The sequence below is a fragment of the Diadema setosum genome, chromosome 11 (assembly GCF_964275005.1).
Source record: "Diadema setosum chromosome 11, eeDiaSeto1, whole genome shotgun sequence".
Classification (NCBI taxonomy): Eukaryota; Metazoa; Echinodermata; class Echinoidea; order Diadematoida; family Diadematidae; genus Diadema; species Diadema setosum.
The window spans coordinates 16,248,620-16,302,456 of NC_092695.1; the positions used below are offsets into that span (position 1 = coordinate 16,248,620).

General features: G+C 39.0%; 1 protein-coding gene across 1 annotated transcript; it reads left to right on the forward strand.

Moving 5' to 3' along the window:
* The first annotated feature begins 808 nt into the window (after window positions 1–808).
* LOC140234605 (sister chromatid cohesion protein PDS5 homolog A-like) lies at window positions 809–41,240 on the forward strand. The gene is made up of 29 exons (XM_072314633.1): window positions 809–846; window positions 9,391–9,588; window positions 10,114–10,311; window positions 11,126–11,310; window positions 11,900–12,107; window positions 13,200–13,340; window positions 14,325–14,440; window positions 15,190–15,287; window positions 15,906–16,051; window positions 16,660–16,811; window positions 17,173–17,286; window positions 17,660–17,790; window positions 18,279–18,418; window positions 19,984–20,199; window positions 21,653–21,813; window positions 22,804–22,927; window positions 23,573–23,797; window positions 24,181–24,317; window positions 27,072–27,195; window positions 28,027–28,231; window positions 28,869–28,983; window positions 31,242–31,368; window positions 32,169–32,357; window positions 32,924–33,147; window positions 33,566–34,003; window positions 37,204–37,773; window positions 38,466–38,618; window positions 39,586–39,664; window positions 40,439–41,240. The coding sequence occupies exons 2-29, from the start codon at window positions 9,481–9,483 to the stop codon at window positions 40,466–40,468; spliced, it is 4,854 nt and encodes a 1,617-aa protein (XP_072170734.1). The 5' UTR covers window positions 809–846; window positions 9,391–9,480; the 3' UTR covers window positions 40,469–41,240.
* The last annotated feature ends 12,597 nt before the right edge of the window (window positions 41,241–53,837 follow it).

Here is a 53,837-nt window from a genome sequence, read left to right on the forward strand (position 1 = left end):
ATTTGCCTGTTCATCAGGGTTACACAGATAACTGAGTACTTAATTATGTTGGATAAGGTCAAATCTGGACTTGTCTTATGAAGAGTTCGATGACCCAAATTAACAGTTTGGAAATATTGGGGTACAATATCAGTGAACTCCACAACCAATAATCAGTCTGCAATGATATGCAGCTAATTGAAGGAGGAATAGACTTGGGAAGAAGAAGAAGAAGAAGAAGAAGAAGAAGAAGAAGAAGAAGAAGAAGAAGAAGAAGAAGAAGAAGAAGAAGAAGAAGAAGAAGAAGAAGAAGAAGTTAAAGAAGAAGAAGTTAAAGAAGAAGAGGAAGATAAAGATATAAACTTCAGTCTGTTTTCCCACGTCCGACGCGATTAAAAAAACAAAACAAGACAACAGCGACATCGAGCTTCCACCTCCCTGGTCTGAGTACTGCTTTGTGAACTTAATTTTATAGGCCTATAGCGCCCCTACCTCGTAAAAAAACACGCATTTGTGGAATTTACATGCAATGGTGCAGGTCGGTGGTCTGTGATTGAACACGATTTTGAACGATTTGAACGGGGCGGGGGGGGGGGCATCGTTTGATGCAGGGACCTTGATAACGCACTTCCCCTCTAAGCTCTCTTTAATGATCTCTTGTACGATCCTCAGCGTTGTAAGCGGCACTAGGCATTTTGTTACCTTACGTGCATTGTGATTCGTCCCTATTACGTATTGGAGCGTTATGCGTCCAATGGTGTACAGCGATACACAGATTTACACTGTACGTATCAGTCTCATAGCTCAATTCACACATTAAAACTATAGGCCGAAAGACGCTTGGCGCCAGGCGATAGCACCGGCCCGGTAAGTTGTAAAGCTGAAATTATGCTAATTTTAAAGCAGATGCAGTGTATATGTGTACATGTAGGTGGAAAGTAAAATTATTGACGTCTTACTCGGGCTATGATTAACAATTCATTTTGAAAACTTTTATTTTATCGTCTAATGTAGAGCAGAAATGAAAAGCGTTGGGCAATTAGCTTTACAGTCCCAGATACTGAGCTGCGCGTGGGTCATAAACGTCACAATTAGAATTAACCCCGGCCCGCGCCCCATACATGCCACTAACCAGTGAAAGAATAACTTGTGGGTTTGAGTGTGAATATCATCTAGAGTTAGAGACCAACCAGTGTATGCATGTCAAGTAGAGAGTACAAGGTAGAACTCTTTTCTAGTGGTTGATCAGTTTTCAAGTGGCAAAGCGCACAGAACTGAGAAGAGAATGAGTTTCTGTCCCGGCCGTCTGACCATCATTTTTTGGTTATTCTTCTTCTTCTTCTTCTGATTAAGTCTGCCTCCTTTAATAGACTGAAGATTCTTGCAGACTGGTGCTATTTACATCATAATACAATTTATTTACAGATATTTACAAGCACATAGAAAATTTGACGAAAATAACTAGCCACTGTGATCAACCGTTAGGCGGTTTCGTAATGAACCCACAGATGGCGCTGAAACAATTTCTGACGACAGGGAATTCCAGTTCCTTACAGTTCTTGGGAAGAACGAATGGCGCTGCGATTCAGTTCTCGAATATGGTACCTGATAGGAGTGTGGTTGCGAGGCTCTCGTCAACTGAGTAGCCTGTTTGATAATATAATTACATGTAGTCCTGTGCTGAAATAGGAGTAAGATTATTGTGTACTGTACGAGCTGAAATTTTCGCGGTGGTTTTATTTTCGCGAATTTCGCGAATCGCCTTTGAACCGCGAAAATAACAACACGCGAATATAACAACGCGCAAATAGCTATGTTCAGTTAGACCGTCGCAACCGCGAAATTAACAACACGCGCAAATGTCCTCCCAGTAGCAATTCGCGAAAATATCTGTACGCGAAAATTTCAGCTCGTACAGTATTTTGAACATCATAATTAGCCTGTCATTTTCTCTGCGCTGTTCCAGAGTAGTCCAATCAAGTTCCTGTAGCATTCTGGTGACACGCGAGGTGTTATGGTAGTGATTTAAAGTGAATCGCGCAGCTCTTCTCTGGACCATTTCCACTTGGTGGATTAGGTTCTTGGTAGATGGGTCCCAAACTGTGGAAGCATACTCAACAATTGGTCGAACCAACATTTTGTAAGCTGTGGCTTTAACATCAGAAGATTTCATGCGAAGATTGCATCTTAGAAACGAAAGCACGTTATTGGCTTTATATTTATTGACAGTATTGTTGATGTGTTGGGTCCACTTCAAATCAGAAGTGATGGTTACACCCAAGTACTTCACGGACTCAACAGATTCAAGAGGGGCGTTATTTAGATGATACACGTGTTGCACCTTTCTTCTTTTCCTAGATATTGTCAAAACCTTACACTTATATGTGTTTAAATCCATCATCCATTTTTTCGCCCAGTCACCAATTTTGTTTAAGTCCTCTTGAAGATTTTGCGTATGATTTTGATTGTCGAAATGCTACACCTAGCCTAAAAGGCTACAGTACAAAAGGCCAGTAATTTCTGTTTTATTGAGATATTTCCATTTAAACATTAGTAGAATCTAGACTCTAAATCATAATTATTATTATTATTTTGCATTTCAACAAGCGTTTACTAAAATCTACCCATAATAGACCACTCGGCTAAATCGTGATATCGGTCCCCTCTTGTTCTGCGTGTGCATCTTCACTATGTGCAAAGTCTATGGAGATTGAAAGCAGTCACCAGCTATGACAAAATGAATGGCAGTGATTGGAGCAGGGACCTATTTCATGATAATGCCCATGTCTAGTTTTACAGCTGTAAACATACATATGAAATAGTCTAATTTGTAAATAATTCTTATACTACTAGAGTCTACCAAGCCAAGCAAATTTTACTGTCATTTTTACAGAGGTCTAAATCATTTTCTTTGCAGTGCAGTGTAGAGTCCATTGTTGGTGCCACGCGCGCCAGGCACCAGTTGTGCCATGGCATGCCATGATGATGTTCTTGGCACCATTAACTGGCAGTCAATTCCAGCCAAAAGTTGCATTTTTCCAATTGTTTAAATTTCTTTTTTTAAGCAATTTTGTTTATACTGTTTATAAGTATACAGTTTAAGATTCACAAAATCACACTAATATTTACTATACCCTCATTCATGCATAAAATACACAATGTGCACTTTGTTGCACTTTGGTACTAAGAGTTCATAGAAAGTATACAACTTTCACTCATCCCTGGCTCCTTGCATGCAAAGGATGCTGATGAGAAATTCCACTGTCCATGTGACCTCCAAGCAGTAATTTTCCATTAGCTGAATTGTTTTAGATGCTGCAGTGAATCGGTGAGGCACGGAATACATTTCAACGTGTGTATGTTCGATGTCCCATAAGTCACAGTTTTTAGCATTAAGTTTCCCTCATACATGTATGCTGCCATAGACTCCTGCATACAAGCATTGGACTTTTTTATCTACCACAGTACATGCTTGCATCAACAAATCAAGCTGCATCTGCATTGGACTTGAAATAGCTCTACTGGGGGGACATACAATTAAGTCCCATAAGTCACAAGTTCCATAAGTCACACATACAGTTCGTAAACCATGCCACCCAAAAGCTGTGAACGACGGCAAAGAGAGAGACGAGAACGCTTAAAAGCTGGAGGGCAGTATGCTTACTATAAGAAAAAACAGTCAGAATATCATAGGCAGTGGAAACAACGAAAAAAAAACTTGCAATGTCTGCAGCCCAGAAAAAGGAGAAAACTGAATATGAACGCCAACGCAAAGCTGAGTACAGTTGAGTTGGTTTGTTTCACTCTAGCTTTTACTCATTTTTTTAGGTCCAGATCACTCTCTTGGTTTTCTTGTCTATCTCCCTTGGAGTATGCATTCACTGTTTTACATATATATATGATGTGAACTTGGTCTTAGTCCCATGGAAACTATATGTATTGCAAATGTCCCATCAGTCACAAATGTAGTTGAGCATCAATTCAATTCATTTCAATTCAATTCCGGTTAATTATTAAATCCACTGATCAAAGCAGTCCGAAGACTGAAATATGACAGTTTACAAAGTATAAAATCGTCAGTTAACAATTATATGTCTAAAATGATGTATGGTATTGCACATAGAAATATGATTCATATATGAAATACGTAACTAATTACACATTTAAAAAAATTACACAGTATATAAAATGTAAAATTTAAATAATGAATTATTAAATATAAAGGAATTAAACATTGGATAACAAAGAGTTGTTACGGAAATTGTACCAAAAAAAAGGGATGGAATAAAGACTTTGGAGACACACACACACACACACACACAACCGCACACATACACACAAAAAAACAAAAACAAACGCAACTGATGTATGGAAAAAAACAACAACACTTGAGCACACAATGACACACACAATGCCCCGATCCGCATGCACACATGCATTCACACACTGACACAAACATGAAATACCTGTAAATATGCATATTAAATAACGAAATAGATTATCCTCAGTAAGCTCAGGACTAAAAACCATGCAGTGATATACACTCGTATGTATAGCGTTAATTGCTTATAAACAGTTTGGTTATTTGTGGGTCAATAAGATTACAATTCCACTGTCCATGTGACCTCCGAGCTGTTATTTTCCATTAGCTGTATTGTTTTAAATTGTATGTTTTGTACGTTTGTAGGGCAAAGCTACGAAGGGAGACGGATAGAGAAAAGCAACATTTATTTGTCCCATCTGTCACAAATATGTCCCATCATTATGTCCCATCAGTCACAATGGAAAGTGTGAACATACTAACTCTAATTGTTCATTGTTCATCTGTGTGCTAAACATTTACGATTGTAATTGTTTACTGATTTTTCTGTGCTCATTCGATTACAATTCTTAAAGCCTGTTGACTAGATAAGAAGCTTTAAAGTTGATTGATGTTCCCTGTACATGAAGTGCATGAAAAGATGTTTCTGCCTAAAGTTGAATTTATTTCTGACGCAATGGCATGTATTATTAAAGGTGTCATCTTAGGGAATATTTCTTCATGCTGAAATTTAGTTTAACAACTTAAAAAGTCATTTAGGTGAAATGTAAATTTCGTGAAATGAGATAGTGTCCCATCAGTCACATTCACTAGTCCCATAAGTCACACACGATTGCACACAACTACTGAAACAAATGAAATGAATCAAGTCCAATTCAAGTACTGTTAGTGAGCCCATTCACTGGTTAATCTTCAAGCCCAAATCTAAAAACTTTGTCATAAAACTGAGATAGTTATGGCAACTTAAACAAAAGAGCTCGATTTGTGTGGTCCGTAGATGTCCCATAAGTCACAATGACATTTCTGAAGATATAACACCCTATGCAACCAAGCTGAAAGCATATATTTTTGTATGTAGTAAGTATCAGCATTCCTCTTACAGTTTCAGAGCTGCCAACTAGTACTGATTTTCAGTAATTTCTACTGAAATTGGACAAGAATACTGAAGGTTACAAGCAAATTACTGATTTTAGAAATCATTGTCTGTGATAAATTCTATAACATTGTTAAGGATTACTGATTTTCACTCAAAAAAGGTGCAAATTACTGATTTTCAGCCGTCATAGTACTGAAAGGCTTTTACAAAAGTTGGCAGCTCTGCAGTTTAATAAAGTAAAACCATATTTGTGCAGCTACTATTCCAGATATGCACTTCAGTTATATGGAAAAAAGTATCAAATGTCCCATAAGTCACAATGGAATTGACCCCGATTTTGGGCCACTTTTTATCTTACACTGTATGAGGGCTTTCTATAGCTCAAGTCGGTAGAGCACTAGGCTAGCAATCCGGAGGTCTTGGGTTCGAATCCCAATGGAATCCCATTTTCTTTGCTCATTTTTCCACTATTAAATTAATTTTCTATAACGTTAGAGTCTACCTGGCTGTTGTAGCGTTGAATAATGTTCAAACAGAAATTGAGGATAGCATAGACAGGAATGTAATACATTGTAAGTGAATGATGTTTACAAGCAATTGAAACAGTCTTCTATCTTCTTCGAACCCTGTCACTTGTGGCAGTCATGAACTTGTATTGCTGTGTACGTTGTGACTGTTGATGTGTTACTTTTGACACTTAGGAAATAATTCTTTGTGCCACATTTATTAGCACGCCCGACTCAGTGGAAGGCTTTACCAACTCCACACATTTTGCTCTTAATTGTACAAATGCGCTCAAGTCAAACTGATCAATAAATCGCAATGTGCCACTGCATGGTAGACTGTCTTTATTTAAAGTGTCAAAGCCCATGCAGTAGTTTGTCATAAAGTTTACAATCACAGTAAAGCTTGAACTTTTCTCTAAGATGAAATAATAAAAAAGTCAGTTGAAAAAGTGCATGAGAATGGGTTTGGAAATGTGATGTAGATGGCCAAATATGGCCACACCCTCCTACTGTACATTGAGAAAAACAGTAACTTTTGCTTAAATGGCCTCTAACATCAGTTCATAGAATGACATGGTCCCATTAAAGGTATGGTACAGTATTGGTGGAGATGAGAATTGGGCTTGTAACTTTTTGCGAGATACCAAGAAAACACTTATGAAATAGTACAGAGGATACCATTTTAAGAGGAATTCAAAGTTTATTTGATGAAAATCGGGGTTGGAATGACTGAAACATCCAAAAACAAAGTAAAACAAAGCTATCGTAATAAAGTGTTGGTCCCACACTTATCAGAATCACTCTGTTTTGGATATCTCGGCCATTTCAAAACCAATTTTCATCAACTAAATGTTGAATTCCTCATAGAATTACATGCTCTTTCATATTTCATAAGAGGTTTCTCATTATCTCACAAAAAAATTTTAGAAACCTGAAATTAGGTCTAAACCAAAACAATACGATCCCTTTAAGCAAGGTTCAAGGAAGATGGTGGGAGCATGATTAAGATATGGAGCAAGTGTATGTGTATAAGCTACATGTAGGCATGATATTGTTTATATATATATATATATGTATGGGTAATTCCATTAAAAAGGGTCCCACTAGTGCTTCATATTGTCATTGCTTAAAAATTACATACAGTGTGTACCCTAAATCAATTTTACTTCTGAATACTCTTATTCAGGTAAGTATCTTCCTTTTCAAAGTGAAATATAGAAATTGCTTCTTCAAAGTTCCACATGAATTTTGACAAAAAGTGCAAAGTCACAACGTTTTTGGGCAAAATTGTGTGACATTTTACTGTAACACCAGTTAGACAGATTTACTTGTTTATGTCTAAACTCTATTTTAAGGGGTAAAAAATGATAAAAGACGAGCAAATTTTGAACACTATAAATATAATTCATGCATCAATTGATACACATTTGCGCACGTAAATCCCAAGAAAGACGTTTCACGTGTAAGTTTTGGTGTCCCCATAATTGCTTACACGAGAAACCTTAATTTATGAGTGTGGAATCCATATTAAGGACCAGTGTTGAACTGTTTGTTGTTATTTTAGTAGCAATCACATAGTTTAAAAGATTTCAAGAGAAAATTGGGGTAAAATAAATAAATTTGAAAAAAAGACCAAATTATAATTTTCACACACATGGCTTTGGTGTCCCCCCTAAATATTATGTCGGGGCACAGTGATAGCTAATTTTTTGTGTCTTATCACAACAATAATTGCTCGTCATTGGCATATTTTACAATATAGCTGTGGTTTCTTTGTAACAGGTATCAAAAATTGACCACTCTATTGATTTGGAAAAAAAAAAATGCAAAAATAATATTTGGTGTCCCCCTTACACAAGAAACATTGAAGAATCTTTTTCCTGGCCAAAAATAGGGGTTGTGTCATTTTTTCAATAGTATAGTTAATTTCTTACTTCAAAATAATCACTTCTATTGAAACAAACATAGAACTAGTTTGAAATATGTGGTAAGATGCCAAAATGGATGGTTCACTGTGTAAGGAGGACACGAATGGTGTCCCCTTTACATTGTGAACCAGTTTTTCCCCATACACTGCAATTTGATATGCTGCCTTCCTTCAATTTCAGTTTAGAATGTTAATTTTCAGTCAGTGTTCAAGGGACTTACTCAATATGAATGTTTTTTAAAGTTATTTTGAACAAAAATCTGATTTTCTGATTTTATTGGCAAAATAGGCATGTCACAAAGTGGGTCCCTATTTTATGGAATTACTATCTGATTGCCAGTACCCTACGATATATGCACCCACATAAAACTATGATACATTCTCTCTGTTATACTTCAGGAGTTGAGTTGAAGAGTTGAAAGGTGATATCCCACCAGCTTTTCTTTGTTTGTGATTCCCTCTAGTGATAGGCATACAAATACAATACAATACTGGAGAGATATTAGCACATGAGATTGAAAGTGTCATATTTCCATTGTTTCAATACAGCTGTAAATCTTTCATGTGTGTGGAAGAAATACCAGGTAGTATGAATAAAATTGGGTCAAAACTGTAATGACTTTTCTTCCTGACGGAATATTATACTGTCAAATGGCCTATTTTTGGACACCAAACTTAGGTGTGACATGAACTTACAGCATTGGGGAAGACACCAGTTTGTGCTCATATACTTATTTCTATCGAATACATATCCTTTTTAAGGTACAGTGTATGATTCCCTTCAAATATGTTTGTACATGTACCTTGCCATGAACGTTAAAAAAAGCACTGAAAATGCAGAAGAGTGGCTTAAATTGCCAATCCTCATGAGTATAATGTGTGTTACTCTTAAAGTAGTCCAAAGAGCTGTAATTTACCAATACAACTGGGTACTCAAACTGAAATTCGTGAATATTTTCTGGTGTCCACAGTAACACGTGTTATACCTGAATTTTTGATAAGCAGTACTTTATACCTTTAATTGCTGTATCTGCATCCTCAAATTTTGCACCTGAAATTAACTCATGAAGGTGTATCAAAAACATGCGAAGTGAAACTTCAAAATTCAGAATTTAAATCTTGGAATTACTGCTACAGCTTTCAGTGTGGCAAAAGAACCTTTAATTGTGGCTGTACTGATATGTTTTCTTGCCTTTGTCATTTATTGTTTGTTTGTTTTTTACACACATTCTCTTATACAACTGCCTATGTGGCAAGAATTAGATTTTTACTTTTTCGATGCCTGGAGTTGAGACCTTCCTGTTTATTTTTAAATAAGTATTAACTGGTATTACTTTTATAGTGTATCATGAACTGCATTGTTTCCTATCGTTGTTTATTATGTATAAATTCATTACTTTCATTAATTATTTCCTATCATTGGTGTGGAAGAAAAAAAGAAGTGACATCTGTTTCAAATATTTGTCATCTTGATTGTGCTCTGGTTTACTGTAGCTCTTAGGAAAGCAAACCGTATTCATATGGGCCCTGTTTGTGACTTCCTTTGATGTACGATATACAGGATGGTTCCACATACCTCTCATGAGGTAGACATAACTTCTGCTCCAGACTTGTTTGGTACGTTAGAAGTCCCTTACTCGAAACAGTCAAGATGACACGATCCAAGACAACCCAGAGTGCCATTCAGGTGACCTACCCTCCTGGGGCTAAAGAATTGACCCCTGACCTTTCCAAGGATGAAATGGTCAGAAGGCTAAAGGTATGTTTAGCTATTGACACGCCCTTCAAGTATATTATGCCTGTAGTGTCATGTCAACTGGCAATTGCGATTATCTGCCCAATTCAAAATATTGTGTGGTACGATACTTTTGTATTTTGTTTTGGTTTTGTTCTGTTTTGTTTTTGTTGAAGAGGTATTGCAAGTTGTATTGATCATGTGAAGTCAACAAAGTAGTCTCTACAAATTCTTTTAGTACAAGAATAGTGCATCTATGCGCATTTATCACATTTCTTGCCTCCTTTTTGTTCATTTAAGACAATCTAGTTCTTGTGTAAAGTTGCAAGGAATGTTATTTCACTGTTTTTATTTTTCCCTATGGATACCAGTTTTTAGGGGATGTGTTTCAGTCCTGGATTTCATATACCCTTTTTTGATATTATTTTTATTATAATCTTTGTGAAAATGTAAAAGTGCATACTGGATTTAATTCAATTACACCCTGAAGAATAGCCTTAGCTAAAGCTATCAACCCTGATGAATGGTCAAATGGGCTCTTATCCATAGATGTTGGCCAGGGTGTTCCAAGACATGGAGCAAGAGGAGGATACCACAGCCTATGAGCCCCTGGCACTCCACTTGCTGGAGCCCTTCCTCTTCAAGCACCCCAGCAAGGATGTCCGGCTCCTTGTTGCCTGTTGCCTTGCTGATGTCTTCAGGATCTTTGCTCCCGAAGCTCCGTATCGGACAGCAGAACAGCTCAAGGTATGGGACCTCTCCAGACACTAAAAGGACAGTTTTACAACTGTGTACTGTGTACACCATTTATTCCGCAGGGTTTTTATTTTTGCAAATTTTGTGATTCCTGTGCTCTTTGCAAATTGTAAAACACACAAAAATATTGACTCTGATCCTGACTTGAGTGCGACATGCATGTGTGAGTATTTGTACATTTCTCCATCCATTACTGTACTCCATGATCACAAATTCAACCACTCGCAAAATTGTTGAGAAGGCCCGATTCATGAAAAATTATACTCGTTACATACAGCAAGTATACAGTGTAGTGTAACTGCTGCACAGGTCAAGCCTCAAATCTGTTCATAGTGGCCCGTTAAGGAAAACACAAACAGTGACCACCACTGACAAATTTCCATACATGAAATACTGCATGCATCTATAGGGAGATTTTTCTTTTTCTTTTTTGCCAATGCATACAAATGGCTTTTATAATTATATGCAAGTGGTTGACCAACACATTATTTACATTACTGCTTTGGTACATAGTTCCAGAGTAACCTCTTAATTTTGGGGTAGTTTGTAAGCCATTTCTGTGGAGATTTACAATGTACTTCAAGCAAACTGCATCTCCAAATGAAATTAATGTTCTGCTCTATTTTTGCATCAAGCCTTTTGTTGAATTTCATTACACATGTTCCAGTTGTGCCTCACACTCCTATCTGCAGTATCCCAAGTAGGACTAAAAAAAAAAAAAAAAAAAAAAAAAAACACCAAACAAACAAACAAACATGCATGCATGAAAATCATGGATCTATTCCCCTTCCCTCCACTACTTCAGTTGATCTTCCAGTTCCTGAACAAGCAGATTTGGGGGCTGGAGAATGTGGATGGACCTTCATGGAAGCGATACTTCTACCTCCTGGAGAACCTGGCTATGGTGAAGTCCTTCAACATCTGTATGGAGCTGGAGGACTCGGCTGAGGTCTTTGTGGAGCTCTTCACCATTCTCTTCAGTATCATCAAGTAGGTGGTCACAGTGTGTGTGTGTTTTATACATCACTTTCAGAATGAAGTCCTCTCATTGGTGGATTGATATGGCAGGAGTCCTCGTCCAGAGGTCATAGTAAAGTGTCTTAACCCGTTGAAGACTAGTCCCAAATATACTCAGGCTGGTGTCAGTAGGAAATGTGCATTAAGCAGCATTATAGCAAAATCAGCATATCCTCAATGAGTTAATTGTAAAAAGGTGAATGCCTGCTGCGAATGACCATATGCACATTTGCATTTGATCTGTGCAGTAAATTAAAAAATACATCAGTCTGCAATACTGAAATTATATCCACATAACAATTTGAGTCACTTCATGGGCATGCCAAAGTACATGCCACTTTATCCTCTTCTTTCCAAAATCAGCCTTCCTTTCTACTGTTTCTGTATCACAATGACTGTAGGACCCTGTAGACATCATCACATTTCGCATTATTTTGGGTGTTACAATCGGGAGTGGATTGCATGATATGCAAACATTAGGAAAATTCCCAGCTGAAAACACATACAAATATACCAGGTACTTGCATGAATAAATGTCACTTGTTACATTTTCCACCTGCAGCGAGAACCACACCCCCAAAGTACGGACCTTCATGCTGGACGTGATGTGCCCCCTCATCTCAGAGAATGACGTGGTGCCCCCGGAGCTGCTCGAGGTGATTCTGTCCAACCTGCTGGACTCCAAGCAGCTCCAGCATCCCCAGGCACACGAGCTGGCCCGCGATCTCGTCAAGCGCACCTCCACCAGCATCGAACCTTCCATTCAGGCTGTGAGTCCTTTTCCATCCTTCTCTTTTCGTTCATTCTTCCTCTCCGCCTCTTCTTCTCCTTCCCTCTTCCTCATCTCTACTTCTTTTCTCTTCCATTTTCTTTTTTCTCTCTCTCTTGTTTACCCTCATCATCTTTTCTTCTTTACCTTTCTTCCTCTTTTCTTCTTCTTTTCCTCTTTTTTCCTTCTTTTTACCTCATCTCTTCCTTTCCTAGACCCCTTCTCCTTTCCTCCTTTATTCATCCCCCTTACCTTGTCTTCCTCTCTGCCCCTCCTCTTTCCCTCCTCTCTTCATTTTTTCCCTTCTCTTCTCCTTTCCTCCTCTTTCCTCTCCTCTTCCACTTTATCTCTCATCCCATTTCCTCCTCTCTTCCTCTTTTCTGCTCTGTACCTCTTCTCTCCTTCTCTCTCTATGTATATTCCCCCTTTTGTCTTCTCTGCCTCTCCTTTTTTTTTTCTTTTTTCTCTCCTCCCCTTTCCTCCTCTGTCCCTCCCCTGTTTTCTCCTCTTAACCTGGTATTTCTCCCCCCCCCCCCCTCCTCTCCTTCTTGTCTACCATCTCGGCAATCATCCCAGTCCAAGCATATTCAGAAATCAAGTAATTGTCTAAGGATTATGAACTTTTGAGTTGTCTCTGCTAGGACTGAAGAAGAAAAAGTCGTATGTCCTGTCTCGGCTCATCCATGCAATAATCTATAAGATTGCATGTTGAGGATCACACAGTCATGCACAAGAATACCTCAGCTTTTACTCTTACTTTGTATTACAGGATTCATTTTACCAATATACATTTCATGTAAGTCAGAGTCCTTTCAACAAAAGAAGAATCGCGTGTGACATTAGCTTGTGACTTTTATGGCTAGCAATCTCAGACAACACTGCATTTCAAGAGAAACTAAAGCTTCTGTTAATTGCTTTGGAATGTGTCTTAATCGTTGCCATCTCCCAAGTGGCCATGTGTACACATAACACAGAGACAGACCACAGTGTTGTCACATTGCGCTCTCTCATAAATTCATAATTCACAACCTGTTTAATTGACATAGTTTGTGGTAATGCCATGTGTTGCCCACTCTGCATCTTCCACCTGCAGTTTTTCAACAACGTCCTGATCCTGGGTCGAAGTTCAACCAGTGACCTTGCGAGCCACACCTACGAGCTGATCTACCAGCTGCATACCATCTCGAGCAACCTGCTTCTAGCTGTCCTTCCTCAGCTGGAGTTCAAGCTCAAGGTAAAGATCAACAACCCTGTGAACATCAATATCTCTCTCTATTACTGTACATGCTGTTAATTTTTGCGAGGATTTAATTTTTGTGAATTTTGCGAATCACTGTTGGACTGCAAATTTAAGAACAAACGGAAATATCTAAACTGACAGGCATTAGTGCAATATGATAGCGTCGATGTCAAAATTGTGAAAACAACATCTCGCGAAAATGTCTGTGACCTCTTCATTCGCGAAAATAACAGCTTATACAGTATCATCTCACGGGTCATGGCTGTAGTGCATGCTCTGCTCTGTTATCACCATGACTTATGTACTGATTTTACTGAGATGTTTAGCAAACTGCATCTGACTCCTTAAGTTGCTCAACATTGGAGTGATAAGAGACAGTCGTATGTGTGTATATGTGTGTGTGCATGCCCTGAAGTGTTGACCAGTCTAGAAAATTATACCAGCTCGCCATGGCCACATGCTAGCCATGAGTATTTATGGCGAAGTGATCAAACAGTCGCAGATTATGTCCAGCTGCACTTGAAATGGGTCGATATGTCTCGTCATTTTGAGTGCACCACTTTAGATGTATGCGTGCTAGAGGTCTGTGCTGTCTCTGACAAAATATTCAGATTTTAGGTCACGTCAGCAGGTGGTCAGTGAGCAGCTTACACAATAAGCATAGACCTACTCTCATGTAAGTTTGGCTTTGTGTATTTGAGTGTATATGTCAGTATACTGTTTATCAAAATGTCAATTCCTATGTTTGCTAAAGACATTACAGTATGAAGTCATTGAAAAGATGCAAGTATAAGAAGGCTTTCAGAAAGAATGTGGCATCCATATCACTAGCATGAATAGACAGGAAATGAATAAATAAATTTAGACCCCAACACTCAAGTCCTCTTATAGGTAATGTGTAATAGTATTACCAAGCAGTGTTTTCACTTTATTTGTATCTGAACTTCTCTAATGTATTGATTGATGTTTTGATTACAGAGCAACGAGGAGCGCGAGAGATTGGCAGTAACGAAGCTCCTTGGGAGGATGTTTTCTGACAGAGACTCAGATCTGGCAACTCAGAACAAACCGCTGTGGAGTTGCTTTCTTGGAAGGTATATTGTGATCTATCTATGTAGTTCTTTTCATGACAAAGAAATGTAGAAGACAGTGCATTTACAAAAGCAAAAACCAGGAGTATTGTCTCGATACTAGAAACTTGTCCGCTGGTTATTTCAAGTATGTTCACGAATACAGTCTTTGCAACAGTTCTCATATGTTTCCTATTTCTTCACCATCGATACCCTATCAATGTCGGCTTCCTTCACTGTTACCTAAAATAAGAGCGATTACAGGCAAGGATAAATGTAAAGCAATTGTTGCAATTCGTTATATGAAGTAAAGTATCCTACTTTAGTTCCTGAATATTTCAAGTATGTTCACGAATACAGTCTTTGCAACAGTTCTCATATGTTTCCTATTTCTTCACCATCGATACCCTATCAATGTCGGCTTCCTTCACTGTTACCTAAAATAAGAGCGATTACAGGCAAGGATAAATGTAAAGCAATTGTTGCAATTCGTTATATGAAGTAAAGTATCCTACTTTAGTTCCTGATCAATTGTGAGTCATTAGAACAATTCCCATGCATGGTGGGATATTGTAGTCACTTTTTTTGTCAGTACATAGACATATGCCGTTTCGTTCATCTCTTCAAATTCTTTTGTGTAATACTGCTAATCAGTGGGTGGTTACTAAGTTTATGCATAATATTTGAGTGATTGAATAGGGTATTTTCCTTAGTAGTTGTTTCCTTAGTAGTTCAAAGTAAACTGTTTCACATGCCTACTTCCTCATCCCCAGATTCAGTGACATCAGCATACCCATTCGGATGGAGTGTGTCAAGTTCGTGCCCCAGTTTTTCTCCCACCATCCCTACCTCATCACAGAGGATCTTGAAGGTACAGTATTCCACCTACCCACTTGTGGCCTTTTTGAATGTTTGTTCTTTGTTTTATACACTATGCAGCAGAATTGAGGTTCACCACATACAACATGCAGTAGGTAAAACATTGTCAACCAGGTGCTGATGGTGTCATTTGATAAAAAGCAGCAGATCTCGTATGTGTTTGACGTTGCTGTGTATTTGCATAGACTGGGTGTAGAATTCACATCAGTTATACACAATATTGTGATGTAAAGTTTTTCTTCTGGCAGTAGATGTTTTGAAGTGGCACATGAAAAAGCATGGCTGTACGTTCCAACTTTTTGTGTGAAACTTATTCATTCAAGTTGGTAAGCAATCATTGTGCAATGAGGCAGAAGTTTCAAGCCATGCAGGAATTTGATTCTCACATTGCATATTCAAAATTCTGATCTATTGTAATTGCTACATCTATTCTACACATTATTCTTGTTGAGTTTCCGTCTATTCAGGTCATTTAATTGCCTGAAAGAAAGAACAAATCTCAGAAACTTAAATATCACAACAAATTTCAGAAAAAAAGACATGAAGCAATTGCAGACACCATGGCATTATCTCACTGGCTTTATTTGTTCTTGTTTTCAAACTTGTGTAGACCGCTTGAGAGAACGGGCTCACGATACGGATGAAGGCGTTAGGCAGGAGGTAGTGACTGCCATCGTGACAGCTGCCAAACGTGACATCGCAAATGTGAAGGACAGCATGCTGATACTTGTAAAGGAGAGAACTCTGGACAAAAAGGTGAGGGAACAAAGAGGGTGCACTGAAAAAAAAAGGACCTCAAATATTTGTCTGTTCAGGCTGAGAGGGATTGGCATTGAACAGAAAAATTTAACCACTGTGGCCAGATGTTTACAACCACATTATTTTTATCCTCTTCTCTACTTTCTTGTCTTGCTGTTGGATCTTCATCACATTATTCTTATCACCAACCCATTTTTTTTTTCATTAATCGTTCTGCTTTTGCACAAATATAATGATTAAACCAGCAATGCAAATAAGGCCAAATCCATGTTTTGTTTTTCTTGCATTGTTGGTATCGTTGAGAATACCCTGAGCATACAGAGTAAGAACACCTGTGAACTATATGAATTACATGATATTAAGCACTGATGATGGACAAAGATATCTGGGTAAGGTATTATGTGCTCGATCATGGATGCTTCGAAAGTAGTAGACTAGTAATAGTAGATAAAATGCTTGGGAGCACAATTACAAAAATTAATTACCTTTGAATTTATAGAATTTAAACTTCAAAGACTTGGACTCTTAGCATCAGGCTGTTGTAATCTAAGAGCATATTAATTTTTAGTCACTTTGAAATTTGTGTTTCCATCCTCATCCTGCAGTGGAGGATTCGAAAGGAGGCTGTCCTTGGGCTCGGCCACATCTTCAAGAAATGGTACCACTCTCAGGACCTCGGCACAGCGGAGAAACAGCGGCTGGTATGGATTCGGGACAAGATCCTGCACATGTACTACCAGCCAAACATTGAAGACAGGTAACAGCATCTTGATGTGTACACCTCCTCACCAAGCACTGATTATTTATTGTGTAATTTCAGGAGAATCCATTTTAACAATCTCGCTGTGCTGGAAGTCATGTTACCAAAGCTCACAATATTTCTTTAGTTTGTGTTCCTCCTCATGCAAAATTTTTAGAAAGATTCAACTGCTACAGCATGGTCTTTATGGTGGGCTTTGCAGGGAGTTTTTGGAGTAGTTGAATGGCAACTTTGACTTCGCTTTTCTTGGGTTTTTTTTTTTTTTTTTGGGGGGGGGGGGGGGAGGAGGGGGGTTATATCGCAGTTTTCAGTTTTCCAAGCAATGATTGATGACTATTATTCCCATTAATCCTTGTAGGTTGCTTGTGGAACGCATCTTCACCATGACCCTGGTCCCGTACACCATGGATGTGAAGGACAGGATGCTGCGGCTCTACCATCTCTTTGCTGCGGTGGACGAGAACTCCAGCAAGTATGTTTCCATCTCTTTATTCTCCTGTGGTGCTCCTCACTGCCTTACTCTCTGCACCGTCATGATGCGTTCGCGTGTCAGGTGGTTGGGAGAATATGTCATGCCTAGTTGATGACATGTGTTCCCCAACCTATGATTCCATTGGATTGTATATCTTTGGATGTATACACACCATCTGTGGATTATCTGTCTGTCTGTCTGTCTTTCACCATATCTCTCTCTGACTGTCTATCTATATTTTTTTCTTTCTATCTTTGCATTAGTCCCCCTTCTCATCAGTCTTTTTTCACCTTTTTCACTTCAATCTGCATTGATTATCACAATTGTTCATGTGATGTAAATTGTTTTTTTGTCTGTTTTTACTTCACCAAAGGGCCATCATCGAGATGATGAAGTGCCAGCACTATGTTCGTCAACATGTCCGCGACCTGATGCAGATTTTTGATATGGAGGATGAGGAAGAGCGCAAGAAGGCCTTCGTGCCCAAAGTTGCAGCAATTACAAGTAAGTAGACTGGTTTGACCCGTTTGGCACAAGCACACAATCATTTTCTATCGGGCATCTACTCGTATCAACTATTATCTGTCTGGATCTAAGTTGATTGTTCTTTTGAAGATTTTTGTTGTAAGTGTAATTGTTTTGTTGGGACTTAATGTTGCGAGATTCAATATAGTATGTAATTTGCATAAGATTATTGTTAGAATGTGTTCAATGTGTCTTTGGTGTGTTCATGGACCTAAGCAAGGCATTCAACACTCTTGACCACACTATCCTTTTCCGCAAATTACATTGTTATGGAGTTCATGGCATTCCACTGGAATGGTTTGAAGATTACTAAGTGGTTACTAATGGTTTGAAGATTGCTATCCATATAGACAAGACACACTAATTTTAACTAAGATGTATCCATGTATTTGCATGTTTATCCATAAAGTGTCCTAAAACTGCTGATTAGTGATATTTGTGCTTTCTTTTTTTTATTTTTAATGAAGAATTGCTGCCAGAGCCAGGGAAGGCTCAGGAGCACCTGAGGCGCATGATTGATGACTTCACAGCTGACAAGAGGATCAGGGGTCACATGCAGCAGGTCATCAGTCCAACCGCTTCCTGTCGCAGGGCCATACAGGGTGTGGTATGTGTCACACATTAGTTTGTTTCTCCTTTTGTGCTGTTGAACCCATTTTTTATGTACTCCCTTTGTCCTCTGAAATCTATTTCATGAGCAGCACATGATCATTTTTAGACAGAGATAAATATCAACAATTACTGTGTGTGTGTGCTTGATGAGATTTTTCATTATGTGTTGCCATACAAGCTCATTTTGATTATTGTTCTGTGGTGTGGGGAAACACCAACAAAACAAATTTAGATAAGTTGCAATCTCTCCAAAACCGATCCTTGAGGGCAGTGTTGAAGGTGAACCAGTTATTCCCAAGTAGATTATTGTATTCTTCATTGAAATTAGATCGATTGCACATTCGCAGATCAAAGCATTTAGCTCAAGTTATGTATCGATGTGTTCATCATACTGCCCCACCGTATTTGAATCAACTTTTCAGAGTACGTCAATCACATTATGCCACAAGGTCGGGCGACATGCAATTGAATATTACACGCCCTAAAACAGATTATGGTAAAAGATGTTTTGTATATAAAGGTGCTTCTTTATGGAATGATTTAGTTCGACATGTTTCTTCTGATGTTTCTATTGATACATTCAAAAAACAATTACATAAATATATAAAATAAGTATAAATATAGGATGCTTAACCGGATGGAGTTTAAACCATTCCCTTTTTTTACTCATCAATTCACAGTCAAAATATCTCAGCAATACCGATTCTCTTCTGTATTTGAAATTCAGTGTTACATGCCCGTATTTTTTTCTTCTTTTTCTTTATGTTGTAATCTAAGGCCTTGTAGATAATGTTTTTCTTTCCTTTTCTACTTTTGTGTCTGAAACAAGCTATCATGGTGAATATACCTTGTTTCTTGCTCTTTGCATATTATGTGATGTATATCCTTGTCATACTGTACGTATAATGTTTGTATTTTTAATCAATGTGTGGACCCCTCTGAAAACCAGCCTTTGGCTGACGAGGGTGTTCCACCCCATGAGTGGAAAATAAAAATTGAATTGAATTGAGACAATTTCTTTTTTTACAAGCAAAACATCTAATGTCTGTATATTTTGCTTCAGTGGGGAAGACATACAGCTGCATTGTATCTTTTGAAAGCTTTCCAATAATCATAAAGCTAGAATTTTGTTTCATAAAGTATACAAAGAATGAAAAAGTTTGAGTCATCATTATGATCAACCATATGCCTTTGGACTTTTAATGTGTATGTAATCTGCCTAATATTAACAGGCCAGAGAAGTTTCCCCACTATACTATACTATGAAAACACACTGGTGGGTGAGATTGAAAGTAGACCAAGGTTACATCATGTATGCCATCATGTGTTGTAACAAATATGTTTCAACAAACACCACTCACGCTTGATAGATCCCTTTTATTTATAGTGTTTTCATTCAATTCCTGTATATTGGAGATGTCTGTTTAATTATTTCATATAGAAATCTTGTCCAGAGATTTGCCATGTCAGTGAGGCAAGTGGAAAATTTACTATGGCACTGCCAACAGAGGTAAAGAATTCATTCCATATACCTCTGTCCACACACATGCACACACGTAGGGGGAGGTGATGAAGAAATTTGGCAATCCCAAGAACCCAAGCCCCATGTATGAGACCATGAAAACCCTGATGGAGCGCATCGCGCCCCTCCTCATCGACTCTGCGGCCATCGAGGAGGTCGTCAAGCTAGTGGCGGCCCAGGCCAGTGGCACAGCGGATGAGGTGGAAGGCCTCACGGAGCGGAGACTGGAAGAGAGAGGACTCAAACTCCTGCAGGTACAAAGAGCTCTGCCTCTTCCTTTAATGTGCCATTTCATACAATTGTTGTAATTGATGCAATGAGTGCAATTCTCGTTGATATTTTGGCTATTTTCCAGAGTTGGTGTTACCACTGATGCTGATACTGGGCTGTATGCATATAAAGTAGCAATAGCTTGTGCTAGCCTGTTGCTTGAATCTGAATGCATACAAACAAGCAATTACTCAGGAGCAAAAGCTTTTGCTGGCAAGCACAAGCAATTGCTTGCTTCCTGCAAGCAATTGCTTAGAGACTAAGCATTTGCTTAAAAACATATGCATAAAGCAGACCTTTTGCTTGTTCTTGCTAGCAAATGCTTACATTTCTCCAAGCTCTGAAAAACAAGCTCGAGCTTATGCTTAACTGGGACGTATGCTTTTAAGCATCATTTTCATATTCCTAAAAAGAAAGGCAAACGTTGTGCAGGAGTGGTATAAATCAACAAGAAATTCTCGTAAGATGTATCAGGAACTCTTTTGTTTTAACAAGGGGAATTTGCAGTGATTAAATATTCAAAATATGATGAGAAATGGGTAGGATATCTGACATCTGTGAAGAGCACTGAGACCTCTCTCAACATGCGACCTGGCAGATCCGGGCTACTATAAGCAGCAGTCAGGGAAGTGATGGGAATCAGCCAGTATGTGTGTGTGTGTGTGTGTCTGTGTGCATTTATGAGTGTCATCTTATAGCTCTTCTGCTATGTCAGAAAATATTTCCGCACACGCATGCCCTTTCATATACATCCTATCAAACCTGCCTTTGTTCTTGTGTTCACACAGGTGTAACATCCCTTTTGTTGAAACCGCAAGCAATTGCTTGTGCAGGGCAAGCAAAAGGTTTACAAGCAAAAGGTTATTCATATGGATTTAAGCAATTGCTTGAGCTTGATCTTTTGCTTGACAAACTTGTGTTTGTGCTTGTAGCAATTGCTTACAAGCAATTGCTACCTTTTATGCATACAGTCCAATATCTCTCAATGGAAGATTTGCAAACTTGGGTTACTGGCTGATTTGCATTATTATTTTTCAGTATGTAGAATTTCACTTGTTTTACAGCAGTTGATTTGCACAAATTTTAAAGACATTACAATTTTTTGTTTTGTTTATATGATCCATATGAATTTAGTGTATAAGAGGTAAGAAGTGGCAGACATCTAATATCTCAATCACATAGAATATCTTTAATGAGCACAAAGAGGTAAATGCACAAATATTTTATATTTACAATATAGGTATTATGAAGCCAAATAAGCATGATAAAATGATAGTTGACAGATCCTGTTGTTGCAAATTTGCCTGAAGGTTAATTGATTTGCCTGTCATGAAGTTTTGTTGCAGATAACCTTTGTAGCAGTCATGCTGTTTAGCATTTTCTAGCAATCTCTGACCAAATTGTTGTGTACTCATCCCCCCCCCCCCCCTTCCCCAGATCTTAGCCCTTGTCTACCCACGGGGGTTCAGCACCAAGGAGTCTTACGAAAAGCTGAGCCACCTCCTGCAGATCGGGGAGGACAATGTGGCGGATGTTGCCCTCCAGGTTCTTACCCAGACTGGTCACGGGTTGCAGGCCAACTTCCCTGAGATTGCAGAGTGAGAGCACAGACCACTTCCATCTCTGTTTGCAGATTTCCTGTCAATTCCTGTGACTGCCCCTTCCTATTCTTTCACTTCCCATTTCCTACCACTCTAAATTTTTTCTCACTTCTTTATTTCCCACATGTGTTTTGTTCTATCTTTCTTGTCTTTTCTTTTTGCTAGTATCGCTGTTAATTTCTGCAATGTTGGAAACATCATGCAAACAGTCATCTAGTACAATTCCTTCTTCCCATTTTTTCTTCTCTTCCCCAGTAATCATGTATTCATCAGTTCTCTTATTTCTGTCATACGAAATCTTACTGACAAAGGTACAAATGGTCATTAATCTGGTTCTATGGTGCTTTCTTCCTTCTACCAATGTACCATTTCTTTAAACATATCAACCTCACCTGAACATTGGAATGAAATGGAGAATGTTACAGAAAAGATTAATGACCTTTCAAGAGTGGCATTATTCATCAGTCATGCATGCTTTTCTTGTGAGTTGAGAGTGTCAGTGAGTTTCTTGTGTTATCCTTATCAAAACATTCTACAAAAGATGTGACTTTATCATCAGCAAAATGTACAGTGTGTCTACCGATAAACCCTGAGTTCATGAAGAAGAAATTCAGTAATCACTCTAAATGGGCAAAGCCTTTCTGCAGGAGTGCATTCTGTGACTTATATTATATTGTTATAATCATGAGATTAAGATAACTGTTCATGAAGTCTTGAAAGAATAACATTTGATTGAAAAAAAAAGGTAGACTTGAATAATTTCACTTGAGCCAGTCATAGGTGTAATTGTAGAAACACTACTTGTAGGTTACAGTGGAATAAAGCAGATTAGGTAAACCCTTGTCAGATCAGGTAGTAATTGCAGCCTTAAAATAAAAATATTTATGCGTGAAAGATTTATTCATCTTGATTATAATCTGCTGTATGCTCAATTCTGCTGAAATTGTCTTCATTGTTGTATATGGCCCTGATCCTCGTATTCCATAGGGGCCTAATCAAGACGCTTGTCAACCTGGCCAAGAATGGGACACCAGTACAAGCAAAGCGAGCCATCCGATGCCTGGAAGTGGCAGCCACCATCAAAAAGACAATATTCCAAGATCTCTTTCAGGTAAACCAGGCTATCCAATGGCTTTTGCCCAAGCCGACCCTCATCTAAAGACTCTATATGTTCACTCATATTGTCATACATGTTCACAGAATTGATATGTCCACATTTTACAACAACAATGCTTCATTTGGTGTATATGTCAAATCTGTGTTGAATTTTGTCATTGTTTCAGCCGTTGCGAGTAAAGAACATTCCACGTAATTGTCAAGATAGCCTGCCATGTCATTGAGCAGTTGTAAAGGTGACTTTCTCCACTTAGCTCTATGGAGTTCAAACAAAGCTTTTGGGGTAGACATTGTCATTTATAAAGGTTATGACTGGCCGGAAAGGAAACATCCAGAAAATTTCCACCAGAAAGGTTTAGAATGCCATCGAGGAAGGACATATTCATCTTGGGACTTATCTCTCCTAAATAGTGTGAAAAAAAAAAAAAATCAATCACTTTCCAGAACTTGGTAGATATCAGGTAGATATCAACTGCTCAGTTCTTGAAATTGCACAAAATATACAAATCTATTCTTTGGTATAGATTTCAAGCAAGATTAAGATTTTGTTTTAATAACACAGGTGCAGTAGATATCCTATTTCATCAATTTCTCGAGATGACCCAGTACTCATTCTATCCTTGCTTTCCTTCCTTTGCAGAGTGTGTGCAAGAATGTCAACTTGGAGCACGAAAGCCATCTAACGGCCCTGACAACCCTAGGCCAGCTAGCTCGACTGGCACCCAGCCAGTTTGCCCAGCCAATGAAGGTCATTGTGGCCAACACTGTGGTCAAGGGCATACTGATGCAGGACCAGACCGAGGCCACGCCCACCAAGGGAATCTGGTGCCATGACAACATGGTGACGGAGGAGACACAGGCAAAGGTAGCCTTGAGCTTTCAGCAGTTACAAACTGATGACTGAGTGTTCATTGGCGCATGTGCGTGTGCGTGATGCGATTCAGTGTATAAGCTTCGAGTAAGAGCTGAGACAAGGGATTATTACATCAAGAGTGTGAAATTTTCAATTTGCCCCAATGTATTTCCTTCCTGTCCAACTTGAAATTTAGAACGAGGAATGAGTTGATCAAATGAATATGTTATTGTCACACAGTCAACATGAGCGTTCTGTGCTGTAAACAATGTGTGTCTCGCTCCCCTCCCCCAAATTTTTATTGCTTGCCTGGCCAAGTATTCACAGTTAACTGTCATTTATGCGTTGTGACCTAATATGGTAGCGCATTTGTTTGTTTGTTTTTGATGACCTAGATCCGTTGTATCAAGCTGCTGGTCCACTGGCTAGAAGGTCTGAAGAGCAACCAGAACGGCTCGGCCACCTCGACCATCCGCCTTCTTACCACCATGATCAAGAATGAGGGCGACCTCATGGAGAGGAAGAAAATCAGGTGAAGAATGGCTCCAAGCTTTGCCATCCATTGAAAATAATTCAGCTGCGTTTACACCATATTTCCAGTGGCCATGGCAGCCCCATTTGCTCGAAATGTAGAGCACCTTGGGTAGATGAGACATTCTCCTGTTTTCCCCACCTTTGCATTCTAGTCTTGTTTGTTCCAGTCTTCGCCCCAGTGAACAAATGTGACCGGCGACAACGGTTTCAGGCAAAAGTCGGGAATTTTGAAAACGCATTTTTTAATTGAATCACATTGCCCATTTCCTAAGCTTTACAATGATATAAAACACTTGCATTCTCTGGCACCGTAAGTGGTCAAATAAAGCGAAATATAATGCACTTTTTGATTTGTTAGCCTGACAAAATTGCGAGAAAACGGGCTTTGAAGATTCACCTCTTGCTCGAAGACAATGCCGACCGGCGTTGCGAGTTGAGAATCACCCATCCGTACGATGGTGCCAATCGAGATTAAGCTCCGCCTCTAGCAACCACAGCAGCTTCTGATTGGCTCACTGAGAGAGTCAAATTTCCCGGGCACCTTCCTCGGAACTCAGCGTATGGAGCCGAATACACAATGTGTTTCGCTCGGGTTGGTTTACCACACAGAACTCTCTGTGGTTTACCAGTACGTACACAACGTCTTTCAAGATGGCGGATACGATAATTGCAAGCTTGCTGGTTACGTGTGAATGTACACATATTACCCAATGGCATCCACACGCTATGACTGTGTGTTCACAGTACAGGAACGGGTGGCGCATTCGTATACACATCTTTACAAATCACGTTATCATTGCAGTTGATTTGTCCTGTAAATTTCATCATTATTGTTAGGACCCTTTGTTTTGTTTTTTGTGTTCTCGCATGTGTTGCGACCCTACAGTGTATTTTAATATTGGTCAGTTATGACCACTCCTTTCCTCTCTTCTGTTGTCTTTCTGAGTCAACCTGTTGTCGTACTACAAGTATAAAAATCAAGTGAGTTTCCAATCACATGTTGCACGATTTGCGACTCTGACACGTTCAAACAATGTTCGCTATCGTATTTGTTTTCACATTGGAAGTCAGTGCTGTCTAGTGTTGTGTTCACTTTTTGTTTCATTTCCGTTGTCGAAAATGCGGTAGAAACGCTCTGATAGAAAGCCAAACGAAGAGCATACACTAGAGCGAACGTACAGGTGTCTATTGTAGCAATAACAATGGAGCACGCACGCGTGGACAAAACATTTCCGACATGCTGCAAGACGTATCTCCGAAAGCCGAACTATGTAAATGTGTGCGACGCACTAGCCAATCGCACGCGAGACGCCGCTCCGTAGCAACACTGGGCATATTGGTGCGGCGTTCGAAAGAACATCGAAGCTGACGAGTGCGATCCAACATAGGGTGTTTGAAATTCCATTTTCGATAGGAAAAACTTTGTCTTATGCTCCGAAATTTGGTGTAGATGTAGTAAACATATCAAAGATTCAATTTCTGCAAAAAACCCAAATCGACAAAAATAATGGTCAAAATCTTTGTACCCCGCCTTGGAGGGAATTTCCTCTTGCGACTTTTGCCTGAAACCGTTGTCGCGGGTCACAAATAGCTATGAGATGCTATTCTCACGGTGTCTGGTCAGGCAAGACTATCACTATTTTCTGTGGCATTTCACTGCGGACCGCCTCCAAGTTTTGTTACAGCCCATTACGTGCTGTCGTGTTTCGTTGTGTTCACCCCATTTTATCACGGCATATAAGATTCCTCATTATCACCCAGACTGCTGTGGCAAATTTTTTGACAGTTTAAAAATCTGGCACGACATCCATGGGAATCATGGCCTGTCATGTTTGCCTATCCCATCTCACCATGTTGTTTCATGTCCATCCTGTTATGTCCACATTGGCCTTAAATGTGGATGCTGTGGTTGCAGGGAACATGGTGTAAATGCAGCATTAGTCACTCAGGAGAAATTGTCAGTTTAAAAGCAAATGAATATGGAATCCATGTTCAGAGTATGGTGTCAATGCTTTTCTGCCTTTTCAGTGTGGAATACTGTATAGGCTGTTATCTTTGTGATAGTTTGATTTTCATGAATTTCACGAATCACTATGGACCGCAAATTTCACAAGTGAAAATGTCGCCATGTGCCTGGGTGCTATCGTACACTTATGATAGCATCAGTGTCAACTTGCAGAAACAACATCTTGTGAAAATATCCATGATCTCCTCATTCACGAAAATATCCATAGCAAAAAATAACAGCTATACACTGTGCAATTTAAGTTGACTTTTGAAGACTTACTTGTTCACTTACTTATCTAGTTTCTCATTTGACCCTGTATTTAGTCACTCACGTACTTCCTTACCTACCAACTTTGCCACCTACCTGAGAGCTCCTAATTCCCCGTGAAAAAAGAAAGGAAATATCTTGCCACATCCTGACAAAGGAAAATTAATACAACCCAATTTTGAAATTAAAGATACATTCAATTGAGAGGAATGTATTGCACAAATACCTCCCTGAAATGTGTGATTGTTGGAAGCCCTGCTACTTATCAAACTACTTACTTTTTCACTTACTCACTCTGCAATTATTTGTGAGAGTATAATTGGATTACAGAGTATATCATTACAAAAATCAAAATTGTACAGAGGCCAAACATAAATTACATCATACAGTCAATACAAGATGTATAAATCGATAAAGAACTGTAAACTTTCCTCTGATACCATAATTCAAGGGTACAATATCTCTGTATACTTACAGCAAGGCCAGTATGTCCCGCCTGAGGCTAGCTGCCGGCTGTGCGCTGCTGAAGCTTGCCCAGGTCAGCACGTACGTGGAGCTCATCACACTGGAACAGTTCCAGACCCTGGCTCTTCTCATAAACGTAAGTTGGACGTGGTGGGCAGCAGCTTCCAGGAATATACTATTTCTGTAACGATTACAATTCATGGATGTTTCTTTTCCTGTTTGTTTGTGTTCCCTCCCATTGTGTTCGTCAGTCAGGAATTCACTTAGCTGATGCAAGGTACATGTAGGTTAAGCCTCCAGCAAGCTTGCAGTTGTTAAGGGCAACTTTTTTGGATAAAGCATGCACATATAAAATGTAAACACATGACCGAAATGGTTTATTCCCTAGTTTGCTACAAAATCTCTGTTAATGAAGAAATGTTATGAGTTCATGAGTATTGTGCCCTGAAACGTGAGGTTTAACTTGTGTTGTTCAGACCATGTAGTAATTGTTCATTGAAAGAATGACATGCATAGGAAAAGAAGATGGATTTACGAAGTGTGATAAACAATGAACATATGCAATTAGTTAGATATCCCATTGCTCGCAGAGAATTGCACGTATGCATTCATGTAGATATGGTCTATAGTTATACTATGTCTTCCACATGACAGTATTTAACATGGTTTCATTGACCCAGGGGAATATTTATACCTGGCAGCACTTCTCTCTGTAACAGGTTTCCCGTTGTATCAGTTGCCATAGCATTTCTATGTACCCATTTTAACTGTGGCCAGGAAGGAAATGTCCTGATAAAAGTCCCTTAGCAAGGAATCCCCCACTTAACTGAGAATCAAAATCGCGATCTCTCTTCTACAGCACCATACATTCTTATCTTGAGAGTTCCAACATAACCATTGCATCATAGGTTATGTGACAAGTTTTCTGACTGTCTGTCTCTTTGTCGTCACATTCATATCCCAATAGGACGAGTGCTACCAGGTGCGTGAGCAATTTGCCATCAAGCTGAACCGGGGGCTGATCTCACTGCGCCTACCCCTCATGTACATGAGCATCTTTTCCCTCTGTGCCAAAGACCCCGTCCAAGACAGCAAGACCAGAGCCTCCCAGTACATCATCCGTAACATAGCAACACGACGGGAGTACCTCAAGAACCACACTCTCACCTCCAGTAGGTTAAGCTTCTAGTATCTTTATAGTAGTCCCTCAACAATGATAAATTTCCTTGTGTGAATTTACACCAAGATGTTGTTACTTGAGTAATTGTTCAAGAGAGTGTAGTAGTCTGTAGCTTTGTTCATCTGCTATATCATTGGTAGTACTGCAAATGGAATTGATTTTTCTTTTCCTATTTTCTTTTTGTACTAGAGAACAATATTTTGGAACAGAATGTCCTCAAATGCACATGTGTAACTAGAGATCACATCCACCCCCTCCCCACACACACTTTCAACCAAGACATGTTTCCATTGATTGATAAAAAATAAAAAAAACAAAAAAACAAAACAAAACCCTCCATTCTCTGTGTGCACTAAAGTTGTCACAGTTGAATTACTTCCTAAGCTCTCCTTCCCTATATTGACATCAGTTTGGGTTCTCCTTGCAATACATAACTATTGATGTCTGTTCCCATAAAACTGACAATCAAAAGTTGTTTCAGAAATGTTCAAAAGATTAATATGAAATGTCTTTGAATTGCGTGCTGGTATTTTAAAGAGAATGAAAAAGAGAAATGAAGAAATGAGAATGGAGATATGTATAGATATACCAGCGGATAATATATGTTTATATGCTTTCTCCCTTTTCAGCCCAAATGCTGTCTGTCCTGCCTGAGTATGTCATTCCATTCACCATCCATCTCTTGACCCATGACCCTGACTTTATGACGCTCAAGGACTCCGAAGCTCTGTCTGACATCAAAGAGTAAGTTTCGGCAAGCAGAAGTTGTCACTGAAGCACTCTGTTGCTGACTTAAAGGACAAGTCCACCTTCATAAACATGACGATTGAGAGAATGCAGCAATATTAGTAGAACACATAGGTGAAAGTTTGAGGAAAATTGGACAACCCGTTCAGAAGTTATGAATTTCGGAAGTTTCAGTTCCGCGATCGCTGGATGTGAAGACTACTACAGCTTGTGATGTCATATGTGTACAACCGTATAAAGAAACTATAAAGAAAATTCAACATATTTTCACTTTTCTCGCATAATAGAAGAGCACGACTTGCCTCTTTCAGAAGGCAGGGGAAGTAATATTACCCTTAAAGATAATAAAAAGTTTTGGTACCTCAAAAGTGTCCTTGAATTTCCTTGTCTTAGTTTGTGTTTCAGGTTAAAGTACCTTTCATATAACTAACACTGTGAGACTTACTCGCCCCAAAGTGCTCTCATGTCTTAGTAGTCATGCAATTAACTGCAATCAGCAGCCCCATACGCATAGCGACCAGCAGTCCCATACGCATAGCGTAATCGGGCTTCGCATTGTAGCATTCAGGATCATGACAGATTTAGTATCGCAGGGTAAATGTCAACTTAAAATCCCATAAATTCTTCAATTTGAAGACTTACCAATTAACTTGAAGTATTGAAAACAGGCTTTGGGCAACGTTTGGTTCTGCCTATAGTCCCTTTCTGTTCGAATTGATGACTGAATGTGACTCGGTCGACAGGACCTTAGGAGAGCTACATACAGTACACTGAATACTACAGCCAGTGCATGCGAACACAATATGCACACAAATTTCAAATCCATGAACGGATAAGATGTTTGTGTGCGCATGCGCTGGCCATGGTATCCAGTGTATGTAGCTCTCCCAAGGTCCTCTCGACCGAGTCACATTCAGTCATCAATTCGAACAGAAAGGGACTATTGGCAGAACCAAACGTTGTTCGAAGCCTGTTTTCAATACTTCAACTTAATTGGTAAGTCTTCAAATCGAAGAAATTTTTGGATTTTAAGTTGACATTTACCCGCGATACTAATTCTGTCATGATCCTGTATGCTACAATGCGAAGCCCCATTACGCTATGCGTATGGGGCTGCTGGTCACAGTTAGCTATGCGTACAATGGGCTGCACGCTGCTGGTCGCAGTCAGTGGTTTCGTACAATATTTATCGACGCTGTACAGCGTCAGCTCTGGTACGAAACCATTATTGCATGATTACTAAGACATGAGAGCACTTTGGGGCGAGTAATTCTCACAGACAACTTACTTTAACCTGAAACACAAACCAAGACAAGGAAATTCAGGGAAGCTTTTGAGGTACCAAAACTTTTTATTATCTTTAACATATATCAGTTACAAGTTGAGGGAATGTGTACTTTTTTCAAAAAAGGAAAATTTGTGGAATTCTCTTTATATTTTCCTTATATCGTTGTACGCATGTGACATCATCAACTGCAGTAGTCTTCTCATCCAGCAGTGACTGCACATACAGAAACTTTAAAAATTCATAACTTTTGAACGGATTGTCCAATTTTCCTCAAACTTTCACTGATGTGTTCCACTTATATTGCTGCATTATCTCAATTCACATGTATATGAAGGTGAACTTGTCCTTTAAGTACCCAGAGTTAGCGTTTAATGATCTTGTTGCCGTCAGTTGAATTGAATTCTCTCCAATGGGTTGTGGTCATACAAATTGTCATTCAATTGAAATTGAACACCTGTTTTGTGTTCCACATTCAGTTAGTGTTGTTGTGTGCCCTTTTATTTTAAAAAAAACCTGTTTCATTCCCAGCGTGAACTCAGCTGTGTGAATGTGATAGAATGTGCTGCCTTTGCTGTGAACACCATAACTATAAATAGGATCTCATCACACCATATTCATCATTACATGTATATCTCTTGAGGACCCTTTTGGGATTGTAAGATCAGGTGGACTGAATTTAGAAGGGGCTTTGTTACGATGGTATAGGTCAGGTACACATCTGAAATCATAGCTTATTCACATTAGAACTTTTTTCATGAAGCTTCTGCTTTGTCAAAGTAGTGATTTATATCTGCAACATACATTGCAGTTTTACCAAGTGCTTGCTCTGTCCCTGTGTATGCTCAGTCCCACACATGTATGCTTATGTTTGCGTTGAGCGTTCCACAGCATATGTAATGTTGCTGTAAGATGATAATATGAGATATTTATTTGGTTAATGCCACACTGTAAATATTCTCCTCATCAGGTGCATTTGGTTTATGCTGGAGCCACTGATTGACAAGGCAGAGAATTGTAGTTTCATGCGCAAACTCCTGGAGACCATCAAACAGATGAAAGATGCACAGTGCATAGAAGACAGAAGCAGAAATAGGGTGAGTTTTCTCTATCCTTCAGTTGGTTTAAAGGTGCGTTTGAGCGCTCAAAAGTGAATCCAAACAAACCGTACTGAACCGTGCCAGATTTGGAGTGTTCCAGCACTCTGTGGAGAAAGCGTACCTCATAAGTTATTTTTGGAGGTGGTCACACATTTTGTAGCAACAGGGTCATACACCTGGCACGTTTAAACTACTTACAAATGTCCCGAACAAAGAGAATGAACTCTTTTCATTATGATGTATGTGTATGTTATTTTCTCAACATTCTCCACACGCGAACTTTTGTTTATGCTTTTGGACCACTTTTAGCGTACATCGGGAAGTGTCCACTTTTGACTGGGTACATTTCAGTATTGTACACTTTAGGAGCATTCAAGCACTCCTCTGGCATGGGTATGGTAAGGTTTGGTTCGCTTTCGGAGAGCGCTCAAAGGCACCCTTAGTCATCCACATTATTATTGTTTCAAAAATTTGGAAGAAAGTATCCTTTCCTGTCTCATCTCTCAAGTGCTGTATATTTCCAGCAATTTTCTTTTTCAAATAACCTTAGTTGTTGCAGATCACATGGTGCAACTTTTCAAGCACTCCCAAAAAGATTAATGAGCATTATACATGAACAAGATGAGATAACATTGACCAATCATTGCATACTATGCTATCCCTCAGTCATCAGTAGTATGTAACAACATATGGCAAATATCAACGAAGATCTTATTCAAGAGCACTGTGGTGGCTTTCAGGAATCAGGACTGCTTACAGTATCCCCCAAATGTTTTTTGTCTCCTTTCGTCCAAAAGAAAATGTATGCCCTGTGCGACATGACACTGAGCCTGCTGCAGAGCAAGGCCCCTTTCCTTATCGTCAAGGAGCACCCGGGAGACATTCTCCTTCCCAAGAAGCTCTTCTACAAGCCCCGCAAGAACATTCACAACACCGACAACTACCTGCCAAAGCGCTTCCAGGAGCAGCTGAGCCAAGAGGACAAGGTGAGGAGGGTGCTTGGGTGGTGTTTGGACTCCTCAATGTCCACAGAATTATATCTTGTATGTGTCAAATTTCCCATTCTGTGTCAAAGTTGCTGTGGTAGACATAGATTCAGAGTTGCATTTGAACCCCTTGACCTGATTTGTGAATGTCGGTCGATGCTTGAAAGTGGATTTGAATAGTACCTGGCAAGGGATATTGACAGATCATATATACTTCCAAAATGAATGTACAAACATCCGTGGATCTTCATGATGTAGTAAATTATAATTTTGAGACATGAAAAAAAATGCATATCACATCAGGAAGACTTTGGCAAGAACTGACAACTGACAACTTTATAATGTTTATCTCTATTGATAATTTGTCATGGTGTTGTAGAGTCGTAAGTAAATTACTGGCAATGTCCTCATTAAGTCAAGCAGTGTCAGACTTCCCTTGTCCGTGACTGTGTCTGCTGACATTGGGTCTGGTTTAAATGCACATCTACTGCACAGACAGTACATCAGGGGACCGAATGCCCCTATGTCAGTATACGTGTAATTAGCACACCCTCTTAACATTACAGAAGAATGGGGAGAAAGCGGCCGAGTCGCCACAGAAGCTCAAGGGCAAGAAGGGCGTAATCAAGCGAGAACCTGGCGTGACGGCGGGCGGGGATGCCAACTCCACTGCCAACAATGGAGACGAAAACAGCAGCCCGATTGGGAAAGGGAAGAGAAAACGAATGGCTGCCAAGACAGATGCACCACCGCAGGAGCAATCACCTAACAAGAGAGCTAAGAAGGCAAGGTGGGTACTACTGTCCTTGTTTTTATTGTAACGCTAAAGCAAATGTCCCCCGTACATTCAAGTTGCCATAAATAGATATAGCGGAAAATCGCACAACAGAATCTTATAAAGAAGACATAATATCACATACATGGACTCATGCTAGACGTAATAACTTGACAATAATGACTTGATAAAAGGGATGCTGTAGTCTGTTACTTGTGGCTCCAGATTTATATATCTTATTTTCAAACCTTACCAATGTAGACTTTTCCTTAGACCGTAGACTTAGACTTTCCGTAGACTTTTTCATTTGTTCCTTAATAACATTCCGTGGGTGAAGCACTGAGGGCATGGTATGATAATGATTTCTTCCATGACATTGTTATACTAGCCATTGCTACAATAGCTGCATTATTCGACTCATTTTTACGAGCAGCAAGACTGCCGATGGGAAGAAGGACCATCCCCTGACAGAGAAGGTGAATGAGGGCAACAAGCCTACCACAGGCAGGGGGTCAAGGTCACAGTCTAATCAGGTCAAAGCCAGGTCAAAGGTCACCCGTGGTCGCTCCAGCCAGTCTTCCAGTCAGCAGTCATCATCTTCGGATACCACATCTCAGTCCAGCTCACCCGCGAAGAGCCCGCTGAAGCGCACCGTGGGTAGGAGAGGGGAGTCGGGTACATCAAGCAGCAGCAGCAGCAACCAGGACTCGCAGTCGCCAGCTCCGAAGAGGGCCAGGAAAATGGCTGCTGTCAACCCCAAGAAAAATGGGGCTTCCAGCAGTACAGGTAGAGGCAGGGGAGCTTCCGGTGCTCAGAACTCAAAACAAACTTCAGGTGTTGCTACTCCAGAGAGCAAAGCAGCAGGAAAGAGGTTTGTTTGATTTTTAATGTCCAACTTTTTATGCCTCCGCAACGAAGTGGCCGGAGGCATTATGTTTTCGGGTCGTCCGTCCGTCCGTACGTCCGTCCGTCCCGTTTTGTTTTTGTCGATATCTCAAGAACCATGTGGTGGTTTTACATCAAACTTGGTATGAGGGTATATCCTTGGGGGATAATACTTTGTGTGGATTTTAGGGTCACAGGGTCAAAGGTCAAAGGTCACAGGTTATTTTGTGGAAAAAAAAATTGAAATTTCATGTTTTTCTCCATATCTCGCAAATGGTTCAAGATATCTTCATGGAACTTAGTATATATGCTTGTACCAATGGGCAGTGATTATCTAGAGAAGTTGGGGGTCATGGGTCAAAGGTCAGGGGGTCAAAGGTCAAGGTCAACTTCTCAAAATATCACTACTTTCCTTATATTTATGCAATGAATGAAGGTTGTTTTTTTTTAACTTGATGTATACATGTATTACCCAATATATATTCTGTGGGAGGTTTCTTGCCAAAAGGTCAAAGGTCAAAGGTCAAGTGAAAGTGCTGAATTGTACTTTTTCCTCCATATCTCAAAAGTAACTCAAGGTATCATCATGAAACTTACATATTTATGCATGTTCAACCTAACAGTGATTCTCTTTGGAACTGTGAGGTCATAGGTCAAAGGCCAGGTTTAGATAATGCTATTTTCCCATTTGATACTGAAATTATACTTTTTCTCAATACCTTGAAAAATTACTCAATGCATAAACTTATAAAAGGGTCAAAAGTCAGGTAAAAATCATCAGTTCCCCAAATACCTGCTCTCTGACATTTTAATCATTCATCCAATTGAACCTAGTTCTAGGAAAGTGAACATTCAGCACATTTGTGTCAAACCTGTCATTTTAATATTTTGCCAATTGTTTGAAACTGTCATCACACATTGTCAAGACATTGTACTATAGACCTATTAGGAGAACCATGCATTATGGCGGAGGCATATCAGTCGCCGTAGCGATATATCTAGTTTTTTTCTTTTTTTTCTGTAATAGGGTTCTTTGTTTAACATATGTGACCCGCTACAATAAAATGGTCCTAAAGTCACGCACGGTCGAAGCCGTGAAAATCGAGTTTGAAGTTAGAGCATCAAAATTGGTCAAAACTTACGATTTTCTGAATTTGACATATTATTAGAGTCTGACATGTCTTCTATCATCTGTCGAAATTTTGAAGCAAAATGATGAAAGGAAAGACAAAAAAATAGCATTTTTCTGGGCCATGTTTTTTTGGCGTTTCAACGAAGCAGAAACTGGTTCGAACATTTGGATTGAGCGCCACACATAGGCTCCGCCCCTAACAACGACCAGAGTGATCTCATTGGTCAGTTTGCTGCTTGCCGCTAACCGAAGCGTGAAGCTCGCACACTGCCCAGTCGACTTGTGCGTGCGGGCGGGTTGCGCTATGCCTAGCCGCTTCTCCTGACATCCTGGTCACTGATTGGTCGGTGAGGAGACCGCCGACGCTGTGTTTGAATGAGCATTTCGGGGGTTGCTAGGGCTTAACTTCTATTGTCCGGAGGTGAATACTGACTTGCGTGTCTCTTGATTGTGATTGCGTCGCAAGGAGAACTTTTAGGGCGCTTTTCTCGAAACAGTGATTTCCCAGACGTCTTGACATGCTCTCTTTTAAACATCGATATTTCCGCAGCCGATTATTTTTATGAGACGTGTTATATATCAATTTAAAGCAGAAAGATTAGGGAATTGTGTCATGTAATTTTCAAATAATCGACCTCACCCGACTTTAGGATCATTTTGTTGTAGCGGGTCACATATATGCAATGTCACTTCTGTAAATCTGGCAAAATCATGTAGTAGAATGCTTGCTTTGGTAAAAATGGACATTGATGATTCTTTTAGCGGGTGGGGGGGGGGGGGTGGGGGGCTTCGTCACAGGATTGCCAATATTTGTCAATTCAATTCAATTCAATTCAATTGTCTTAATTCATAGTTTCAGGAGTTCATGACTTCTTTTTTTTTTGTTGGATTTTGTGCATTCCTTCTGTTTTATTTTGTTTTGTGTTTTTTATACCCCCGCCAAACGAAGTTTGAAGGGGGTATATAGGAATCAGCGGACGGTCGGGCGGTCGGGCAGTCGGTCCGTTGCAAATCTTGCGTTGCGAACTACTTCCTCAGTTTTCAACTGATTCCCATAAAACTTGGCACAGATGTGTGCTTTGGGTTGTAGATGTGCAAGACATATTTTTTGACAGTACCCAAAAGTACGTTGCCATGGTAACGGCATATTATGGGCAAAAATGGGTACAAATCTTGCATCGCAAACTCCTCCCACAGTTTTTGATCAATTTTTATGAAATTAGGTACAGATGTTCATCTGAATATGTTAATGTGCAAGACGCATATTTCCGCAGTGGCAAAAAGTGCGTTGCCATGGTAACGGCATGTTATTGGTAAAATATAGGGCAAAATGCTTCGTGGCAAAACTGCTTCATCAGTGTTCTTCCAATTCTCATGGAATTCATATTGAATGTTTGTCTTAGGATATAGGTCAGCATGACACATTTCTTGACAGTGACAAAAAGTATGTTGCCATGGTAACAGCTCACATATTATGAGCCAAAATGATGGAAAATTTTGTGTTGCAAACTACTTCCTCAGTTTTTGCCCAATTTCCATGAAACTTGGTACAGATGTGTGCCTTTGGTTGTAGATGTGCAAGACGCATTTTTCGACAGTACCCGAAAGTACGTTGCCATGGTAACGGCATATTAATGGCAGAAGATCAAGGAAAGATCTTGCGGATTTAACTACTTCCTCAGTTTTTTGACCAAAGCTTATGAAATGTTGTTTTGACCAAAGCTTATGAAATGTTGTTTGGCGGGGGTATAACCAGTCGCTGTAGTGACATTTCTAGTTTTTTTCTAGTCGACCTTTAGTATCCAATTATACTCTAAGTTCCGTACTTGTGTTAATGGTATGGAATTTCAAAAGTTTGATTGTCATATTTATGTACATGAAATTATTCCTTTTATGTCAATGTGTATATTTTATATCTATCAGATCATTGGCTTTGTTTATCTTAATTTATGTCCAAATGTATATTTGTATTTTTACCTCAAATATGTGACTGTTTGTTTTGTTTTTGTGTGTGTGCACATATGCATGTGTGCTGTTCAAACAATGGAACACAGGTCATCATCAGTGTCTGTGGAAGGTGAACAAAAGAGGCCCCGTGGTCGACCAAGGCTTACATCACCAACTGCTGTGAAGGCTACGCCCTCTCCAAAGTCTGGGGGATTGAAAGCCAAGTCAGGGACGCCCGCTGCAAGGGGGAAGCAGCCACAGAAGTCCACACCAAAGACGGTGTCACCCTCCAGGTCCCCCAAAAAGAAAGGCACACCTGGCCGACCCAGACTAAATGCGGCCAGTAAGAAACCTGCCAAGACAGGAGCCAGCCCGGCATCAGCCAAAAAGTCCCCAGCAAAGTCAGCTAAATTGGCAAAGTCGCCAAAGAAGACCGCAGCCCAATCACCGACTAAGTCCAAACCACGTCTTTCAGGCCCTGCCAGACCCAGAGGCCGCCCTCCTTTAGCCTCTCCAGCAAGATCGACATCTTCTTCATCCTCGTCCTCAAAATCCAGGTCACCAGCGAAGAAGACGACGGCGACAAAGCAAAATGCCAAGAAGATGTTTGCAGTTAAAGGGTCACCGATCCGGAAATTTGCTACCAAGGGCTCATCTAAAGCGATATCTCCTGCAAAGTGAGTCTTTCCTTTGGTTATGAGTAATCAACTTTTTAACCTTGAATTCTGCCAAAGAAAGCAAAGTCATATAGAACCACGCTTCTCACCCTCTTTGCCTTGAGGCCCACTTTGGCTCCTACAGATATTTTTGAGGCCCAGGTAGATCGAATACAAATCTTTTTGATTTGATTTTTTGGCCACCATTGTGGACCACCTGAGAGAGCTTCGCGGCTGACCGGTTGAGAAGCACAGATTTAGAAGACAAGTTTCCACTTGTGTTCATAAATCAATATTGACTGTAATCATGCTGTGATTCTCATGAGAGACTGCACCTTAATGTTTGTATTAGTTACTAAACATAGAAATACTTTTACCAAAGTTGAATTTAAGTCCTCTATACAAATATCCATCTTTAATCAAATTTGCTCTGATAATTATTTCTTTATCAAATCTGTAGAATCTTTTTGACCATTGGTCTGATGCTCTGGATTCCTAGTTTTATCATGTATGTGAATGCAAATTATTAAGTTCACCTTCAAACCCTCTGGAGTGAGTAACAAGTGTGCAAGTTTTGTTGGTCACAGTAAACAGGGCTTGTCTTAGGGGGCAAACAGGTGCTGCCATACATTCTCATTTCATTCAAGTCAAGTAAGTGTCGTGAATTTAGAGTAACCTCCATGAGATGCCGTCTTCTATCATCCACACGACAGATCAAAAGGGAAGGCCCAGTCCCCAACCAAGAGCTCTATCAAGAGGAACCTGTCGGCCTCCTCTGTGTCCCCCCGCAAGCTGGTCAATGGAAAAATGTCACCACAGAAGTCGCCCGCCAGGAAACTGGTCCAGACTAAGCTGAAGACCAATGTGTTCGTATTTGCCTCCTTGGTTTGATTTCTATTACAGTATATGTCATATATTTTGTGGGGGTTTTATTTTCGCAAGTTTCATGAGTTGGTTGCTATTTGCAAGTTTAACAACATGCAAAAGTATTAACTCTGGTTCTGACATGAAAGCGATGTGTACATGTACATTTCTTTTTTCATTGCTCCGTGATAGTGAATTTAACTACAGTTGAACCTCTCGTATCCGGACAAGTCGGGACTGGGGCTCATCCGGATAAGGGATTATGCTTTTTACATGTACATATACATACACATGTACTGATGTAGCCCATTGTAGTACCACATGTAGTATTAAGTAGTAGTAATGTGTATTCTGCAACCTTTTCATTGTTACACTCAGTAACAGACCCCAAAATAGAGGTGTATGTTAATGTTGGAAGTAATATGTAATTCATGTGTGTTTGTGTAGGAGTTCTCAAGGAGTTGGGAATCCCCCTTTCCTCCCGTAATTATTTAAAAAAAAAAAAAATCACGGCGAGATTGCGTCCGTATCATAGAGAGATCCGGATAAAGGGAGGCCGGATAAGAGAGGTTCAACTGTACTTGTGAAATTGTCTTGAAATCCGTTAATTAACAGCACATGAAAATATAAACTCTGATCCCAACTTAACTGCAAGAACACATGTGCATTTCTCTGTTCATTACTGTACTCCACAATCGCAAATTTAACCACTTGTGAAATTGTTGGGAAGTCCTGATACGCAAAAAAAATTTGACTCGCTAAATATAAGACTTATCCTGTTGTAATCAGAGTGAAAGAACATGTACAAATTTGGCAGTTCAATTCCAGAAAACCATAGCTTCAGAGAAATGTGTTTGATTTCCATGCCCTTTATGATGTACCACCAACAGACCAGAAAGAGGGAATGTCTTGGTTTGATGTCTGGGTTTCTTGTAACTTTCATATCGTAAACTTCTCTTCTCTTCACAGAAAGACAAACGTGAGGCAGACCGCCGCAAAGAAACTGGTCAAGACGGCCCAGAAATCTCCAGTCAAGTCAAAACTGAATGTAAGTTTAATGCTTTAATTGAAGTAAGTCCTCGTTGAGGCCTGTATGATTGCCAGACTTCAGCTGAAGATATTTTTTTTTTTAATGTCCCTACTTTGTCTTCTCTCATTTTTCTTTGAGGTAGGCAAGGTTGATTGTAGCCCACCATGACAAGGTACATGTATCATGGTCTAGTATGTAGTTGTATCTGTGACCTCTGCACAGTAGATACATCAAATTGTAAGATTCAAAGGGGTTTTATTTAGTCGACATGGAGGACTTGTTCACAGCTGATTTTATTACCAACAAGATTTGAGGGATGTGTCATGAAATACAGACAGATAAGAAAAGAAAGAAGGAAAGTGTTACTTCAGATAGTAAGATGGTATCCAAATACGATTAAAAAAAAAGTATGTTGTAATTGACTGGCATTTTCCCATCCTTTTCTGATATGGAGGCAATATGACAAGAGTAACTTTGCCCGAGCAGTTGTATAAAGTTGAATATGAGTAAAAAATGCTGGTGTGTTAGTGGGAACTTTTTTATTGTAGGATATTCGAACATACTGGTACACCACTCTGAGAGATAGATGCCATCCTTTGCAATCTGTCATTTGATTTCTGTTTCCAAAATATTATCTCACTTTGGATGGCATTTCATATACCAGTTTATAATTTCATAGTTGTTACCATAATTATGTATATGGTGCATCTCATCGGCCTCTGTCAGGGGTCATATTTGATATTTAATATCTCAAGTGCAGTCGCAGGATTTTCTCTCTTTCTTTCATTGCAGATCAGCCGAAAGAGTGGCAGACGGCGGTAACAACAACAAAACAAGAAATTCCTGTAGTATTGTGAAAGGGCTGATCGGGCCTTCTTCATCTGTACATAATGAGTCATTCTAATTTCTGGAACCTGTACATGTTTTAACCCTTTTATCAACAACATATAGATTGAGCTGGATCAATTCCCTTGCAAGTGTTTGTCTCGTCAGTTATACTTGAATGTATGTGTATGCATTTCGCAGTATTATTTTAGTATTTTTCAATGCAGTTTGTTCAGGATTTTTTATTTCAAATTATGAGAATATTCTCTCTCCATATCTTGTTTTTTACCATTCTATTTCTCTGTCTGTCTGTCTGTCTCTCTCTCTCTTTCTCTCTCTCTTTCTCATTAGGTATGAATGGCACTAGTCTGTGGCTGTAAAAATAATGTTAGACAATCAGAGAAAGTGGGCTTTTATCACTTCTAGTGGAAATTACACTCTTATCATGTCATTTCTCAAAATACTTTTGGCAAAGATTGTTAGACGGGACCGTACTATAAAAATGATGTGGTACTGGAATGCCATCAGTGACATTCGCAGCTGATCAGTGGGCAATTGAGCTGAATCAGAATGAAAGAAATGAAACACACTAACAAACAAGTACAGAGACAATCATAGGAAAGTTATCACTATGTGAATGCAACAAAATTCTCTAACGTGGCATTCATCAGGCATCAGGTCATAGTCACTTTGAAGATGTAGCTCCTTGTTCTTAGCTTGATAAGAGATCAAATGTAGCTTGTCTTTGTATGAAGAAATTTATTTTGTCTGCCAGGATGTTGGGGGGGGGGGGGGGGGGGAGCGTCACTGACATGTCTCAGGCACAGGAATCTTTAAACTTTTCTGTTATAGAAAGCAGTGGTGTTATCTAGTACTTTGTAGGCTACTCCAAGGCCATATGACCAAGACCACTACTTTGTGATACCTTTGTAATGCCCCTTATAATGACCTGTATTCAATGTTGTCATACAGCCTGTGATAGTAATGTTGATTTCAGTCACATTTACTGTGACCCACTTCTTTCTTTCCAATGCTTTCGCTCATGGTCTTGTTTTTAGTTTGAAATAAAACTCTTCCTTGGTATGCTCCCACCCCTGGTTTCCATGTGAACATTCCTTACGATTCAGTTCGTAAACTGAAGATGCTGAATGAGAGGGTACTTGTAAGTCTACAAATACCAGTTTGTATTGTGTCATGAAACAAAACTGTGTGCTTATCTTTTCCAGGAGATGTGTACTGAAAACATAGCATTACCATCACACCATCCTCTTCATTAAAAACACTATTGTAGTTCATTGTTTGCATACTCTGTTAACCCAACACATGTATGATTGGTTTTTACGCGTTAAATACTGGCCTCCTTGGTACGTTCACAATTTGTACTCTCACCCCTTAAAATTTCTTATTGCCACATGTATCTGTAGATTTAAAGGTGGAGATAAGTCCTGACTGGTCCTGTTGCAAGTACGGCATACACCATTCATTTTGCAGTCTTATCATATTTACACATTTCAAATGGCTACTGATGCATTGTATGTCATCTTCACAGTGGGAAGTTAATAACTTTGTGAATTGAAATGAAATACTTATTTTTCATTCAGCTTCTGTGGTTATTTGTCATGAATTTAACCTCTCTTAGAAATTGTGCTTCAGTCCTTATTCACAAACATGCTTGCTAAATATATGGTGTATACACTATATGTACTTACTTGCATCACTGTGTTGTACATCCTTGTCAGAAGATTATAGAAGTTCATCAGAAATTCCCAGTACCCCTGTACACTTTTCAGAAAAGAGGATCAAACTTAAAAGAGAAATTTTCCCTGCATTTAGTAAGTCTGCAGTGGAGCTATTTCCCCAAACCCACATCTTCTTCTGCTGTATGAAGCTGTAAAATTGATGATTGATTTTAAATGCCAATTTATGGACAGTATTTTCCACTTGTGTTTTAGCTGATTGAAGGAAGTATTAGTTGGTCACAACGCTGTCTTGAATATTGATGGCGCCCATACAAATGTATGTACTGTAAATATGAGACTGTTTAATGTGTGTGCATCTTTATAATTTCAGCAGCTAATGAAATCCAGTGTACCAGGAATTCCGAGGAAGATGTTTTGTGAATGGGTGAAACTGACCTTTAAAAAGTCTAAAAGACTTGTGTCCCTTGTTATTTGTAAAAGAAGGTTTGACATTAAGGTTATTCTCCTGTTCCTGTTGGTATGGTGTCCATGATGTGTGAAATGTCTGTGAGATTTGCAGTCTAGCATTGATATAGATACACGTTGTATCATTCATTACATAGCATGATCCAGGTCACACAAAGTGCTGTGTTCGTCACTGATCCATCTTGTGCGATTTATGGCCGATTATCTGGAAGATATCCCATCCCATATTTTGACCATGCCACACTGGCTGGTGCTCAGGGGGAGAAAACTTCTGCTCTACTAGTTATTAAAATGCTTGCTTTTTATCTATGCAGACCTGTTTAACAATGTTAAAGATTTCTGAATATTGTTGTTCCTTACAACCAGAAAGCTTGCCGTAAAAATGCATTCAAACTGAATCCCAAGTACTGAACTGTATTCAAAAGGAAAAGGTCCTTAATGTGGCCCATTAATAGGTGCTCCAAGCAAAATTAGACCTTAAATCTGGAGATTATTGAAAATTTACCTTTTCCTGAAATACTCTTAAAGAACATTTCAACACTAAGCCCTTTCTAATGATTTTGATCTCAAACCTGCAAGTCTTGGTTTTTGCATTAGGTAAGGTTGTAATATTTCTTGGATTGAAGTACAGTGCATGTATATCCATTACCGATTTTCCATCAAGAGTTGTTGAAGATTTGTTGAATGATGTGGGAGAGAATGGGTATGAAAGCCTTTTGAACCATCTGGCGTGGTCTTTACATAGCATGAGGAAATTGCAACGGGATACAAAAAAGAAATCCAATAGGTCCTTCCCCATTTTTCCAGATGTGAAGAGAAAATCAGTGTTACATATTGGGGTTTTTACATTGGTTCATCACTTGGTCTCAATATCAAGATATCATAACCTGTGAAAATAAATTTAAGGTATACACTGTATGTAATACTAAACATTGATTGAAAAAAAGAAAAGAAAGTGGTTTACCTTTGAATAGGTTTTTTTTAGTGCCCAGTCTGTCCCATTCCAAGACATCTTGTTGAAATCTCGGTTGAGAATTTTTGAAAGTGTGAGGTATGTGTATATGGTATTTTCCTCTATGAGATTGATAACATCAGGATGCAATGTCATTGTGTAAATAATGTATATGACTCTTTTGTTAAGTGTTTAAGAGAACAATATTGTATACATTCATTGATAAAGATTTGCATGCTTGATATGGAAATAAAAAAGACAAGTTGGTGAACATGTGCAGGACAAATACACGTGTGATTCCTGCACAATGTGTGATATTGTGAATGAAGCATGTACAATGTAATTAGAATGGAGAACAGAAGAAGCAAAGACCCGGCAGCTTACAAGATGTTATACAGTCAACCTCGCCAAAGTCGACATAGCTTAAGTCTAAAAATTGGTTGATTTGAAGAAAAAACTCTTTCCTAGATAGATATAAATGTATGTTAATTCTGTTGTGTAAGTTGAAATTCATACAAGTGGAAGGATTTCCTTTTGTCTCTGTAGAATCAACTTGGGCAAGGTTGACTGAAGTTCTATACAATATGAATAATTATTTTTCAAAACATTTTGCAATCTGTCTCAAATTACTTCTGATATCTTTCTTTAGATGTGGATGAACTCATTGTAAAGACAGATACTTGTGTTGTCTTTAGATCACTTTGAAATACAAGTTTGTATAAGACAGGTTAGCCTGTAAAGTGTAAGAGGTAAACGATTGTTTTGAGTGTGTACTGTGTTACACTTATGACATGTATGGTGGGCTGTTCAACATTTCTCCTTGTGACAACTAATTTTGTCACTTCCACCTTTTTAACAGAATATGGAATGGAACATGTGCAACACAACTGTGGATTTTTCTCTTAATTTGAATGACACCTTCCCTTGAGCGTCAGCATGAATGTAATCTGCCAGTGTTGGTTACACCACTTTTGGATGACTTCACGCCAGTGTGTTTAAATCCTATGCACACTCCCACCTCCAGTGATACCTGTGAGAACCCTAGTGGCAGCACAGAAAGTCCACTCACGGCTTACCTAACATTGCAACAAATATAAAAGTATGCAAATCAAATTCCATCCATACATCTTGAAGTGAAAGGAACTGCTGAAGTGAAGTGCACACGATTCAGCATTTTTGGCCAGAGAACATCCATCCATTTTTTAATGGACTTCAATGCCCTTTCGGTCAGTTTACATTGTGCTCTGGCATTCATTTCTGCCTCGTAGATCACTCTTGCTTTTGTTTTCAATGTGGTATAGTTTGTCTGGATATAGCTCTTTGTGTGCAAATCTAATTAGATAAGTCTGTCTCGGGATGTAGATAAGAATGTATATAGACGATATAGGACATTTGTTTTTATATCTGTGGGAAGGTTGTAGATAAACATACATGTATCATCAACTTTTTGTGTGTGTATTTGTTTTTTCAATTGAGATGAATCCAAATAGTGAATTTCAATCCTTGGCAACCAATGAGGCTAATTTTGATTTTCAGCCATATCTGTTTTCAACTGACTGCTCTGTTCCACCAACCTTTCCCATAAATATTTTTGTTTCTCATACAAGGGTGTAGTTAATTCTAGAAGAGATCAGTAGAAACTTTACACTGTACAATCTGGTCAATTTCAAGTGCACATAGTTGACTACAGTACCACACAGCACTTGATATGTGGGTTTTCATCCCTGTTTATGTCAAAATTATATTGATCAAAATGATGACGGGTCAGAAATGAAATGGATAGTAAATCACGGGATGGGACAGATGTACACCGTGGTTTGGTCCAGACCAGGAGTGGCTCTGTAGTGACTATGGATCTGTTGTTGAGTACATTCATGTAGCAAACGTCTTGATCAGCAAGTGTGATGCAAATACCCGCAGTGCATGTGATATACCTTGAGTCAACAGATAAATAGAAGAGCTTGCAACCAAAAGGCGCTAAATCCATTTAAAAATGATGGATTTAGCGCCTTTTGGAAGCAAGCTCTTATGTGTCTTAGCAAGGTCTAGGGATGGAATTGCAGCAGCACATAGTAAAGCTTGAGCAGACACGTGGTACTTCGGTGCTATGACAGTGTCATGTCCACTGCCAGAATTTGTTGCGATTAGACAGTGGACAGCTTTATGCTAAAAAATATGGCTTTGACTTGCCCAGAGCAACACCATTTCATGCCAATAGATCTTGAAAGCAATGAATTATGAACCCATGTTGAAGAATTATGCCTGGAATGCACCTCCATACCCATCAGTATGTACAGTGCACTCCCGTTATAACGTGCACAGTTATAACAAAATTTCGGTTACAATGAAGCAAAATTTAGGGCCGCAACATTATAAACTCTATGTATTTTTATTGTTTATTCATTCGGTTATAACAAAATTTCAATATAACAAAAGAACATTGCCGGTCCCAAGGACTTCGTTATAACGGGAATCCACTGTATTGATGAAATACATGTAGGAGTGGTACAGTCCCCCTGCAAAGGATTAGCATCCAGCACGTTTTGTTTGTATTCGCCCTAGTGAAAGACAGAAGTTTTGTAAATATTGCATCATTGTTCATAGATTCTAGAATAAACATGTTCACCTTTTCATCAGGAGTTGGGCAGTAGGACTCTGTGGCTTACACTTTCACCAAACTGCCTGTGTTGCCTCTGTACCGCCCTGTTTCAGCCCCCGTTTTGTAACTAATTAAACCTACTTTTAATTACAATTGCACGTGTCCATGTAATATTTTGCACTTGGTGTACATGAATGTATTTTTACTCTTTTGCACAAGTAGTACAAAAATGAAAATGGCTGTGGAGATTATATAGGTAATTTTGCTTATCTTGATACTTTTTCCCCCAAGAACATATCTAGACATACCAAACAATAGTGAGTGTACTGGCGACCTGGAGTGTACTTGTGTTTGTATACATGTGTTGTTTGCATATGCAAATGCCTACAAATGTGGACTTATCCATCAATATACACCAACTAACTCCACCGACACACCATTTAAAGGGTGTGTACAGTTCTGGTCGAGGTGAGGATTTAGCTTTTAACGTTTTGCGAGATATTCAGAAACCACTCTATGAGATGTCAAAGAGCATGCAGTTCTAAGGGGTATCAAAAGTTTATTCGATGAAAATCGGTTTTGAAATGGCTGAGATATCCAAAAACAAGGTGAAACAAAGAGATCCTAATAAAGTTGTGGCATGTCGCCTTTTATTATTGGCACTTTTTTGGATATCTCGGCCATTTGAAAACCAATTTTCATCAAATAAACGTTGAATCCTTCTTAAAATTACATGCTCTTTCATATTTCATAAGAGGCTTTTCATTATCTCACTTAGGAATGTTCAAAAAATGAATCCCCACCTTAACCAGTACTGTACAGTCCCTTTAAGCACATCCTCAGTCAATAAATCAATGAAGTACATGTACCCATAGTCCAGAACACATACAGATGCATGACATTTACCTCCATTCTGAAGGGTACCGATTGGTTATTTACAGTGTCCACTATTAGATGGAGAATGCTCTATACATTGACACAGTGGTCAAGCCCACATCATCGTTTGTTTGTTTTTTTCAAAGTGTGTATGTACCTGGTATGTCCTGTTTCTGTGCATGTGGAAACATACATGTATAAATGCTTTCACAAACAGACCATCCTCTCGCTACTATACTTTTAACATTTTCCTCCAATGAATGTGAAACGATAAACTGGATATGAGGAACTCACTAAACAAATCCTAGGGATCAGCATTTTTGTGTCTCTTTATCTGACTGAGATAGGACTTCAGTTTAACAGGAATTTCCCAACAGCCATTTGTTATCAGCAAATTCCCCCCCCCCCCCCCCATAGACTTCACTTATGATTTAGGGATCCGAAACTTTGTATTCTTTCAAAATTGTATTCATTATGAGAGTACCCTTTAACTAACAAAGTATTGATGAAAGTTGCCTTATCTTAAGTGGTAGTGTCATAGTGATACTGTAAATGTCTTTATATTTGCGTGATTATATTTTCATGCTGAATGGCTCTAAAAAATATTTGCGGGTTCTTAAATTCATGCTGAGCAATGTGCATGTCAATTTGTGCCCATCATGGCTTGCTCTTGGCGATAAGCACTGTACATTACACAGTACACAAGCACACATTTGATTACAGTATACACACAAACATTCCACTCGAATGTATGGTCTACAAAGAAAGCTTCTAGCATACACATTTATGTACTCAAATAAATACTATGGCACGCACACACATACTAAATGAAAGCACACAAGTTGCTTTTTACAATCACACACATGGCCAAATTCAAATTCTACAAGATTCAACTGTAGTATTCTGGTCGATTCAACTCCCAAAGAGTTAGCTACGATGACACATGAGTCTCTCTGATAATGTATACTGTAAAAGTGGAAATTTTTGCGGTGTCAATATTTTTGCACACTTCACACAACCAGAAACTAGCACGAAAATAAAAGCATGCATATATTTTTTGCTTTCCGTGTGTTCCAGTAGTTGATGTCTTGATTCTGCGGAATTGGAAACATGCAAAACTACCCGGCCGAGCGCGAAAAATTGGTCATGCAAAAATATCCACTTTTACAGTACACACCTCACAGGAGTACAGACCCCCAACCTTTCTGACTGAAAAATATGGATAATTTGGCTCAAAAGTAGGAAAGAAGGGGTGGTTTCCACAGGAATGCGTAGTAAAATTATCAAGAAAAATAGGAAATTCTGATTAAAACGAGATGGGAATGGTAAAAATTCAGATCCTTTCCTCCAAATTCAGAATGGTTGGGAGGTTTGCAAGTACATAATGCTACCAAAAAAAAAAAAGGAAAAAAAAAAAGACAACTGGAATATGAGAGTACAGGTACATGTATTTACATTTATTCTACTCACACCACTGTCACTGGATATTGTTGACATTATGTAACAGTTTTACAATCAACAAGGTTTGGAATATGTTGATAGTGATTTCAGTACTTTTCAGATCAATGTAACGTCTGTCCAGGAAGTGCACAGAAATATTACTTCACATGCACGTAAAAACAAATACCATTATACTGCGAAACTTGACGAGACCTTTTTTTTTTTTTCTTGTTAATGTTTACAAAATGGGTGCCTTGTGTTGAATCTTTGTAGGTGGTATTGAGAAATCAAGTAACTTGGCTTTTCTCTCTTTATTGTTTTCCTTTAATCTTGTGTAACAGATGTACTACTGTAATAGGTATGGTAAATAGTGAGTGTCTTGCCATTCAAATTCTGTTGTAGTATCAGGAAGTTATCATCTATCCGAAATAAAATTGTCACTACTAATTAAGTGGGGGGGGGGGGGGAGTATCTAGATATGCATAATCAAAAGATCCTACCACTGGAAATCATGCAGACACAAACTTGGGTGTGGTGGTGTTATCACAAGATTTATATTTGTCTGGAAGCATCACCCTATAATGCCATCTAACCTGCACTGTCTTTCTCTGCCATAACATTAGCTAAAAGAAAAATGGAGGACAACAGATGATGCTCAAAGCAAGTTAGAACATGTGTACACCTTCACTTTCAAAATCTTTTGTATGTATGGACGATGTCTCACTTTACTGCAGGAAGCAACCCCATTTTGTTTCAAGTGAAGAAAACTAATGCACTTGGCATACATTTTATCCTGATGATACCAACAATCAAAATAACAAAACAAAACATTGACAGCTGAGAATGCCTAAAAGCCATGACAAATAAAGCAGATTTTACAAATGCACAGAGTACATCACTTTGCACGACAATCCAGAAAGCTTGCTGAGACAGTTTGTGTCAGCTCACTGATGGGACAGTTGTGAATGTCCTTCCTTCGTCCTCCCTGAAACCTTTCTGAGAATGTCCATCTCCATCGATCTCAATCTTCTGTGATGGCACATTGGAATGATGTGTTGCAAGCAGGCCACAGAGCCATTGTCTCTCACATACCAGTCTCCTCATCCTCCACAGAAGCCATCATTTCTCCAGGGGCGCATAGTTGAGAAGTTTCTCGATGAGGTCCACGTGAGCAAGCAGCATCCTCCGGCAGCAGTATCTTTTTAGTCCCAGAGCATCGAGGGCATCCCTTCAACAAACAAGTAGGAGAAGGGGGTGATATTTACTGAAAGGTTTCACCATTGATAGCTGTGTTTCTTTCTTTTCTTTCTCTATTTATTTTCTTGAAATAGAAATATGTGTAACATGATAAACGGTTAAGTAAAAATATCTTTTAATTGAACACATAGGTACAATTATGACCACTGACTACTGGATTATTTATTCACTATGACATTCAACATGCATATGATCAGTCTTAACACACATAAGCATTTAAAAAATACAAACTTTTAGAATCAGACAGCAGGAGTTTACTTCCTCTGTCTTGGAGAGTGAGTGAAATTAGGAGTTTTCACATGACCTCATTACAATCATAACAAAAACAATTATGCTTGAAGAAACTTTCTACACACAAGTAACTACTGGAAATTGAAATAAATGAAAAATTAAATTGGCAAACTTCCTAATTTGTTAAACAAAAAAAGATGAAGTTAGGCAAATTACAGCTTATGATACATGTATCCTGTAATAACTAAACCAAAACATTAAAAGTCCTGTTTACCTTTGGGAACAGTGATTTCAAATTTCAAAATTTTTCAAGATATGACATTTAATGCATATGTGTAGGTCTGTTGTACCACAAATCATCCTATCTTATAAAATTTTTGCGATAAAGCCTAACATATAAGGAGATATCTGTATTTTTCTCAATAAACCATAACTGTAGACAGTTTAGTCTGGAAACATTTTTATTATTTAACTATTGTTCACATTTTGTTTATTCAACAATACTTAACATCGATTTTACTGATTCAAATTTTTACAGTGGTTGTTTCTATCCCTAACTCACATTTGATTTAAGAACTATTTTAAAGCACTAATGCTGGGTTTTTGTTTCATCTGCAAAAGGTAAATTATGCCTTTAATTCTGGGGTTAACACACGTTCATAATACACACGTGTATACAGTTCTTTTGAAAAGGCGTGTCAAACACGACAAGCATGATTAAAGACAAGCACCCAATTACATTATGATCATTTAATTATTTGAAGCACCATGAACACCAAAAGGTGGGCCTGCACGCTATACAAGTTACCCATATCCACCACTATGACAATGTATACAGCTCCTTTTTGACAAGTTATCAAATTTTTACAAATACTGTACTTACCCTTCTGAGTATTCTGCTTGCAGCAGTCCAAGGTAGGCTTCCCACTTATTGCCAACAACCTTGCCACATGTGAAACATCTCACTGGTATGATCATGATGATGATAAGTATGCTTGCTAATGGTACAATCTGCACACAAAATGACAAAAAAAAAGAAGAAAAGAAGATCAGATCTAGAGTGCCATATTCATGCTTGTGTAGTCTCAGTGGAGCTAGAGCAACTAAAAAATCCAGTAAATATAACTTTGCATATCATAAGCCGAGAGATTGCTGAATTTATCACCTGAGCAAGGTCTATTAAATATACATAATGCTGACTGTATGCTGCATTACAATTTGCAAAGGATGGGAATGTCCAAAAAAAAAAATAAAAAAATGTCGGAGTCCAACATTCATGTAAGTTTTTCGCCAAATGTGTCCTAACAATGTAGGCTTTAACCATTCATACAACCTGTCCATGTGCTTAATATATGTTGTGTGATGAAGATTTACCACCAAAAACATGCACCAAATATTTGCAAGAATGTGTCCAGAAGTATGGTCGGAAACAGTTCACAGACTCATAACTTACTTGTAATCTAGTATTGCCAATATAAGCATAAACTAAGCTTAGATACTACAGGGCAGGTTGAGAAATGATCAGACAAACTTCACTGCTTTCAAGAGACGTACATGACACACTTTCCAAACAAAATGTCTGGATCAGTTTGGGGTGTCATGAAAATTTGTGAACATTATGGGCATCTTGAGTGGGTCATGCACATATGACTATTAATCATGATGAAGCTTTTTATAAATGTACATTTTTAAAGAACAAATCACAACAAGCAAATAAAAATACCCGCCTGGGATACTGTAAAACTAAAAAGTGTCAATGTTTGCGGTTTTGACATTTTTGCACATTTCGTGCAACCAGAAACTAGCATGAAAATAAAAGCATGTGAGTATTTTTGCTTGCCATATATTCAATGTGAAACTATCCACTTTTACAGAAGTGGAAACATTGCGAGAAATTTCTCTTAATTTATTTCTCTGTGTGTTTTGTGTTTTTTTTTTTACAATTCCCACCAAACTAAAAACAACACCTACAAACTTGACACTTAAAAATCCAGGCATTGGCTAGTTTGGCAATCTTTTGCAGCTCAATGTCATGAGCCTTGACCATGTTGACTTTGCCATGTTGTCAGTGCAGCATTCCCATCAATCATGTCATGGCTTCGTAAATCGCTAATTAGATTCGTTCGCATGCCATGAAATGAAAACAGGCCTCATGAAGTCCAAAAAGAAAATGAAAGTGAATAGATCTAGATCTAGATGATCGGCTGACAAAACTCTGACCACAAGAATCTATAGTTTGCTTGTTTTTTTTTTTCTTTTTATATCTAAAATTACAAACGATCTACGACTCGAGTACTGTCGAGATACTACCTAACTGGTAGAGTATCTAGGGTTTCTACGATCGAATTCTAACAAAATGTCTACAATGTATACATCTACATAACACAAATACTACTACATGGGACCGTGCTGAGGGACCAGCGTGTCGAGGCAGGTGAGGCCTAGGCACGCGCACGGATCTACCGCTTTGTTCACTTGTATTCCGGCATTCATTCTTCACCATCACTGACATAATGACAATAAATAATAACATAATAACGACATAATGGGAATTACTAAACAAAATGATTAAAAGTAGCAGAAAACCTCATATTTGTAATGCTTACATGGAGTTTCCTCCTAGACCCTGCGAGTACCTTATGGCCTTATACTTGTGTACAAGGGAGCTCAGACACTGTACACACGAGGAGCGAGCTGAGGTCAGAAGATAAAATGGAGTGGCAACTCTTCGTATTACCATGCAAACACAATAATGTTTGGGTTCAAAGCGTATGTCTAGCATTCCACCCGTGACGCTTTGAAGTCATGCTCGGCACCGCTGTAGTTGCAAGACGAAGTTCGGAGACGAAGAACGCGTTTCACTTTTCGTTGAATTATACAAGCTTTATTTCACGGCAAAATTTTAAATGAAATACTCGAATTGATTTAGAATAGTTCAGGAAAGAATTCAATATTATAAACATGTATTTCTAGTTTCTTCGTAATTCGCAAATCGAAATGAAACGAAAATAAGGCCCTCTTAAAAACCTAATATTTTTCTATAATAAATGCGCACATTTCCGCATGTTAATTTTCTACTTTTAATAAGGGATATTTTGATCTTTCAAATAAAGTACTCCGCTATTAAAGCGTGTTCCAGCGTGTTTTTAAACTATTTGCTGTTAAAATTGTGAGTTTTACACTGCATTTTGATTCACTGCTCCAATTCAATTAAGGAACACAAATTCATTGTTGCCATCACATTGAAAGAGAGAGCGAATTGCAGTTCGTAGGAGCAAGTATTTCTAGATGTGAGAGCGCTAGTCCCGATTATTGATGCTCTCTTTGTCAAAGCACATGGTTAACACCTGTAGTTGAACGCATAACTTCTCGGCGGTGCTATGCTGCGCATGACTTCAAAGGAGAGCAGTAGTTGTCTCTCCTTCTCTAGCACCTCCCTGGTCACATGTCATCGCGTACCTAGGCTGTGCTGTAATACGGAGCTTTAGATTGCAACATATGGGGGGGGGGGGGGGGGGGCCACGACCGACCATCCAATGCCTCTGTTAGCTGTCGGTGGTGTGTGACCAATAACTATTGATCAGTGTGTGACCATTAACACGCTAAAGTTGGAGAAGAAACTGAAACTATACTGGGTATGCCTATCCATAAAAATGTCAGTGTCCACTGAAATTTTTTTTTAATCTATTATTATATATTGTAAATACATGTATACAGAGTAGTCAATGGTCGGATCTGGGGCAATTAGGCCTGCCCTTTGGGCACTAATTACCCCGGACCCTTCCCCTGACCCTAACCCTAATTCTAGTCCTGAACCTAATCCTAACCCTAACCCTGATCTTTACT

Coding starts and splice junctions, on each gene's coding strand:
- LOC140234605 (XM_072314633.1), top strand. CDS start 9,481: ATGACACGATCCAAGACAACCCAGAGTGCCATTCAGGTGACCTACCCT. Junction 13,341..14,324: donor AGCTGGAGTTCAAGCTCAAG/GTAAAGATCAAC, acceptor TTTTGATTACAG/AGCAACGAGGAGCGCGAGAG. Junction 37,774..38,465: donor AAAGCGATATCTCCTGCAAA/GTGAGTCTTTCC, acceptor TCCACACGACAG/ATCAAAAGGGAAGGCCCAGT.